Source organism: Erythranthe guttata, chromosome 3 (assembly GCF_056151865.1).
Source record: "Erythranthe guttata isolate IM_541 chromosome 3, IM_541, whole genome shotgun sequence".
NCBI classification, from domain to species: Eukaryota; Viridiplantae; Streptophyta; class Magnoliopsida; order Lamiales; family Phrymaceae; genus Erythranthe; species Erythranthe guttata.
In genome coordinates this window covers 1,474,712-1,546,220 of record NC_142535.1, presented here as the reverse complement: position 1 = coordinate 1,546,220, position 71,509 = coordinate 1,474,712, and the positions used below count along the sequence as shown (strand labels likewise).

The following is a 71,509-nucleotide window of genomic DNA, read 5'->3' as shown; positions in this document are numbered from 1 at the left end:
AAGATTTATAGTTGAGTGGTTGTAATTACCCAAACATGAGGGGTTTTTTCGTAATTTGACCTTACCTCAGTGGTGGTCGTAATTTACCCTTGAATTTATTTACGTTTGTTATGCAAAACTTTAGTAACTAATCAATATATATTCTTCGTCTTTTTCGACATGTTGGTTCATTCTCATGAGTTTTTACTGATATATATATATATATATATATATATATATATATATATATATATATATATATATATATATATATATATATATATATATATATATATATATATATATATATATATATATATATATATATATATATGTTTTTTTTTAACTCGTAGGGATGGGACAGAATCGAAGAGTATACTATCTGTTGTAGTTGCAAGGGTTATTTTCAGTTTATTGGGTTGTCTTATGCTGGGCACGTTGATTTACACTATTGCCACTGATGGATCTCCGTTTCGTCGAGAGCTTTTGACTCCGTAAGTTCTTTTTTCTATGTATATATATAATATAGAAAGTCGAATTTCTCTAAAAATACGACAATTACCATTTTATCCGGCACTGTTCTTTTCAATACTTGTATTATTAGGCCTCGTTTGCGAATGTTGATGGGATTGATAAGGTTGATTCAGTTGTGTAGAATTACATCGCCCGTGATAATATAATATTAATATAATGTAATAATATTTCTTATGATTGATTAAATTCTGGGCCCACTTTTAATCATGAACTTGAAACCTAAACCCGAAACATTTGACAAAAGCTTTGATTAATTATATTGTCGATCAAGCCTAATATGAAGGCTTCGTGTTAGCTTCGGAATCTCTTTTATTTATTCAATTTCTTAAAGAAGTCACCATTTTTCTGCAGGTGGATGATAGCTACACTTGTCGATTTCTACGTTAACATTATTGCTTTATCGGTAATTCTCGATACATAATTCTTCAAATTCAGTTTCGTTTTATAACACAAATTAGCATATATATATGAAATTCGACGAATGCTGTTAAATATTTGCCGTACAATCAGGTTTGGGTGGCATATAAAGAATCTAATTATAAAACCGCAGCACTTTGGATCTTTTTGTTCATCTGCTTCGGAAGGTACTTAATTATTATTCGACTTTTGTCCCGTTATATTTTTCTGCTATTTCGCATCCATTTTCAGACATCCTCAGATCATAACACAAGCTGCTGTATTTTTTTTATTTTTTATTTTTTTCTTCAGTGTGAGCGTGTGCGCCTACATCGTCGTACAATTTTTCAATCTCGCATCTCAAGATCCCGTTTACCTCGTTCTTTTCAGCAGCAGTAGCAGGCAAGTTTAAAAATAACTCAATTTCAAACTAATTAAAATCAGCCTGCAAAAGGGTATATATTAATAAAAGATTCAAGAAGTTCGTTTCTTGACTTTCCTTTACGAGGTGCAACCGTTTTTCGAGAACATAAGATATTTAAATTTTCTTTATTTTTCTTGTTGACGATAGGGCAGTAAATGGCCGTGAAGGAGGGTGGTTAATTGCATGAGAATTTGTGTACAAAATATTTGAAGACGAGTGAAAGTTGTTCGTTCGTCTCGAATTTTGAAGTTCGACTTTTGTGTATGTGTAAGAACGAATTGTTCAGATATAGGGTTTGTTCTATATGATATATCGGTGAAGTTCATCGGGTAATTTATGTAACTGTAAACATGCTAATATTTATACACAATTTACGTACATCTACGACAATATGTATGTATGTATGTATGTATGTATGTATGTATGTATGTATGTATGTATGTAAGTATGTAAGTAAGTATGTATGTATGTATGTATGTATGTATGTATGTATGTATGTAAGTATGTATGTATGCTGCAAAATTCCGAACATATCATAAGATGATAAGATTATCGTTCTTGAAAATCCACGCATCTCCAAACCCCAAAAAAGAAAATGGATTTTCTTCGGGGTTATTCTCATTTTGACACGTGGCATTTATTTAATTTCTAAATTATCACTTGCTCTGTTTTTTCAATGTCGTTTTATCAAGAACAAAAAAAAAACATTTTGTAACAAGGGTTCTATACTTCCAATGTAGAACGAATTTGTTATGTTCAACTTTGTACTAATATTAATGAAACGAGAACGTGAAAAGTAAATATTGAAAGTATATATATATATATATATATATATATATATATATATATATATATATATATATATATATTTGGAATAATCATCAACAATTGTGGCAAAAAAGTTAAACAGTATATAATTTCAGAAAAAATAATAATTTAATTGCAAATAAGTTTTGAATTTGAATTTTGAATTTATATAATAATCGAAAAAGAAAAAAAAAAAGAACAAAATCTAATATGATCTTCAACTTTGATACGGGGCATTCTGACTAAAGTAAATAAGTACGAACTAAGAAGATTCGATTTACTGCAACGAGAAAGGATACCGAGTTATGACCCAGGACAGCGATCTAAGACTTCGGAATACCGTGGCTCGCAACAGATGTTGAGAAAAACCGAAGTACGATATCGGAGGAAGAAAAAATACATAAACCTTAAGCAGACCCAAATTATAAAGGCCCGAGAAACATAACTTGAGAAAAGAGAAACCCTAAAAAAGGAAACCTTGGAGGCCAAGAAAGCAACATCTATAAATAGAGGGGATCCCCCAAGAAACAAACATTTTTTCACTTATGCTCTTCTACGCAATATTACAGTAATAATATCTTAAAAAACACATAACTAACTTGACCGTCGGAGCTTTCCCGCCGAGATCACCTCCCGGCGTTGCAGATGCTCTCGTCGGAAGACTCTTTCGTGCCTTGAAGAAGAGGGAGGTCTCACGGACCAAATCAAGTGGCGCCGTCTGTGGGAAGGCCTGAATTCTTGGGTACACAACTTCCGGGAAAAACACCATATCAACCCCCAGAAGTCCAGATCTGAGCCATAGACGTAGAGAAAATGGAACAAGGAGACACCATTATCCTGAACTTACAAAAAGAATTGGACGCAGCAGCTCGCGAGGCACCCATCACTGAATCATCACCTGTTCGGAAGGATAAATCGGGTGGCAGCACAATTACACCCACAAAAGAGGGCCAGACTTTCCCCCTCTCTGACAGTCACTCCTTTGAATTTCAGCATGGCGAGCCCGCTCCTAAGAAGTCGTTCACGTCTCCTATCCCTGTTCCGCTTCCCACTAACGAACGCGTGTATACCAAAAGTGAGGTAGAAGCGATGATCACCGCGGCCATCAGAAACTATGCCCAGTCTTCACCCCAAGAGAACAGACCCAAACGAGATCTCAGACGTCCTGCAAACGAGGAGCGAGCCGAAAACGAGTGCAACAGTTATTCAGAAAGTAAAGAAGGTGGCAGTCAGGATGTCCGAACCGAGGTCGATAGCTTGAGGCGAGATATCAACGAATTGAAGGCCTTACGAAGCGGCCTAAAACGAACCTCCGAGGGAACTAGCCCGTTCGCTAAGCACATCGACGATGATCCCATACCACCGAACTATCGACCCATTTTGTTCAAATATAATGGTACATCAGATCCTGCTGAGCATTTGAGCCGATTTAACAATACGACCTCTCTCCACCAGCTCACTGAGGGGGTGAAGTGCCGAGCTTTTGTCACTACTCTGGCTGGGCCGGCTCTGGCCTGGTTCGGCCTATTGCCGCAGAGAAGCATACACTCCTTTGGGCAGTTTACCAAAGCCTTCATGAACCAGTTCGCCAGCTCGAAAAAATGCAAGAAAACCTCGCTGTCGTTATTCAGCATTCGGCAAAGGGAGAAGGAGAGTCTCCGAAACTATATTAAGCGTTTCACCTCGGCAACTCTAGAGGTTCCCACCACTAGCGACGAAGTACTAATGGCCGCCCTATCGCAAGGATTGAGGGACGATGAATTTTTTCGAGCCTTGGCATTGGAACCGTCACCTGATTTCGACAACTTGCTAGGAAGGGCGTCTAGGTTCATCAACCTAGAGGAGGCTCGACAACAAAAGATAGAAGAATCTCATCAGGCCATAAGTTTAAGGTCAAACGAGACGAGGAAAGGTAAGGAACCCATTTTGGCGCGAAGAGATACGACATCCGGCCGAAATGGTGCCCCAAACATTAAGGGCCCTCGATATCAGTCATACCAGTCCCTCATAGCCCCCTTATCTAATGTCTTGTGCGCGATTGAGAAGAGAAATGACCTACGTTGGCCCCGGTTCGCCCGAGAGGAACCCCGCCGAAGTCCTGCTTTGGGTACCTTTTGTCGTTTCCATAATGAGTATGGCCACACAACGGATAAATGTTCACATTTGAAAGACGAGGTGGAGCGTCTTATCAGAGATAATAAAATCGAAGATTTTGTAAAAATAGATCCCCCACGAGGACAAAAACGAGAGGCTCATTTTGGAAATCCGGCTCGGGTTCCACCCCCACCTCCAGTGCCAAAGCGAGGTTATATTCAAATGATCTCGGGAGGACCAACAGGGGGAGATACCCACCGAGCTAGAAGATGCCACCTCGGTGATATTAAAAATAAACATCAGATCTGCCAGATCTCTGCAACGCCATGTCATAAATATCCCCCTATCCCGTTTGGACCAGAGGATGCCGTAGACCTTGACGATTTTCACTGCGACCCTCTCCTCATCACAATTAATGTAGGCGGATATGAAGTAGCTCGCGCTTTCGTCGACTCGGGAAGTTCTGTTGATGTCATTTCCTATGATTGTTTCCAACAGATGGAGCTCGACCTCCCAATTTTCCTGGTTACTACCTTGATATTCGGATTCACGGGAGGATCTCTAACACCGGTTGGGCAGGTTAAAATCCCGGTCAGCATCGGGACACCGCCTCACACGCGGACACAGACCGTCAACTTCGTGATTGTCGAAGGATCCCCCACCTCGTATAACATCGTGATAGGCCGACCTATGATGCATATCTTCCGGGCGGTCCCTTCTACTATACATCAAAAGCTCAAGTTCCCTGTGAATGGAGCAATAGGGGAAGTCAAAGGTGACCAAGCCCAATCAAGATCTTGTTATGTCGAGGTTATCAAAATGGCAGAAAAATGACAACGCGGCACTTTTGCTAAGGAGGATCTGGGAGACGAGAAACGCCCCTGAAACCACCCCGAAGACAAAGTCATCCACGTACAGCCGATGGACGAGCTAATGACAATCGATCTGGTCCCTGGGACATCTAAACAGACCCGGATAAGCAAGGACTTGGAGCCGTCCTTCCGAGATAAGCTGGTAACGTTGTTGAGATCCAATATGGATGTTTTTGCTTGGCAATCAAGGGACCTAACTGGCATTGCACCTCGTACCGCCGTGCATAGACTCAATCTGAAGCCCGAATGTAAGCCCATAAAACAAAAGCGACGACACCTCGGGGCTGAAAAAGATGAAATCATTAAGCGAGAGGTCCAGCGACTTTTGGACATCGGACATATCCGGGAAATTCAGTTCCCTACGTGGTTATCTAATGCAGTACTGGTCCAGAAAGCCACTGGGCAGTGGCAGATGTGCATTGACTTCCGAGACTTGAACAAGGCATGTCCTAAGGACGATTACCCCCTACCTCGTATAGATCAGCTCGTAGACGCCACGGCCGGCAGCATGATGGATGCCTCACAAGGATACCATCAAATCCCATTAGACGAGAAAGATCAATCCGCAGTCAGTTTTATCACAGCCACCGGCACCTACTGTTATGTAGTGATGCCATTCGGCTTAAAGAATGCAGGGGCTACGTCCCAAAGGTTGATGGATAAGATGTTCTGGGCCCAGCTCGGGCATAACATAGAAGTCTACGTGGACGACATGTTGGTTAAAAGCAAGAAGCGTTCGACACACCTTGCCGACTTGGCTGAAACATTTGCCACCATTCGCCTTTATGGGATGAATCTTAACCCCGAAAAATGTGCATTTGGGGTTAAGGCCGGAAAATTTCTTGGATATGTAATTACTCAAGAAGGCATCAAGGTGAATCAAGACAAAGTAGATACAGTACTCCGGATGACACCACCTCGGTCCATTAAAGAGGTACAATCCTTAGCAGGAAAAATGGTGGCCTTGGCTCGTTTCATATCGCGAATGGCCGATAAAAGCTTACCCTTCTTCAAAGTCTTAAGAAAAACAGGTCAGTTCGAATGGTCCAATGAGTGCCAGCTCGCTTTTGAGGTGTTAAAGGTATCACTGTCTCGCTTACCCGTCCTCAGCACCCCCGAAAGGAGTGAAATACTTTTCGTATATTTATCCGTGGGCGACGAAGCCGTTAGCTCAGTCCTGTTTAAAGAGGTAAACAGCCGGCAGCTGCCGATTTACTATATTAGCAGGATCCTAACGAGCTCGGAAACTAAATACTCCGAAGTCGAAAAAATTGCTTATGCATTGGTCCTTACCACGCGACGGCTGCGGCCTTACTTTTTATCACACACTATTGTAATTTGCACGAGCTTGCCACTTCGTCAAACCTTGGGCCAACCAACGGCGTCCGGGCGAATTGTCAAATGGGCTGTTGAGTTAGGACAATACAAGATTCAATATCAGCCCCGTACTTCGGTCAAAGGACAAGCACTGGTGGACTTTATCCGAGAAACTACCAGAATACATATCGAGAACGAGTGGAAAGTCTATGTAGCTAATGGATCCTCTACGGCGTCAGGAGCAGGAGCAGGAGTCATAATCATCGATCCCACGGGAATGGAGCTCGAATTCGCTATTAAATTACCGCGGGTTTCCAATAATGAGGCATAATACGAGGCTGTTATCCGAGGTATGGAAATCGCCCAGGAGCTCGGCGCCCGAGTAATACAAGTAAATTCCGATTCCCAGCTTGTGATACATCAGTTGGAAGGGGACTACGAAATAAAGAATGACGGAATGCGGAGTTATGTAAGTAAAGCAAGGGCTGTCCAAGAAGCCTTTGAAGCATTCACCATTTGTCAAATTCCGAGGAACGACAATCAACGAGCTGATTTCCTCGCTAAAATCGGGTTGTCGGTTATCGACTGCGTTGAGAAAAAGATATCCATCCTCATTGCTCCCGCCCCAATTCTCGGAATCACGATACTCGAAGAAGAAGAAATCGACTGGCGAGCTCCTTTATTCGCATACTTTCGGGGAGAACGAGTTGGAAAGGCCAGAGAGCAACACCGCTTGGCATACAAAGCCCGACATTTCTATGTGCGATACGGAATACTATACAAAAGAAATTTCACCACGGTGGACGCGAGGTGTTTGGGAAAGAAGGAAGTAGAGCATGTCCTCAACGAGGTACATAGAGGTGGTTGCGGTGAGCATGGGGGACCCCGGGCGCTCGTACAGAAGTTACACCGAGCTGGATATTACTGGCCCGGTATGAAGAAAGATGCTCATCGCTATGTCAGACGATGCAGGCAGTGCCAAAAGTTCGCCCCACTCATACATAAACCGGGAGAGGAAATGATCATCATGAGTGCTCCATGCCCCTTCGCACAATGGGGGATCGATTTGGTAGGGCCTTTTCCGCAAACGATAGGCAGAAAGAAGTTCCTTATTGTCGCAGTGGACTATTTCACCAAGTGGGTTGAAGTAGAGGCCTTATCGAAAATATCGGAGGACGAAGTCATGCACTTTATATGGAAAAATATCTGCTGCCGTTTTGGCTTACCTCGGAGCCTCGTGTCGGATAATGGCACCCAGTTTAATGGAAAGAAGATCCGAGCTTGGTGTGAGGAAATGAAAATTACACAAAAATTCGTAGCAGTCGCGCACCCTCAAGCTAACGGGCAAGTAGAGTCCACGAACCGAACCATCGTCAATGGCCTCAAGAAAATGATAGATGAGCTGGGAGGAAGTTAGGTAGACGAGATACCATCGGTCCTATGGTCCTACCGAACAACTGCCAAAGCCACTACTGGTGAGACACCATTTCGATTAACCTATGGAACTGAAGCCGTTATCCCAGTCGAGGTGGCCATTGACACACTCTGCATAACCACGTTTGACAACGAGAAAAACAATGACGCCCTGAGAGCACAGTTGGACGAAGTTTTTGATTTACGAGAGGAGGCTTACCTACATATGGAACGAAGTAAAAACTTGTTTAAGGCCCGGTATGACAGGGGAGTCCGGTCTCGCACTTTCCAGATTGGCGATCTAGTCCTTCGTCGAGCAGACGCCCTAAAAAACACAGGCAAGCTAGAAGCCAATTGGGAAGGCCCGTATACAGTTGCCAAATGCTTGGCTGGTGGCGGATACGAGTTAACAGACATGGAAGGCAAAGCACTGCCACGTGCATGGAACATAGCCCATTTAAAACGCTTCTTCGCGTAAAAAAAAAAAAAAAAGGGAGAAAGGGGAACACACTTTGTAAGCAAGCACCATCAATAAACGCATGATTTACGAGCTCTCCTTATTTGGAGGGTTTCCACGTTAAAAAAAACCTCTATGTCATTTATTTCCTAAAAAAATGAGTCGTTAAATCGAGCTAAGTGAAAAACGAACTGTTGGACTAAACTGAGCTAACTAAAAAATGAGTCGATAAATCGAGCCGAATTGAAAAGCGAGTCGAGAAATCGACCCAACCTATATATGAAATGAGTCGTTAAATCGAGCCGAATTAAAAGAGAGTCGAAAAATCGACCCAACCTAAATATGAGATGAGTCGTTAAATCGATCCGAATTAAAAGCGAGTCGAAAAATCGACCCAACCTAAATATGAAACGAGTCGTTAAATCGAGCCGAATTAAAAGCGAGTCGAGAAATCGACCCAGCCTAAATATGAAATGAGTCGTTAAATCGAGCCGAATTAAAAGCGAGTCGAGAAATCGACCCAACCTAAATATGAAGCGAGTCGTTAAATTGAGCCCAACCGAAAGCAAACCGAGAAATCGAGTTGATCTAAATATAAGACGAGTCGTTGAATCAAGCCAAGTCAAAAACAAACCGAGTTGATCACCAAAGTCCCAAAATGACTGATAAATCAAGATAGAAGAGAAGAAAGAAAAGTTAAGTAAAAACAGCTAAAGTAAGTAATGAATCGCTAAACGAGCTGGCCAAAATGGTTTTTCAAAATCAAAGCATATCTAGTAGACCACCGGAAATATGGAAACACCGAGTTAAACAAAGACATGAAGGAAATATGGAGTTTCGAATAAAGACAAAGAATAAAAAGCCAAGTAAACGAATTGCTGAAACAAAATAAGTAGCACAAAAACAAATTACATATAATTGAGAGCATTGTTCTAAACAAAAAGGCATAATTGAAAAATACATTGTTCCAAAATATATCTAAAAACACACAGCCTAGACATTCTCGTCTCGGAAGGCTCCGTCCTCGCCTCGCTTGGGTTTTCCGCAGGAGGAGACGGAGTTAAGGCAGGATTCAATCGTGCTTCGTTAAGGCTGGCCACCGCCTCAACGGTCTCTACATCTCCGACGTAATCAGCGATGATCACTAATGACGTTCCCCGCCGAGAGAAATCCTCAACTAGCTCCCGGTACACTTGCTTCCACCATTCCAGGTCGGGGTCTTCATTCACATCCCCTTTCGAAACCTGGAATCTCGTTGTTCGGAAGGTCTTCGGCAAGATCCTCCTCGATCAACGGAAACTCGATACCAGTCCCGCTCCATCGCTTCTGAACAGCTTTAACAGCAGCAGAGAAGAAGAAGCGAGCTAGATTCGAAGCTTCCCGAGTAAAGGTTGTTGAACGCCATAGACGATGGAAGAAGCGGCGAACGAATTCCTGCATGAAGCGGAACCCTTCCGACGACCCTGGAAATAGCCTATGCCCTTCTTTCGCACCCTCGGTGAAATTGGAAGATGCCTGTATCCCGGCAACAAAGAGGTCGTTGGTGAGCACCTTCGCCTTCTCTTCCAAACTGGCATTGTGGGATGCCAATGAGTCCTTCTCTGCCTGCAGGACCTTTTTCTCTTCCTGCTCTCGCCTCACGTCCGCGAATAACCCCTCTTTCGATGACTCTGCCAATGCTAAGCTCTCCTTCAGAGCTCGGACCTCCTTCTGAAGTTGAGTAACTTCTTTCTTTTGATTGTCATACGCCTCACGCGAGACGTCATCCCACCCCAGTGGGCCCGAGAAAGCAATGGCGAATTGCTACAAATACAAGAAGAATTAGATAAGGTTAGTTGGAAGCAAGAATATAAGTACACCTATATTTGTGTATACATAGATTAACTATTACCGACCTGAGTGATATTGTGCAAAAGTAGCTCGAGTCGATCCCCTTTACTCATCTGACGGTAAAAAGTGACGTCCCGAGGGAAAGCCAAGGCCCGGCACGCGGCAATAGCGTTCTCCGTATTCTGGCAGAGATGTAGTGCGAAGTTGGGAAGAGGGTGCGAACCGATCGGCCCAAGGGCTTGATCCGCCTTCCTCTTCTTCGAAGAAGGCTCATTCTCCAACACCTCTTCGTTAGCAGGAGGAGACGAGGAGGAAGCCATGACTAAAGCTGATGACTGTTGGGGAGGATTAGGGTCTTCTATTCATAACACACCTCGTGGACGTGTGGGTCCGGCATTTTTCTTGGTGGTTTTTGGTTTGGAGGCACCCTCTTCTGGTTGCCTCTTATCGGAATCAACAGCCAACGGGCGTTGGAAGTTGGGAGCTTGAAAGCCAGGCTCCGACTCAGAAGGGCGAGTTCTCGGCTTACTTCCTCGGAACATCCTCTTCATCCTTAGATCTGTCCATAAAATAAGGAAAACGGGGTGAGTAGCTATCAATATTGAGTAGTATAGCATAGCCGAGTAAGAAGCAACGAAATTGAAAATCCGGATAAATAATAAGCCGAGGTAAGACTAGCAGCATATCTATTACCTACCTAAGTCTGCTTGGGTTAGAGCATGAGTGCCGTTGTCATGGAAATAGAAGTGGCGAAGCATCGACGGAAAACTTGTAAGAGTATTGGGAAGACCGTAGCTCGGTTGAAAATGGGCAATCATTTTCAATAGCCAGTCATAAATGGGTAAGGGTTTCCCTTTCTTTTTCTCGGGTAAAGTAGCAACCCAAGGGCATAAATAAGGAGTATCAATGGGATCTTTAGCAAAGAAATAATGGCCTTGCCACCCGTCTGTTTTATTGGGCGGCATCAACACTTTGTAGCCCGGACGAGCAGAAATCGAAACATGGAAAGGACTAGAGTTTTTCAATACCACGACACTTCGAAATCGAGCTGGAGTGGGCATCACACCAGACCAGGCACAAAGCATGCGAAACCCGGTCATAATAATTATCGCATGAGGGTGAAATTGATTAAGGGACACGTTGCATATTTGGGCTATTTCGGAAAACCAAGGTGAGATGGGGAAAGATAGACCGAAGTAAAATTGTTCCGAGAACCAAGTACTAAAGCCTGAGGGAGGGCTGAGTGGACGGTCATCCCGAGAGGGGAGAACCAACTCAATATCAGAAGGGAGACCTATGTCGCGAGCTAAGTTAACCAAGTCCACTTCACTTAAAGTGCTGGGCCCCCATTGATCATCTGGATCTCGCCCCTCAGACAGTGAAGGAGAACCACTCCTCACCGAAGATGGGAGATCATCCCTAACCCTCTTTTTGGAAACCTTCAAAAGTTCACCCGAAGAAGAGAAATGAGGCCTTCCTCCGAAGAAGAAGGAATAGGCATAACTTCACTAGAAGAAATGGTAAGGGCGGGACCCTCATCCCCCTCCCCGGGAGAGTGGCCAGAAGACATTTTTTGACCAAAAGGATCGGGGGAATAGGAAGACATGTACGTAGGAACGGCGGGAAAAGACAAAATTGATGAAATAAGTGGAAAAGAAAGTACCTTTGTTAGGAAGAAAGACGGACACGGGAAGCAAGGGCTCTGTTTCAAAAAGCAGATCGTCGAAAAAATTACCAAGGGGGAGAGCACGAAGGTAGAAAGGGAGAAATTTTTTGAAAATTTGCAGAAGGTGAATATTTATAGGGGGGGAAGAAATAAGAGAAGCAATCTTGGCCGCTCATATGAACGGGCAAGATTCAAAAGGGACGCCTCGAGTTTGGCAAAAAAGCACCCGTTGAAATCTCGCAATAATGACCTAGGGAACTCGAACCGCCTACGCCTGATGTCAGAATCATTAATGAAGAGGGGGCACGCGTGCATCCGCCGAAAGTAAGGGAGGCGCGAGTTGATACCTCGTACTCCATGCTTATAAAACGAGAAAGGTATAGCGAACTCGTCTCATAAATATGGAGTAGGGGGAGTAGTTGATACGGGCCATTCTGACTAAAGTAAATAAGTACGAACTAAGAAGAGTCGATTTACTACAACGAGAAAGGATACCGAGTTATGACCCAGGACAGCGACCTAAGACTTCGGAATACCGTGGCTCGCAACAGATGTTGAGAAAAACCGAAGTACGATATCGGAGGAAGAAAAAGTACATAAATCCTAAGCAGGCCCAAATTGTAAAGGCCCAAGAAACATAACTTGAGAAAAGAGAAACCTTAAAAAAGGAAACCTTGGAGGCCAAGAAAGGAACATCTATAAATAGAGGGGATCCCCCAAGAAACAAACATTTTTTCACTTATGCTCTTCTACGCAATATTACAGTAATAATATCTTAAAAAATACATAACTAACTTGACCGTCGGAGCTTTCCCGCCGGGATCACCTCCCGGCGTTGCAGGTGCTCTCGTCGGAAGACTCTTTCGTGCCTTAAAGAAGAGGGAGGTCTCACGGACCAAATCAAACTTGTGCAAGTATTTGTTAAATGTAAATTAATAGACATTGTAATTGTTTTATTAATGAAGAAACTGATGGAAAATCAACAACCATGGCTATGTAGCACGGACTCGGAAACGGGGATATATGAACACTGAAGAACGGATACACGGAAACGGCATGATTCGAAAATGGGGATACGGGAACTTGGGGGAAACGTGTAAATATTTAAAGTATAGGGGTATATATATAAATATTATATATAAACATATATAAGTTTTTATTTATACATATATTCTTTTAATATATTTTTATACACACATGTTCAAAATAAATTGTACGATCAACTATCAATTTGCAAATGATTGTTAAATCATGTAAATAATTTGGGAAACAACAAAAACATTTGAAAATTTGCTATTGAAACATGTTTCTAACTTTTTAGAAATTGCAAAATGGCCCATAATGTGTCCGGCATGTCACGGCCCGCTAGTTTTGACCCAACCCCTTGCCAGTTTCCCTTGGGTTGGGGAGGTTAGGAAGACCAAGACTTTGCCCAAATAGGGTTAGGCCCAAGTTGGCCCAAATGTATAGAGGTAGGTAGAGGTAGGTGGAGGTAGGTAGAGACATTTTAGGGATTCTTTGGAGTGTTCCACTCCCAACCGTTAGATCATATCGATCTCCACCGTCCATTGAGGAGGTGGTCTTGTATAAATAGATGTAGGTTCCTCATTTGTAATCATCCAACAAAAATCCAAGAAATACAATAAGCACTCAAGCAGTACTTTCTTATTCTCTTGTCTTCTTAATTTCCTTCTTCGTTTCCATCACTTAAGTATTCGCAACACATTCGGGAGAGGCTGACTTAGCTATCGCGAGGGGCGAGAAGAAGCTAAAGCCGCACGGTTCTTTGTTAAGGGAACAAGTCCGTGACAAGTGGTATCAGAGCCCGGCTAAGGGCTTTGTGTTGATCGAATTCTCAACGATGGCGAACGTTGAAGATATTTCGTACGTAACCGAGGGACGTGGCAGGGAGGCCCAAGTAAACAACAAGAAGAAGAGGGACCACAGCAAGGCTCGTTGGGAGAGTACCGTTAATGAGGCCGTGCTAACGGATCATGGCGAAAGACTTGAGAGGCTCGAGAATAACGTCGCCATAGCGGAGCTTAGCGAACGATTCGAGAAGCTCGAGCACGATACGGAGGTGTTGGAGAATCACGTCGCCGAGCAACTTGATTTGTTTAGGGACAATGAGACGTTGCGGGAGGAACGGTTGGATCGATTGGAGGCCATCATCCAATCCCTCCAAGAGAGCATCCAGGGGATGCGCGACGACTTGGCCTTGTGCAAAAAGGCCGCCGCTAACGGTAGCGTTGGTGCTACTTCGAGTCCAAGGGTGGACTGCCCGAAGCCAACGGGATTCAACGGCGTAAGGGACGCCAAGGAAGTTGAGAACTTCCTATGGAGGATGGACCAAAATTCCGAGGGTATCGGTCTAGTCGACGAGACGACTAAGGTAAGAACTACTTCCCTTTATCTTTCCGATACGGCTATGTTGTGGTGGCGTAGAAAGCACGCCGATATCGAGAAAGGCATTTGCCGAATCGATACTTGGGAAGAGTTCAAGAGGGAACTCAAGCGACACTTCTACCCAGAGAACGTCGTCTATGAGGCTCGAAGGAAGTTGAGGGAACTCAAGCAACGAAGTTCAATCCGCGAGTACGTGAAGGAGTTCACCACCCTCACCCTTCAAATTCCCAACCTTTCCGAGGAGGATCTCCTTTTCCACTTCACCGATGGGTTACAAGGCTGGGCCAAGCAAGAACTCCACCGACGAGACATCAAATCCGTCGATGAAGCTATTGCCGCCGCCGAGTCTTTAACCGAGTATCAACCGAGAGATTCGTGGCGAAAAGAGAAGTGGAACCCGACTAAAGGCGGAGAAGAGAGACAGGACAATCATAGTCGGGACCATCGAGACAACCGAGACCCAAGGCAAGCGTCAACCTCGAGGGGAGGAGACAAGCCATCCTCACACCAACAACTTGAAGAGAAGAAGAGGTCGTTTGTGCCTAAGGGAGGATGCTTCATGTGCAAGGGGCCGCACACGATGAGTCAATGTCCCAAGATGGGGTCATTGTCGGCACTCTTACAACAAGATGCCGAGCAAGGTACAAACGAGGGGCTAGGCAACATGGGATCGCTCCAACTTCTGAACGCCTTAAAGGCTAATCCGATGCCGGCAACATCAAGCAAGGGGCTGATGTACGTGGAGGCCCGCATCAACGGTACCCCAGCAAAGGTGATGGTGGACACGGGAGCGACCCACAACTTTATCACCGAGGAAGAGGCCAAGAGGGTTGGCCTACGGTGGACCAGACGAGACGGTTGGCTCAAGGCCGTTAACGCTAAGACACAACCGCTCAACGGTGTAGCACAAGACGCGGAGCTACACTTAGGCACTTGGAATGGCCAAATGGATTTTTCGGTAGCACCGATGGATGACTTCAAGGTGGTGCTAGGCATGGATTTCTTCCGCAAGGTAATGGCTATCCCGATGCCTTGTTTTAATTCAGTTTGTATCTTAGAGAAGGGGAAACCTTGCATGGTGCCGGCCACCACCGGCACCACTAAGGAAGAAAGCACGCAACCAAGGCAACTGTCGGCCACGCAAGTTGCCAAGGGAGTTCGACGGGGCGAGCCAACATTCTTAGTCGCTTTAAAGGAGGACAACCCACCCGTCAACAAAGAGGAGGACGTGCCACCGATCATCCAAACCGTCTTGGAGGCCAACCAAGATGTGATGCCACCAACTTTACCCGACAAACATCCACCTAGGAGGGAGGTGGATCATGCCATCGAGTTGGAGCCGGGAGCCAAACCACCCGCCATGGCTCCCTATGGCATGTCACCGCCGGAGCCCGAGGAAATCCGGAAGCAACTTAATGAGTTGGTCGAGACGGGGAAGACCCGACCATCGAAGGCAAACGTTGTAGCCGATGCTTTGAGTAGAAAAGCCGAACTCGCAGCCATTAGCTCGACAAGGGGGAACTTGGCCGACATGATCTGAGAAGGGCTCGAACATGATCCAATGGCCAAGGAGCTAATTCGATTCGTCAAGGAGGGCAAGACGAGGCAATTTTGGGTAGAGGACGGCCTACTCTACACGAAGGGACAGCGACTCTTCGTTCCGAAGTGAGGCAGCCTGAGGAAGGACCTCATAAGGGAATGCCACGACACCAAGTGGGCGGGGCATCCGGGCCGAAGACGGACAATGGCGTTGCTCGAGACAGCCTACTTTTGGCCTCACATGCGGGACAGTGTCGATGCATATGTGAAGACTTGTCTTGTGTGCCAACAAGACAAGGTGGAGAATAAACAGCCGACAGGGTTACTTGAGCCACTCCCAATCCCCGAGCGACCATGGGAGTCGATCTCAATGGACTTCATTAGCGCCTTGCCGAAGTCCGAGGGGGCCGGATCTATCATGGTGGTGGTAGATCGCTTTTCAAAGTACGGGACGTTCATAACTTGCCCGAGGGATTGCACCGCGGAGGTGGCAGCCCGGTTCTTTTTCAAGAACGTCGTCAAATATTGGGGACTACCGAGGAGCATCATAAGCGACCGAGACCCACGCTTCACGGGGCGATTATGGAGGGAGCGTTTCAAACTTTTGGGGTCCGAGCTTTGCTTCTCGACGAGTTTTCACCCCCAAACCGACGGGCAAACGGAGAGAGTGAACGCCCTACTCGAGTGCTACTTACGGCACTTCGTGGGAGCCAATCAAAAAGATTGGGCGAAGCTCCTCGACATGGCTCAGTTCTCTTACAACTTGCAACGGAGTAAAGCCACGGGGAGGAGTCCATTCGAACTTGCAACGGGACAACAACCGCATACGCCGCACACTTTGGCTACGGCAACCGATGGAAGAAGTCCCGGAGCATTGAAGGTGGCTAAGTCGTGGGAGGAACAAGCCGACTTAGCCCGGGCGTGCCTTGAGAAGGCTAGGCGACGAATGAAGAAATGGGCGGACGGCAAACGGCGACCACGGGAGTTCGACGTTGGGGCCCAAGTGATGGTGAAACTATTACCCCAACAATTCAAGGCATTGCGGAGCATGCACAAGGGACTTGTGCGAAGGTACGAAGGACCATTCTCGGTGATCGCCAAGGTCGGTAAAGTTTCGTATCGCCTAGAACTTCCAAGTTCTTTGAAAATTCATCCGGTCTTCCATGTGAGTATGTTGAAGCCTTATCACGAAGACAAGGAAGACCCGAGCCGAGGAGAGTCGCACCGAGCACCACCCATCATGACTAAGTCATACGATAAGGAGATCGAGGAAGTGCTCGGCCGACTATTGAAGCGACACATGGGAGTTCCACCGAGCATTCAATACCTCATCAAATGGAAGGGATTACCCGAGTCCGAGGCAACGTGGGAGACGAAGGAAGACTTGTGGAAATTTCAAGATCGTCTCCACTTGTTCGAGGCAACGAGGACGTCGCCGGATTAGGCGGGGGAGGATGTCACGGCCCGCTAGTTTTGAACCAACCCCTTGCCAGTTTCCCTTGGGTTGGGGAGGTTAGGAAGACCAAGACTTAGCCCAAATAGGGTTAGGCCCAAGTTGGCCCAAATGTATAGAGGTAGGTAGAGGTAGGTGGAGGTAGGTAGAGACATTTTAGGGATTCTTTGGAGTATTCCACTCCCAACCGTTAGATCATATCGATCTCCACCGTCCATTGAGGAGGTGGTCTTGTATAAATAGAGGTAGGGTCCTCATTTATAATCATCCAACAAAAATCCAAGAAATACAATAAGCACTCAAGCAGTACTTTCTTATTCTCTTGTCTTCTTATTTTCCTTCTTCGTTTCCATCACTTAAGTATTCGAAGTATTCGCAACACATTCGGGAGATGCTGACTTAGCTATCGCGAGGGGCGAGAAGAAGCTAAGGCCGCACGGTTCTTTATTAAGGGAACAAGTCCGTGACAGGCAGGTGTCTTCGAGTTTTCGACATGAAACGTTTCCGAAACGGGAAAACGTTAGGAAGTTGAAGTTTCTGTACTACATACATCATGGTCTATAAGAGGATCTATGAGATGTTAGTCTTGATGATTTTGCACCATATATATTATATATAGAAATAACCAGTGTTCTAATAATTGGCCGAGGCGGTCCAAAATCTTTACGATTTTAGTGTAAAAGTATGAAAAAACGGTTTTTTGCCTGTGAAGCGGTTTTAAGCGATCAAACCGTAAAGGCGGGTCAAACTCAGTGGCAAAAGTTGGTTTTTTTTTTTTTTTTGCTTTATAATTTAAAATAAAAATTGGGATTTTAATAAAAAAAATATGAGTTTATGCTTTATTATGTTTATGTTAATTGTTATTGTTAAAGAACTAATGATATATCCAGGAATGTTTAAGAATAAATGTAAATTCAAAAAAATTACTTTTTTATTTATATTTTATTAAGATATTTATGTATTATAATCTTAAAATTATTAAACTTTTATTATATATATACACGATGGAGATATACCTATGTTTAAATATCTTTTTATATATGTTTGGAGTATTTATAAATAATATCTAGAAATATATTATATTAAATTTTAAAAACCAATTTATTTCCAATTTATCACCGATTAATTACGCCGCACCGATAATCGTGAGTCGGTGCCTGACCGACCCGATTATCGTTTTTTACAACCTTGGAAATAACTATCCATTTAGCACACATACACATGAGTGTATGTTATTAAATGTGGATTATCGTTTTTTACAACCTTGGAAATTACTATCCATTTAACGCACATACACATGAGTGTATGTTATTAAAGGTGGATTATCGTTTTTTACAACCTTGAAAATAATTATCCATTTAACACACATACACATGAGTGTATGTTATTAAACATGGATCAAAGGTGCATTATCTCTCAATGTATTTCATCGAATGTAGCATAACATTTAAGAAAAACGTGAGAAGGAAAGAAAGTAAAAATAAATAAATAAATATATAGCCATTCCTAACAATAAGGTCGTGTAATATAATGTTTAAATTAATTATGAAAAACCAATGGTAATTAATCCATCCATAAAAAAAAAAAAAAAAAAAAAAAAAAAAAAAAAAAAAAAAAGTGAAACTTTACATGAGTCACCGCCCCCACTCACTGAGTCACCGCCCTGTACTTTCATCGACTCACTGAGTCACCACCCCCACTCAAAATCCTCAAAATCCTAATCAATGTGAAGCATATCAACATCACCTGATTGATATCACAGCAAAAACAAAAAAGAAAAATTAAAAAAAATATTGAATAGAAATATTAATGTTGAAAAAAAAAGGAAATAATAAATAAATAATACCTGCAGCAAAGCAAGTAAGATGGTGAGTCTGGCATGTAAGATTGCTCGTCCTCCAACTTGCGCCACGTCATCCTTCTGCGGACAACCCCAACCAACTTCTTCATCTCCTTCTCTTCTCTCCATCTTTTCTTTTTCTTTTTCTTTTTGTCTGATCAACTATTTGTCTTGATGATGATGTTCAGGTTACTAATGCAATATATATATATATATATATATATATATATATATATATATATATATATATATATATATATATATATATATATATATATATATATATATATATATATATATATATATATATATATATATATATATATATAAAAGCCAATTTTGTTTATCTATTTTTAGTTACTTTTTTTTATCTTATGGAATGAGAATCATGAAAGTAGAAAATTTTGCTTTGGTTTTTGTTTCCTTTTTTTTTTTTTTTTCCTTTTATTTAATTTTTCGGACAGGCCGGTGCCCTCCGGCGTCGAAAAACAAAATGCGTCTTATTAGCCGTATATTTATTTATATTAACCATATATTTATTTACATATATATTATAGATAAATATTGTATTATTGGTATGTATATCTCCTAGTTCCCTTGTGTAAAGGGTTAGGGTTTCACACATGTAATATATATATCACAATAAACGTGAGAGATAATTATTCTCTCTTCTCTCCAATTATTCTCCTTCTATCATGGTATCAAGCCAAAAACCCTAGCCGTCGTTTCTCTCCTTCTTCAATTTTTTTTTTTCGTTCTTTCTTCTGCTCTACATCCACCATGGCCGACGAAACACCAACACCGACCATGATTTCCAACCCCTTTCATCTTGCTCATGCCATATCCAACATCAAAGCTCTCATTCCTGTAACCCTGGATATCAAAAATCCGAACTATCAAAAGTGGAGTCATTTCTTCATCATCACCGCAGGCCGCTTCTGCCTCACCGATCTGCTTCTCGGAAACGCAAAGCCCACCAACATCTCCGCCGACGAATGGCAACGCGCGGATTACCTCCTCCAATCTTGGATCTATGGCACCATAACCGAGGACCTCTCAAGCATGGTCCTCTCTAAAACCGCAAAGGCTCATGATCTGTGGAAGGCCCTCGCCTCTCTCTTTACAGACAACGAAGACTATCGGGCCATCCAACTCGAAGAACAGTTCAAGTCCCTCAAGAAAGGATCTCTTTCGATCCATGACTATTGTCAACTTCTCAAAACCACTGCCGACAACTTGGCAGACGTCGGCAACCCCGTGTCAGACAAGCAACTCGTCCTCCAAACCCTCCACGGTCTACCAAAACATTACGGGACCATTGTCAATCTAATCTCCTTCCAAACTCCGTTACCCTCTTTTCTCCAAACACGTTCACTACTCCAGATGGAAGAACAGCGTATTGCTGAACCGGAGCAAACCCCTACTGCTCTCTACGCATCTCGCCCCAACAGTTCCAACAGTTGGCCGAACAGTTCCAACAGTTGGCCCAACACTCCCAGCAATTATCGAGGTGGTGGTTCTTGGCGCAATCAGCGAGGTGGCGGTCGCACAAATCGTCGTGGCGGTCGTGGTCAGTCACGACATCCGATGCAACACTACGGTTACAATCAATTTCATAACCAATCGCAACCTTGGCGGGCCCCTTATACGCCTCAGACATCTTCATCGATTCTTGGACCCCCCCCAAGCTCTCCTGGTCATTATCATGCTCCTACAGCTCATGCTTATTTCGTTGGACAGCAAGATCCCCAACAGCACGTGAACTGTTCCAACAGTTCGTCGAACAGTGGTCCCCTACCGCCAACAGATCTTGCCACTCATCTCAACACGTTGACTCTTCAGTCATCGAGCGAACCTCAGTGGTTTATGGACACGGGCGCCTCATCTCACATGGCACCTCACTCAGGTAATTTCCATTTTATTTTTAATCCTAGTAATAATTTCCCCAAGCATGTCATCGTTGGTAATGGCTCCACTGTTCCTATCCATAAAATTGGCCACACCATCCTACCATCTACCCCATTTCGTCTAACCAATGTCTATGTTACTCCTCACATCATTAAGAACCTTGTGTCTGTCCGAAAATTCACTAGAGATAACTCTTGTTCAGTTGAATTTGACCCTTATGGTTTTTCTGTGAAGGACCTTCGGACCAGAGCAGTCATCCTCAGGTGCAATAGCTCCGGTGATTTATACCCTATTGGCGCCCCTTCTCCCATCCCATCCGCAACCGCCCTCCTTGCTCACACCACGCCTGTCTCCTCTACTACATGGCATCGTCGTCTCGGTCACCCGGGAAACCCTGTCATGTCTCGTCTTTTTTCTTCCAATTTTATTTCTAGTACCAAAGACCTACGGGAGTCTCTTTGTAATGCTTGTCAATTAGGCAAACATTCTCGCTTACCTTTCTTTACTAGTCATTCTATTACCGTTGCACCTTTTGAAATTATTCATGTTGATTTATGGACCTCTCCTATCTCTAGTATTTCTGGTTTCAAATATTACCTCGTGTTAATAGATGATTTCACCCACTATACATGGACTTTCCCCATACACTATAAATCCGATGTTTTCTCACTGTTCCAACAGTTTCACAAACTTATACAAACACAATTTCAGCACCCCATTAAAGCTTTACAATGCGATAATGGACGTGAATTCAAAAATACAGATTTTCAAACATACTTTGCCAAACACGGTATCTTACACCGTTTCTCATGTCCCCACTCTTCCCCTCAAAACGGACATGCCGAACGCATGATCCGCACCATCACAAACATGATCCGCTCACTTATCTTTCAAGCTTCCCTTCCCCCCACCTATTGGGTCGAAGCTCTTCATATGGCTACACATCTCATCAACATCCTTCCTACCAAATCCACACAAAATCGCACACCACATGAATCCCTATACAAATCAAAACCCACATACTCTCACCTTCGTGTCTTCGGTTGTCTCTGTTATCCTAATTTAACCGCCACCACTCCTCACAAACTCGCCCCTCGCTCTACTCCTTGTGTCTACCTTGGTCACCCCTCCTCGTACAAAGGCTATCGTTGCCTCGATCGATCAACCGGTCGAATCATTATCTCCCGTCATGTGATCTTTGACGAAAGTCGTTTTCCATTTGCTGAATCCACCGACTCATCCCACAACTCCCCCACCTCTAATATGACCGAACCCATGCACCCATTTATTCTTCTTCCTCAGCCTCCACCTGCCCAACCTACTGTTTCGCACAACTGTCCCAACAGTTCGTCCAACAGCACTACAGAACCACCTACTGTCTCATCCAACTGTCCCAACAGTTCGTCCGACAGTCCTCCCTCAACTCCACCCATGCCCCTCAACCCGACTGAACCTCCACACCCAGCAGAACCACAGTCTCCCCCTCCCGCTCCCTCACCCCCACCCAACCATCCTATGCTGACACGCAGCAAGGCCGGTATTCACAAGCCCAAAATCCCCTTTTCCCTTACCGTGTCTACCTCATCCCCAACTCCCACTACATATCGCCATGCCCTCCTTGATCCAAACTGGCGTATGGCCATGCTTGAGGAATATACTGCTTTGATTAAAAATAACACATGGGATATTGTGCCCCGCCCCTCTTCTACTAATGTTATCAGTGGCAAGTGGTTATATAAGCAGAAATTGAAGGCTGATGGTTCATTGGAACGGTATAAAGCACGATGGGTTGTTCGCGGTTTTGATCAACGCCCTGGCATTGATTTCGAAGAAACATTCAGTCCGGTGGTCAAACCAGCAACTGTTCGGACAGTTCTCAGCATTGCCACCTCTCACTCCTGGCCGGTCCATCAACTCGACGTTAAGAATGCATTCCTCCACGGCAATCTCTCTGAAACCGTGTACTGCGAACAACCACCTGGCTTTGTCGACCCTACTCGTCCCACTCATGTATGTCGTCTTCGAAAGGCTCTTTATGGTCTCAAACAGGCACCACGTGCGTGGTACAAGAGATTTGCCGGCTACATCACCTCTCTTGGATTTATCGAGTGCAAATCGGACACCTCCCTCTTTGTGTATCGCACGGGCTCTACAGTTGCTTACCTCCTATTGTACGTTGACGACATAGTTCTGACAGCTTCCAGCGCAGCCACTCTTCAGTCCATCATTACCAAACTCCACCAAGAATTTGCTATGAAGGACCTCGGCCCCCTACACTACTTCCTTGGCATTTCTGTTACGCGCTCGTCCGAAGGGATGGTCCTCTCTCAACGTAAATATGCCGAGGAGATCCTTGAACGTGCTAAGATGACTTCATGCAACCCGTGCCTCACCCCAGCAGATACCAAAACAAAGCTCTCTGCCAACTCCGGCCCCCCTGTCGCCGACCCTTCTCTCTACCGGAGCCTTGCCGGCGCTCTTCAATATCTCACCTTCACACGGCCAGACATCTCTTATGTCGTGCAACAAATCTGCCTTTTCATGCATGATCCCAAAGAAAGTCACATGGCAGCCCTCAAAAGAATCCTGCGATATCTTCGCGGCACTCTTAACTACACGCTTCACTTCTACCGCTCTAGAGACATGTCTCTTCTTGCGTACTCAGATGCCGATTGGGGTGGATGCCCTGACACTCGTCGCTCCACCTCGGGCTATTGTGTCTTTCTAGGAGACAACCTTATCTCTTGGTCTTCCAAACGGCAAGTGACAATTTCTCGCTCAAGTGCGGAGGCCGAATACCGGGCTGTAGCTAATGCCGTTGCTGAAACGACATGGGTACGTAACCTCCTGACCGAACTACTTTGTCCACCGACGAAAGCAACTATTGTCTATTGCGACTATATCAGTGCTGTCTATATGTCGAGCAATCCGGTTCAACATGCGCGCACCAAACACGTGGAACTTGACATACACTTTGTCCGGGACAAAGTCGCCTTGGGACATGTTCGTGTCCTCCACGTCCCGTCCGCACATCAGTTCGCTGACGTCTTCACCAAAGGACTTCCGGCCCCTCTCTTTCGAGAATTCGTCTCCAGTCTTCACGTTCGCCCATCTCCCGTTTCGACTGCGGGGGTATATTAGCCGTATATTTATTTATATTAACCATATATTTATTTACATATATATTATAGATAAATATTGTATTATTGGTATGTATATCTCCTAGTTCCCTTGTGTAAAGGGTTAGGGTTTCACACATGTAATATATATATCACAATAAACGTGAGAGATAATTATTCTCTCTTCTCTCCAATTATTCTCCTTCTATCACGTCTGAAACGCAAAAACATTATGAAGTTGAAGTTTGCATGCTACATATGGTGATATGCAGCTGTACACATGCAAATATTTATACACAATTTATCACGTGCGTCTACCACGATATGTATGACTTATGAGCTTCCTTTTTTTCACATTATCACTATTAAGAACAATGTTCACTTAATGCTGAGAAACTATGAACATATCATAAGATTCTCGTTCTTGAAAATCAACCCTTTTCCAAAGCCATAAAACGAGAAGGAATTCTAGGATTTTCATCAGGCGATTCTCGTTTTGACACGTGGCATTTATTTCATCGTGATTGCCCCCTCCGTCTTTTCAATGTCGTTCTATCAAGAAAATACCATTTCGTGAACAATTGTTCTATACTTGCAATGTAGAACAAATTTTTGTTAGGTTCAACTTTGTTCTAATACGAGAAAGTGAAAAGTAAAAAAAAAAAAAAAAAAAAGAAAAAAAGAGGGTAGTTAACGAAAAAAGGCACATTCGCAGAGCTTTTTTGCAACCAATGTCATCGTATATAAAACATCTATGTAAAGACGTTGTTCATATCTACGGGTTGTATACGAACAAATTTTGAAATTGAATTTTATGTCATTATCGAAAACAAAACATTAAAAAGAAGCATTTCCGTAATTGAGAATTAAATGATTGATATCGTAAAGATGATTGTAACACTTACCCCGTAAATATTAAAACTTTGATTTTAATGATGTGACATTTTTTTTCTTCTTTACAATAACCTTCCAACCATTATATTAATATATAAAGAGGAATATGCAATAACAAAAATTCAAAAATCTTTTAAAATTTCAATTATATTATAACTGAAAAAATTCTAATTTCATGGAAAAAAATATGAAATTTTATTCCAATATTTTTTATTTTATCTACAATAGTAGTTAATACCAATAAATTTGGAATCTGACATGCAATAAATTATAAATTTTTGCAAGTGAGTTGTACACATCGTAAATTTTTTGAGTAGAATATATTATGGCTACAATGAATATAACAAGTAATTACATAATTTATATATTCAAATGTTTCTGCTAACAATGAAGAGAAAGTAAAAAATTAAATATTGAAAATACCAAAATTCCGATTTTTTTTCTTAAAATTATAATTTTGCAAAAATAAAATTGATTTGAAATATTATTAGATAAATGTGTATTTATTTGTAAAAAAGACAATAATTTATCGAGAATATGTGAAAAATGTATTTATTTATAAAAAAAACACGTGTTTAATTAAATCCATTAAAACGCAAAATAAAAATAAAATAAATTCATTGAAACGGAAAGTATCAATATCAATCCTCCGACTCAAAACCCTAAAATAAATTTCAATGGCGGCGTCGTCTTCAGCGGCGGCGAAGCCGCCGTGGCAGGAATTGCCGCGAGAGATAACAGCGGCGATTCTGTACAAATTGGGGCCGTTCGAGATTCTGACGACGGCGGTGAAAGTGTGCACTGCCTGGCGGAGCGTGTGCCAGGACCCTTCAATGTGGCGGCGCGTTGATATGCGAAGTACGAACGGCGGATGGGAAAGGCCTTTCAAAACAGAACCGATGTGCCGCCGCGCAGTGGATCTCAGCCAGGGCCAATTAATTGATCTCAGTATTGAGCATTTTGCTACCGATGATTTGCTTCTCTATATTTCTCAGAGGTATTATTATTTTTATTCAATTCTTCAAAAAAAAATTATTTTTTTTTTTGTTTTTCATGTGTTGAGTTTTATGATTAATTATGTTTGTATTTGTATACTAATTTAATCTTTAGTATCACGTTTGCTATTACATTGAGATGTCATGAATCGTGATGATTATGATCAGAGTGTCGGAGCCAGCATAGGACTAGGGGGGCCATAGCCCCCAACATTTCTTAAATATCTATCATTTTATGTAGAAATATTAAAAAGAAAATTGTGTATAATAGCATTAACGGCCGCCTATAATTTTTTTTTACTGCATGCAACCCCAAAACTTAAAATCACTTAAAATCCTGGCTCCGCTAATGATTATGATATTGTTAAGAGGGTCGAGTCAACCCTTTGGCAAGGTGAAACATAAATTAAAGTAAAAGAAGTTCTAAAAAATATTTATTTTCTTTCTTGTTTTTCCTTTTTCTGCTCTCGTCAAAAAAAAAAAAAAGAAATCCTAATTTTTTTTCAGAGGCGCTGCAAGAGTTGTTACTATTTCGCTTTGTTTTCCTAAATATATAACGTGTCATTGCTTTTTAAGTGTTATTGCAGTAGAGAAGTTAATTATTCGAGTTTATTTTGTTTGCAATCGTGTATAATGAGATATCATATCTCTATATCGTGTATATATTTGCATTTTACACATCGTAAGTTTTCTAGATTTAAACATCTTTGTGCATAAAATATCAAGAGTTAAACGAGTCGAAGTTTCATGTGATTTAAGCTTGGGTTCCATTAGAAGAAGCTAAAAGAAATGTTTAGGGGATCCTCTGATGAAAATAGTTGTATCACATAGTTATTAAAACTAGTAATTGTTTCCGTGCGTTGCACGGGATAGCATTCCAAAATGGAATAAAATAAAATATATTAAAAATAAATTTTGTAATACGAAATATGTTACACCAATCTTGAAATATTTATAAACGAAATTAGTGTTATCTATTAAGATTCTTGTAGATCTTTTATTGCTATTTCATTATAAAAAATGGGGTAATTAATAAAACAAATTAATTACAAAGATGCCATTAGGGTTGGTTAGAGTTATCGATCGTTTTTTTTTTTCTTGGAATCTTTCGTCTTTCTGCTTCTTGTTTCTTTATTTTCCAATTAATCTTTTCTTCTATTTTATATATCAAGTAGATGCTTTGATGTACAGTTAAACCTCTATAAATTAATACAGTCGGAACTAGGAAAATTTTATTAATTTATCAAATTATTAAATTATCGAGTTAATAGTTTAACATGTTTTCAACGAGTCGGGACCGAAAGAAACTATTATTTAATCGAGGTTATTAATTTATCGAGGTTCTACTGTATTATTATTTATGACATGTCCCCGCATTAATGTTATCTTACGTCACGTCTCGTATATGCATTATAACAGGTCTAGTCAGCTCAAGCGTCTTCAACTTATAAATAGCCTCCACATGTTTCGTAATTCTTTGATCGGAGCAATAAAGAATTTCCCTCTGTTGGAGGAGCTGCATCTAGAATTCACCGACGTCAGTAGAAAAACTATCGAAACTATCGGTGAATCGTGCCCGTTGTTGAAGTCGTTTAAACTGAACACCGACTGGCAAAAGTACACAGTGAGCGACGCGGAGGCGCTAGCAATTTCGAAAAGCATGCATGGACTGGTCCACCTTCAGCTTATCTCGAATCGAATGACGGATAAGGGCTTGAATGCGATTCTCGAAGGCTGTCCGAACCTCGAGTCGCTCGATTTGAGAAGGTGCTTCAAAGTTCGTTTGTGGGGTAATTTGCGAAATTTGTGTTCGGAAAGGATTAAAGATCTTAAGCTCCCTCGCGACCCAATTGACGATTGTCGATTCGGTACTCATGAAGTTTACAATGACGACGAATATGGAACGTGGGATGATGACATTTATGATGACGAAACATCGGAGGATGATGTTTATGACGACGAATCATCCGATGATTTTTGTGGAGGTTGTTGTTGTGGTGATGATGACATGGATTTGGTGTCGGATGTCGCGTTGGATGACGACGATGATTCTATGGAATACTCGGGGGATGAGTATGATGATGAATCCGAGGTTTCTTTTTGATTTGTCATCGAACGTTAGACCTTTTTTTTTTTTTTTTTTTTTGTCGAATCTAAATTATAATAGTGGACCTCGTCGTGCTTTTATTCTGGAAAATGTTGTCTACTACTATCATGGATATGATATTTTGGCTTGAGTATCGCGTGTATCGAGTGAATTAAAAATGTTCGTGTTTTGGATTTTGATTATTCAAAATATTATATATATATATATATATATATGCACTCAATTAATTCCCCTGTTAATTTTCAAACATAATTTTCTAAACCTCTTAAAAGTCTTTCCAAATTCTCTTGACTGATTTTTTTTTAAATTTTACAAATCGTGAAGTTTTTCCGATGATTTCCGTTTGAAAGCACGACAATTATGAAATGGATCCACATAATCAAAATACAGAGTTGAAGTTACACTTTTTTATCAGGAATTTGCGTATTCCAAACGAAAAAAAAAAAAAAAACCAAAACTTGAGCTCTGCTCGCCTAGTGTAGCATGAACCGGATGAACTCGTGTGGTTTGGAGCGAATTGACTAACCCGGTTCGCGCTATACTAGGCAAGCTGAACATACATTTATCAAACATTTTTCGTTTGAAATTATACGTTAGTGAAACGTTTGTATATAGATATGGAGTTTAATTTGCTTAATCAGTATATTCTCTTTTTACATCTTTGTGTTATATCGAATCGTTAAAATATCATATAGTCACTCGTGTGACCTTTATTGTATGCTATACTGGTGATGTTTATCTCGTCATATCGTACGTGTATGTATATACACATATCTTAAACGTTTTACAAATTACACGCATTAGACAGCATATTATGAAGAAAAAAAAACTCCTCGTTGTGCACCTGATGCTTCTCCTTTGACATATCACACTCGAAATACTTTAATACATAGCACTTTGCACAATCAAAACAAAATAAGTCATCGAAAATGCACCCCACAACTTTGAATAATTTGGTATTAAATATTTGTTAACAAATTTGTATGTGCATGAGAAAATATAATTCTCAAGAAATTTGAAAATATTTTCATTTATTTATCTTCTTTTTTTTTGTTTGCATTTTGTAGGTTTGGATTGGTTTGAAGAGGAAAAAAAATTAAAATTTTACACCTTAAAAAAATATCACTAACGGCTCGTATGGTTACCTATATCGGATAAGTTTAGATTATAATATATTGGATGAATTCATGACTAATTAATTATTGGGGAAATTACAATCACCTTTCTGAGGAACGGTCAATTTACGAAAAAACCCTTCTTGTTTGGATAATTACATCTATCCCCCTCAACTGTAATTTTTCTTACACCTCCACCCTTATGGTGTCAAATTCAACATAATCATCTAGATTTCGTGGAATGTGCTCTAGTTTGTACTCGTTTTGTGTAAAAATAAAGTTTTCAATGCACCACAATCTGATATATACAAGCCAAAAAACACATATTAAGATCATCTTGCTTCAAAGTGTGGAGTTCGAATGGGATAAAACGAGTAATAAAAGTGATAATATTTCATATAATATCAAAAATTCCACTAAATTTGAAACCGCAATGGTGGACGTGTAAGAAGATCTATAGTTAAGGTGAGTGGTTGTAATTACCCAAACATGAGAGGGTTTTCGTAATTTGACCATACCTCAAGGGTGGTTGTCATTAACCCATAATTAGTTAGTTAGTTCGATAAATAATAATTTTATTTTTTGTATTTTTAAATAATGTTTAGACTTGATTTCATTAAAATATATTCGATAATTTCGTATTTAGGGCTGGGACCCACAAATTATGCAATTAAAATAGTCTAAAAAACTTGCCCTATAAATAATAAAATATTATTTAACCCTAACTTGGGTTCCAAGTTTAATCTCCACACAAACATTGGGATTCGGGAATCTAATATTCTAACCCTATATAACAACTGTGGGTTTAATTAATTAATTACTCACTTCCGTCTTCATTCTTTTTCTCTCCGTCAAAAATTACGAACATGGAAGAAGATATCTCATCGCGCAAACGAGTCCGCCGCAACCCACCTTCCGCCGCCGCTCGGCCGCCGGCGCCGCCGTCCGACGAAGAGGCGGCCGGAAAGACGATGTGTGCGCCGACGCAGATGAAAACCGACAACCCCACATTCAAGAACAGTAAAAAAATCATCCGGAAGGAAGTTAGAAGGAAGCGTCCGCTAATTTCTTCCGGCGGCGGCGCTGCCGGAACGACGGCGGTGTCGATATTCAAGATCCCCGATCTCTCGTATTGCTGCTCGAGCGTGATGCAGCCGGAAATAAGCGGATGTGCCGTGATTACGAAGGGGATACTCGTCGTCGAGGGAGAAGTAAGATACGCGAGGAGGTGTTTGAGGGTTATGCTAAGGAGAAAAGGCGCGAAATTCGATTCGGTTAAGGTTATTTGGCAGGGAAAGGTTTCGAAACCGAGCTTCGGTAAATTCTCGATCCTGCACTGTAGTAGTGATGTTTCTGTCTGTAAATTCTTTGCTGATCATGGTGCTTCCCATTATTGGGATCTTGCTGTTAAATCTGTCTAGCTAGTTCATGAAATTTTGATTATATAGGGTTTCTTTTTTCTTTTCTTTTTTTTTTAATTCTTTTTATCTATGACAAAGTTCAATTCTTTATGTTAGATTTGAAGATCACATGACTTGAAGAAAGTTGAAGATTGTATATAGGGTATATTAATATAAATCAATGAAAAAGTGTTTATTTTTGCAATTATGTTTTTATATCTCTTGTATTTGGTTTTCTTGATTCTTGTGTATTGCTTTTGTCTGCAGAATGATGTAGATGTTTCTTTAATACTATTGGGAGTGTTAATCCCTAGTAGAAAAAGGGTTTCTTTACATACCAAATTCGTAGTGAAAAGGGCTTTTGCCGCGCATTTTCTACGAATATGCCCCGTAGCATATACGGGCTTTGACAAAAACTTGACTTACTACGACTTCAAAATTTTCCTCTAGTAAAAGGTAACTTTTGTTACGACTTTCAACTGGTTCTTGGTTTTAGTTTTCTTTATTAGTAGTTATTGTCTTAAATTAGTGTATATATATACATATATATATATATATATATATATATATATATATGTGTGTGTGTGTGTGTGTGTGTGTGTGTGTGTGTGTGTGTGCTGTCTTGTGTTCATGGTGAAAGTGGTAGATCCACAATCTGTTTTTGATTAAGTGGAGTACTAAGAAACAAACATAGCTTATTGTCTGATATATATATTTGCATATAGTACTATGAAGAATATGCAGATATTAGTTGTCTCTAGTTACTATATATGAAGATTACAAGAACTTTATATCTTAAGTTTTCTTGATTGTCTTCTTCTGAATAATATTAAGTCATATATTTTATCTAAGACATGATGTGATTTCCTCTTCACATAAAACCCATGCACCTAGCTCATACTGCATCCACTAAAGACTCGTTTCGATAACGAGTCCTTACATTTTGCCCTTTTTCGATGTTTTGTTTTGGTCACACACATCGACAACACTAATACTACTATAGTAGATCGATTATCAACTTCCGTTAATTTGTCTGAAGTTACTTCGAACATCATTGCTTCGTTTGTCTTGTATCCCACACCACATTGATCATTCGATTCGATAATTTACTCACCGACATAATTGTTGCATCTCAATTTATTTATTTATTTATAATTGTACGTAGCTTATTTCAGGATCTTATAACGAAAAAGATTGTTTCTTAATGGACAATAAATTTGGAGGTTGGCGTGGTTCCTTGGACCATTCAAAGAAAAATATAGTAGAGATGCGAGAAAAATGTTATGCAAGTAAGGCGTATGCAATACATCCATATATAGGAGGGAAACGAAACCCTAGGTCGTCGTGTGTACTTCATGTGTACCAACTCGTCAGGCCGTCAACCATGTCAAGTCGTTCCTCTTACTTTAGAATAGTGCGTAGGCCATCAGAGAGCTCGAAAGTCGCCAGCTCACCTCTAACTCGTAAATATATATTGTTTTTCAAGCATATCGAACAGCAAATCTGTAAGCGACTTTGAAGATCATCAAAAAGTTTGCTTATGTTGTCCTTCCGATTGATGAACTATTTGTTTTCGGACAATATTGAAGCAATCATGTTTTTAATTTCCTCAATATAAATATTGTTACTATAATTAAAATTGTCTTAATTATAGAGTTGTATTTATAGATAAACAGATCAAATTTATCATGACATTTTCCAATTATTCTAACATATACAATGATAGTACTCTAATGCTAATTGATAGAGCATAGAAAATACTTAGAGATTTGTAATATTTCTCATGTTTCAAATTAATCGTTGGTGTAAAGATTTTTTTTTTTTTTCATATTATACGTGAATTTAAAATTCAATGATATGTTAATTACCATTTTCTCAATTTTAATGTAATTACTGTCAATTAGTTAATAGAGAATTCATGGAAATAAATTTAATGAGAAAGGTATTTTGGTCAGAAAAAGTGTAGCTTCTTAAGGTAAGCGTATATAAATTAAAAAAACATAATAAATGGCCTTTCTTTTTTAAATGAAAAGGCTCAAATTCCCTTTATAAACTTTGAAGAAAGATAAATTAATTGTACAACTTAATTAGTTTGAACAATTAATAATAAAAGGGCAACATTAGTAATTTAACAAAATACTCTTGAAATTTAAAATGACAATTAATATGAAAAAAAAATGGTTAAACGATACTTTTAATGGGGAGTAGTTTCTTAGTAGGGTTTGTCTAGGGTGAGATACCCCATGTTCTAAATTTTTATGAGATATGCATTAATCACCATTAATTTTCTAAGATTAAATCTGGACCCTAGGAAAATAACATGGCTTATGTTCTAAAAAATGAAGTACTTTACCAAATTATCCTTCGATTATTTTTTTATTAAATTTATATAAAATTGATTAACATTAATTGTCTAATTTACCCCCTACTATATTTTAATTAAATAATTAATTTAAATTCATTGTGACCGAGATTTATTTGATAAATAACCGAAAAAAATGCATTCATTAGGAATAGAACTTGTGACCTCTTAATACATTTATCACTCCTAACCATCCAAGCACATTAACTTATTATGATATATTTAACAATAATTGTATAAATATTGTTAATTCAAATATTAATTGCAACATTCATTATTATTAAATGATATTAAATAAATTATTAACAAATTTAATAAAATAAAGTTTTAAAAATATAAAGAATTGCAGTTCAATACGCCAAACATCTATCATTAATTATATAATATTAGAAGTATTAATAAACTCCACCATTTAATGTAAAGAATGCTCAATTAAATATAAAGAATGCTCAATTAAATATAAAAAAAATGCATAACTTAATTCAAACTCACTTATGTTATTTAATCGATAGTGTGACAAATCCAAATACAAAATAAAATAATATGTTTGTTTAGAAGAAGAAAAAATTATAACTCATTTCAATTAGTAGTTTTCTTACTTTAAAATAAAATTATATACTACAAATACTATATTGTGAATTTCTTTTAATATTTAATTTAATCAACTAGTAAGATTTGAATCGATGAAGTACAAATCCTTTCAATTAGTAAACATTATTCAAATATTTTAATCGGTTGCTTAACTATTGACATAACATGTTACATAATTGATTTAACTATTTATAAGTAATGTCTAATATCTTTTTAATTCAATTTTGTCATAAAAAATAGTAAATTTAATTCCTAACACATGTAAGAACCTAACCGTAAATCATAATATTTTATCAAAGCGTAATATTTGAACCAATTAAGCTCAAGTGCTTTCAATTCGTAAAAATTATTCAAATATTTGAATCGATTCATTAGCGCGCTCAACTATTGACAAGAACGTCTTAATCAAATTAACTATTATTAATTAAAGTGTAATACATTTTTAATTCAATTTTATCATAAAAAAATCATTTCTAAATTACGCAAGAATCAAATCATAAGATTAATTAAAGCGTATGATTTGAATCAATTAAGCGCAAATCCTTTTAATTTGTAAATATTATTCAAAAATTTGAACCGATTAAGTTCAACCACTGACAAGAACGTATTAATCGAGTTAACTATTTATAATTAAAGTCTACTATCCTTTTAATTCAATTTTAACAACAAAATAATAATTTAATTCGTAAAATCGTAAAAATCATATCGTAAATCGTAAGATTTAATCTAACCATGAACCGATTAAATCTTACGATTTTTACGAATTAAATTTTATTATTTTTTATGATAAAATTCAATAAAAAAAAAAGGTTACTAAACTTTAACTATACACAGATTGATTAATACGCTATTGTAAATTATTGAGTTTAACCGATTCAAATATTTGAATATTGTATACGAATTGAAATGAGTTGAGCTTAATCGATCAAATCTTTGAATATTGTTTTTGAATTGAAAACACATGAGTTTAATTGATTCAAATATTACGATTTAATTAAATCTTCCAATTTACGATTCAATTCAAACTTCAAATTCTTTCGAAACTCATTTTTAAATTACACGAGTTGAACAACATTTCCTTAGATTTTTAAATTATATTATATAAAGATTTGTTAGTATGGGATATTTTTAATATATAATAATTATAATTATATGAGAATTAATAATTTATTTAACATTATTTATATAAGTTTTATAACCATTATAAATTGTAGCTTTGTGATATATATCCGTATTGTTAGTTTATTGTCAATTATGTGTTGTGTCTTAATGGTAAGTATTCTTGTGTGTTTTCAGATGGTCATGAGTTCGAATTCAGGTTGATGCAATTTTGAATGGGTGGTTTAATGATTTTTACGAATAATGATATAATTGACATTATAAATTTTAATTCAGCAAAAAATATATATTTAAAATTGCATTAAAAATATAGAGGGTAAAATTGACATTACATTAATAATATATAATGGCCGATTTTTTGAAAATATTAATTATACGAAGGTATTTACGACAATACGTAAATGAGGAAAAAATGATTTTTTTGGCAGGGACATGTGGCGCAATATAAAGGGGGTATCTCATAAAAGTTTAGAACATGGGATCTCATCCTAGAAATATTTGTCAATCCAATAACAGGATATTATTTTGAAACGGAGAGAGTACCACTGTAGTGGTTGTCCTTTGTCATCATCTATCATAACATGTACTTTGAACCTTCCAATTTGCACCCTTAAAATATATTTTTTTGACACTTTGCACCTTCAACTATAGTATTTGTACATACAATGACACAAGCATGTGCTAAAGATAATAGACTTAAACTATAAATAGTTAATTCGAATGCGTTCTTGTTAGCGCTTTCTCCCCGTAAAATACTAGTAAACTAAGTATTAACGGAAAATTTATTATATATACATTTATTTAATTTTTATACATTTATTATGATGGAAGAATGCTTAGCAAATTGCCCCTTCTTAGTAAGTACGCGCCAATTCGATAGGACATTATTTTGAAACGAAGAGAGTACCACTCTAGCTATTGTCCTTTGAGGTCAATTGTCATAACATGGACTTTGAACTTTAATACAGCGAATAAGTTTGGTTTAATTCCACTTTGCACCCTTGAAATGTAGTTTTTTAGCATTTAACACCTTGAAATATAGTATTTGTACATACAATGACGCAAGCATGTACTACAAATTTAATAAGCATACCCCTAAATCATGATACCATTTATATCCAAATTTTATTATTCAATAAAAACTACGTAGACTTTTCTTACTCCACAAAATATAATATAATATTTTAGTCAAGTCTTGATCATAAAAAATATCGAAACTAACTTCCACTTGGCGCGACAACTTCGTTCCAAACAACACTAATTTTAGTACCATTTTTTAATAGTATAATCTATTTTGTCAAAAGTAATTAATGATAAATATGGCGCACGTGCGTTATACCCAAGTGAAGAAAGACACCACAGGCGAACGCCACGTGTCAAACCACAGGTGCCCCTCTACAAACGTCGCTTTTTTTTTTTCTCTTACTTTTGAACCGGTTCGCAACAAATCACCCGTTCCACAGAGCTACAATCCTGTACAGCGGCGGGTTTCCGTGTTCCGCAGACACTCGCGAACACAAAAAAACCCCATGCAGTCAACGGTCAACCAAATCCAGTGGTGCACCATTTGCCAGTGGACTGTGTCGCAGGGGATTGCTACCCGTTCCCCTATCTAAAAGGCGAACACGCACCTATTCCGTTCTCCTTCTCTCATACTCATGACTCTTAGAAACACAGAGAAATAGATACAGGATTCCTGTACGTATATATTCATATATAGATACAAGGGGATTGTGTACGTATATATATATTTAATTATTTCCTCCCTAATTATTACTTCCGATTCGTAAATCTCGACAATGGCGGCGACGACGGCGGTTCCTCCACCGGCGGTGCAGGCTCATTTAGCCCCGACACCGGCGGCGGGGGCGGGGGTGAGTGGGGGAGTGTTTCCGAACTCGTCACTGTACGTGGGAAACCTGGAGGCAACGGTGGACGAGAGCAGGCTGTACGAAATGTTCAACGAGGTGGCGGAGGTGATATCCGTCAGGATTTGCAGGGATCAGAATCGGATGTCTTCACTCGGCTACGCCTACGTCAATTTCACTACTCCCACCGACGGTCATTCTTCTTCCTCCGATCACTTTTTTTTTTCTTCTGTTTTTAATTTCCCATTTTTTACTGCCACGTGTATGTATATTATATATATATATACTGTTGTTGCATGCATGTGAGATTTAAATGGATTTATCTCACATTTATGCTCTCATTACCTTAAACCATCACAGATCTCTACACACACACACACACACACACACACACATGAAAGATCCAAAGGAAAAAAATAGATCTAAGGCGGCCGGATTTTTTTTTTTTTTTTTTTTTTTATTCATTATAATTACTAAACTGAGTGTTGGAAATTTTATATGTATGTTTAATCCATATATGTATTATGTATATATACGTATATACATATATATATTTAGAAAAATAGTTTTTTACTACGAGCATTAACTGTAGTAAAAGGGTACCGAATTTGTAGTGAAAAAACTTTTGCTACGAATTTGTGCGCTGTAGCATATACGTGCGTGGCAAAAACTTTGCTACGGTAAATGTAAATGGTTGTAGCAAATACATTTTTGATACGGTAAATCCTAGCATTTTTTTGGGGGTTTATTTGCATCATTATAATTACTAATATGAGTGTTGTAATTTTTATAGGTATATATGTATATATACGTATATACGTATATATTACTGATCGATGAACTGATTTTTCATATGGATATATTGCAGCTGCAAACGCGAGGAATAGATTGAATTTCGCTGAGGTGGACGGGAAGCCTCTAAGGATTATGTTTTGCCAAAGAGATCCGAGCATGCGTAAAAGCGGATACGCAAATCTCTTCATCAAGAATTTGGATCAAGCGATCGACGACAAGGCGCTCTACGAAACTTTTACCAGCTTCGGAACCGTGCTCTCGTGCAAAGTAGCCGTCGACAAGAACGAGAAATCAAAGGGCTACGGCTTCGTGCAGTTCGATACTGACGAATCCGCGCAAAACGCAATCAAGTGGTTGAATGGAATGCTAATAAACGACAAAAAAGTCTTTGTCGGCACTTTCATACGCCGTCAAGAAAGGGATCGAGCAAAAGGGTCCCCTAAGTACACGAACGTTTACGTGAAAAATTTATCGGGAAATATCACGGACGAGGACTTGAAGAAAATGTTCGAGAAATTCGGACCGATAACGAGCGCTGTCGTGATGAAAGATGGGAGTGGAAAATCGAGGTGCTTTGGATTTGTTAACTTTGAAGGGTTCGATTCTGCAGCTGCTGCGGTGGAGAATTTGAACGGATTTTCGATCGAAGATAAAGTGTTGTACGTTGGAAAGGCTGAGAAGAAGGCTGAAAGGGAGGCGGAATTGAGGGCGAGATTCGAAGAGGAGAGAAATAATCGGTTTGAGAAATTGAAAGGTGCTAATCTTTACTTGAAAAATCTCGATGATTGTGTGAACGACGAGAAGCTGAAGGAGTTGTTCTCCGAGTTCGGGACCATCACTTCATGCAAGGTATTAAAATATCGTAAATTATCAATATTACTTATTGGCATTGTTGTTTCTCTTTACGATTTTTTTTAAAAACAATTGTCGATATTTTCTTTAGCTCATGCGTGATCCAAATGGAATGAGCAAAGGTGCCGGTTTTGTGGCATTCTCCAACCCGGAAGAAGCTGCGAAAGCTGTAAGATTACGGATTTTTTTTTTTTTTATCTTAATGTTCGTTTATTTGTTGCGCTTTTACGTCTTTTAGTTATCCGTTCGATCATTTTCTTTATGTGTTTGTTTTCAGTTGAAAGAAATGAATGGGAAAATGATAGGAAGGAAACCTTTATACGTTGCGGTAGCTCAACGGAAAGAAGAGAGGAAGGGTTGGCTGCAGGTAATTTATACTATAACTATTCGTTCTTTTTTTTTTCGATCTTAGTACGTAAAAAAAAAGTCGATAATAAAATAAAATAATAACTAATCGAAGTAATTCATTTTTTTAGCTTCTACTTGTGTTATTCGTGTTTGTTTTAGCGGTGAATTTTGTGCAACAAATGTTTGTGAAATGAAAATGTGCCTCAATAATAACCTATATATGCTTATGATAACGGCTGCACGAAAAGACGTCGTTTATTTTTCGGAGCCTTGTCAAGTTTAAAGTAGAAGTAATTCTACTATTTTTAGGCACATTTTGCTCAGATACGTACACCGGGACCAATGTCGCCGTTGTCGGGAATGGCAGGATTCCACGCGGGCCCGCCAAGTCTTGCTCATCATCATCATCAGCAGCAGCAGCAGCTATACTTCGGGCCGGTGGGCCCGGGCCTCGTGCCTCAGATGCCGCCTCCATATGGATTTCCGCAGCAGCATATGCCAGCAGCAGCATTGCAGCCACAACCAATTCCCTCCAATTACGTCATGCCTTTCCAACTCCAACGACAACCTCAGCCCGTTCAGCAGCAGCGTTTGCCTCCTAGGCGACCTCCTAATTCTCAACACCATCACCAACAACAGGTTTATAAACCTTTTTTTTTTCTGTTCTATGCGCGTTCGGTGGTGGAGCCAGCATATGATCATGGGGGTCTATGCCCCCTCTATAAATTCTTTTCTTTTCTTATATATAAAATTATTTAATTTGGTGTGTGTATTCAGTGGCGGAGCCAGCATAATAATAGGGTTATGGGGGTCTATGCCCCCTCTGTAAATTTTTTCTCTTTATTAACTTTATGATGATCACTTTTGTTTTCATTTCCGCAGTACATGTGTATATATATATGAATGTGTGTGTATTATCTCCGATGCAGCTCAACTCGAATCAAGGTATGAGCAGATACATGGTGAATGCAAGAAACGGTTTCAATCATTCGATGGTTCCTCAAGGTCTAATGGGACCCGTTCTTCCCATCGATGTATCTGCACCGTTGGAAGTTCCACTTTCGGTCCCGTTATCTAGGTCAACCCTCGCTTCGGCTTTGGCTTCCGCTTCTCCAGAAAATCAGCGAGTGGTACTTATTACTCCAATTTCTCGGCTTCTTATTTTTTTCTTAACCAACTTTATCTAGCTATTGCTTAATAGTGACATCGTGTCGTATTTTTTTTTTTCTTCTTGCAGATGCTAGGGGAACAACTTTACCCGCTCGTGGACCGTTTGGAGCACAATCATGCGGGAAAAGTGACCGGTATGTTGTTGGAGATGGATCAAACGGAAGTGCTTCATCTCATCGAATCTCCCGAAGCTCTGAAAAAGAAAGTCGTCGAGGCTATGGGTGTGCTGCGTATAGCAACTTCGGTTCCCGAAATCGGTCATCAACTTCGCTCCTTGTCCTAATTTAATCAAATCAAGGCTTCTAGCTAACCATAGAGTTAGATTTAAACTTCAAATCTTATTCGTTCACTTAATTTTTTTCAGGCAAGAAGCTTTTTTTTTTTTTTTTTTTTTTTAATAGTATGCAGATTTTTACTTTGTTTTGAATTCTTAAAATAAATATATTCTGATATATCAACTTCTTTAATCCTTCATGCTATTTTTTTTTTATTTGGTTTAAAATGTAGTAATTTGCGATTTTTTCCGATTTTCGAACTAATGAATGTCGCAATAAAAATGAGCACATAAATGAAGTATTTGTTCTTACAACTGAAAAAAGCAGAAGATCGGAGATCAGAGGAAATCGGGGTGGATGTCATCATCGACCCTTTGGTACGAGTTTCCACTCCCGATATTCTCCAAGTCAACGTCTTTTTCTTCAGTTATGAAGCTACTCCACTTAGAAACTCGTCCCTCGACTCCAAGGAAACGTGCATTTGGCTCCTCAGTGGCTGTATTTTCATCGTCGTCTGGCGTTATGTAAGCGTTCCACTTCGAGATTGATCCCTTTATCTCTTTCGTTGGCTTTTGTACAAATGGCTCATCCATGTTGGTTAAACGGGTGTTCTTATCTTGAATCTGTGCCTTGAAACGATTCCATTTGTGAGCTAAATCTGATTTATTCGAAGGCGTAGGTTCCATGATTCGAGCTCTCGTCGCGTAATCTGATGTCTGCTCCAACTCAGCTAAACGAATATCTGCAGCCCGACAGAAAAAAAAAAACAAATCGACCACCATCAATTCTTTCAAAATGAAAATTTGAACTACATTAGGATATCAAATCTTATGAAAAAAGCATCGAATTTATTTTATTTATTTATTTTACCTTGGCAATGTTCGTTTTGGTGCTTTTTGGAATTACTTCTGTTCGGAAACATTGGCTTGAAAAGCTTTTCGGTATTGCCACCATTGGAAGAATAGCCCTTCACCTTCGGCTTCTTGAACAGCGCCTTCGGCATCTCAGTCACTATGATCGGCTCATCGTCTATTCATCCAAAAAATCGACATAAAAAATCACAAAACAATTTTTTTTTTAATAAGTTATCTTCTCTTAGACATTTAATCAAACACCTTGTGTGCGATCTTCGTCGTCTATATGAAACTTTCCCCGATATTCCTCTTGATCGTCGTTATCAACATATTCAGTCCAATCGTTTCTCTTCATCTTCTTCGTCTGTTCGTGGATCGGAGAATTGTCGGAGGTACGATCGTGTTCATCGGAGAGATTGAATTGATTTTGATCGGAGAATTGACGAGACATGTTGAAAGTCTGGACGAATTTGCGTACGTCTCTGGCCATGGATGCCTGTGCGAAAACCTTGCGCACAGATTGCTTCTGATTGCACACCACGCAGATCCACTTGTTGCTGCTCTTCTTCTGCTGCTTCACCTGCATATATATATATACAGTGCAATCAATTTTCAACATACGAAGAACACGCAGTAAACACACACATTGAATGAGAGAGAGAGAGAGAGAAACAGAGTGAATTGCCTGCATAGTCGAGCATTCGAAGCATTGAACAGCGATGAAGGTCGTCGGCATTTTTGCTTTTCGGTGATGTGTGTTTTTGTGTGTGTGTGTGTGTGTGTGTGAGAGAGAGAGAGAGAGAGAGAGAGAGAGAGAGTGGCGGGGACAAAAGGTTTTCAAACTAAATTTACAAGAGCGCGCTAATTTTATTCTTGGGAAAATTACATCTACACCCCTAAAGTTTTCTAAAATAACTTTAAGGTCCTTATAGTATCGATAATTACAATCAGCCCCTAAAACATAATTAGAAACTTAGAAACTCTACGAAATAATACATTGGATAAGTTATTTCGTTAGGGTTCTAACGAACTATTAGTTTCATGCAGTGGTGGAGTCAACATAGTGTTAGGGGGTGACATGATTCTCCTAACATTTCTTAAATTCTTATTATTTTTATATAAGATTTATAATTTTTTGTCTATGGTAGCATTAACGGTCCCGTGGGAAATAATTATAGTGTATATCGGTCCCCAGGACATGAGTTTTTTTTTTTGTGGCTCCGATAACTATTTCAAGGGTGTGGTTGTAATTTCCAATACCACATGAATATTTATTCTTCAATTAGAGCCGGTCTTGGAGGGAAGCGGCGGATGCAATTGCTTAGGGCCCCACTTCCATGTGGGGCCCAAAAAAAAAAACTTAATATACAAATATATACATATATGTGAAGTTTGAAATAAGAAAAAGAGAAATGTGAAGATTGATTACACAAGTGTACTTAGTGATTTTGCATCAAATAATGCTAGAAGAGAGAGTAATGTTTAAATAGTTTTTTTATTGAGAAATTAATGAGACATTTGTAAAAAAAAAATATCTACAATGAAAAAAAGTTCAATAATATTAACATAAACGAGTGCAACATTTTTTAAGTTCGCTTAGGGTCTCAAAAATGTCAGGACCGGCTCTGTCTTTAATATAGGCGCTATGGTTTTGTATTCTCTATGGGTGGGGCAAAATTGAGATAAAGGGCTAATTATCCTGCCTTTCAAATGTTAGATTTTGGATTAATGCCTGGTTTTCATACCAAAAATAAAATATACATCCATACAGTCAGTCAACTTAGACACGGTCATGGCCGATTTTCGGCTCGGAACCGGCCCGAACCGGTCCGTTGACGAACCGGACTGACCCTTTAACCGGTGAATTGGTTCCGGAATTGTGAACCGGCCTGTGTCCCTCGGGCCGGCCCGATTCTTGAAATAGATGAACCGTGAACCGTCGGGTCGGCCCGGCTATTCACCCGAAATTAAAAAAAAAATTGAAAAAAAAGCTGAAAAAACTTAAAAAACTTGAACCGGCCCGGTGAATCGGCCCAGTGAACCGGCCGTTATTTGCTCTTTTTTGAATCCCCCACCCCATTTTTTCCAATAAATACCCTCACACCCCATTTTTTCCTATAAAATAAATTTCAAGTCATTTTATTTATTTTCTTTTGTTTTTTTCCATATTTAAAAGTATTTCTTTTAATTTATTTATCCATCAAGTATTTTCAAAAAAAATATATATAAATCCAAATTTTCGGGCCGACCCGGAACCGGCCCGGATGGGCCCAGAACCGGAGTGAACCGGCCCGCCGAACCGTGTACGGGCCGGTTCTGGTTACGGAAAAAATGAACCGTGAACCGGAATGAACCGGCCCATGGCCGTGTCTAAGTCCACTACTATCGTTGTTTGGCACGTCCTCCGTGTTCTATGTCATCTTCATCGTTACGAATCCAACTTCTTATATACTCCACTAAGTATTTAAATCCGCTCTGCCAATAAACGCAAGAATCACCGATTTCCATGTTTCTGCTTCGACATTTTCTAGCACTCCGAATGCAACTCCATTGAATAAATCAATGAAGCCGAAATATTCAGCTGCTCCAGTTGCCATAAAAAGTGACAGTACACTTATAGTTGCTGCCACGAAGGCGTACAGTGATGCCATATCGTCGAACTTCTTTCCTAAATAAGAACCTAATAAAGGCATTCCGACAGCGCAAAACAATTTAACAATTTTAATTACACGTGGCCGCTTTTCTCCGTTACTTTTCGTGGCCATAACCCGAATACTAACTAACAACAATCCCAACCATAACAAAGTAGAATATCCCTCCAAACGTAAAATGCAGAAGCACCTTTGAGACAAGTCTAACCGATTCACCCATTTGCTTTTCATCATCAAAATAAGATATGACACGAGACGAGTAATACTTCGTCGAGTATAAACAAATTCATCCTACAATGTATGTGACCATATGTAGGGCTGCCCAAAATGTCCGGAACCCTATAATGAAGATCAAGGCATTTCTAACCGCATCTATAATTTATGTTAACATCTACAAGTAAAATTCAATATTTCAATATAATTCATACATCTCCGTTATCATCTGCACACATTGAAACAGGCTCCAGCATACATTTTGCACATAAGAAACAGTTTTAAGATTACATTAAGCAAATCTCACTAAATGACTATTAATTTACATTGTACATGTTCTTATGGTTAACTGTAAGATCCATTGACATCAAAATAAAATTGAAAAAAAAAAGGAATCTTGTTCATTTGGCATAAGAATATATATCATTTTAGGCCTCGTTTGGTTGGCAAGATAAGATTAGTCAAGATGAAATTAAATAATATAATGAAGCTCGATTGTATTATTTGACCTTGGAAGATCCAATTAAAAATCATGCCTACAAAGCAACATAATGTATGATAACATAATATTTGCGGTTCAACCCGACAAATCATTCAGGATACCAAAAATCAAACAAAGTCACATTATTTAGTTAATCATCTCTAATAGATTATTATTTAATAAACAAATACTTATCACCAATACTCATAAGTAATATTTTTTTTTCCTATTTTTATTATACAATAATAGTAAAGGATTAAGATTAAACACTGACCGTCAACAGTATCGCTTTTCCAATCGCTGTTGTTCTTGCTTGATGATACTAAAGTTAAATCACCTTAGAGTGTTGAAGTACGATGAGCTGGAAGAGCATTGTGGATCACTGGCTCACGAGCTTGATGACCTTGAGATACATGCGATCATAGAACAAGTGAACTAGGTCGGGGGTTGATCCGACGGAAACCCCTCCAACGCTCAAGTCAGACGTGCGGATAATTATCATGGTCCAGAGAATACAATGGATAATATTACTCAGTTAATAGGACGTACCTTAAGGAATGAGTTCATACCTTTATTTATACCTCATATAAGTGGAGAATTTTCTACTGTCTCTATCATTCGCAAAGTTGGAGTCAACATAGCCAATTTATTCAATTTCAATTTCAGATTTAGAAAAATTTAGGCCAATATGCAAAGAATGTTTCAAATAACGAAGAAGCCATTTCAAAGCTTCCCAATGCGGCATACCTGGGTTCGACATATAGCGACTCAAACAACTTACCGCATAAGCTATATCAGGACGAGTGCTTACCATCAAGTACATCACAGAACCTATCGCATTGGCATAATGAACATTTTGCATAGAGTCAATTTCAGTTTCAGTCTTGGGGGACTGATCCTTACTTAATTGAAAATGGGCAGCTAAAGGCACGTTTGCAGGTTTAGCATTAGACATGGCAATTTTTTCTAAGATCTTACTCACATAAGAAATTTGATTCAAGAACAACAAATTATTATCTCGATTGCGATCAATGTTCATGCCAAAAAATTTTCTTAGCATCCCCTAAGTATTTCATGTCAAATTTGTTCACTTAAACGCATTTTCACATGATCAACAGATTTCACACAAGGGCTGATTATGAGCATATCATCAACATAGATCAACAAGAAAACAGGCACAGAGTGAGCATCTTTGAAGTAAAGACAAGGGTCATAATCACTTTTCTTAAACTTCAACGAAAGCATGCAAGAATCGAATTTCTTATTCCATTGCCTAGTTGATTGTTTCAAGCCATATAAAGATTTTTTCAGCAAACACACATATTCAGGATTTTTAGCATCTACGAAGCCCTCGGGCTGTTTCATGTAAATATGCTCATCTAACTCACCATGCAAGAAATCAGTTTTTACATCCATTTGTTTCAATTCCCAATTAAAATGCGCAACTAATGCAAGCATAATACGAACAGTGGTAAATTTAACAACGGGAGCAAAAATTTCAGTATAGTCTATACCTTCCTTTTGCGTGAAACCTTTAGCAACAAGACGGGCCTTATACCTAATGGAGTCTACTTCATCCTTAACCTTAAACAACCATTTGCAGCTACCAAAGAGCAATTAGCAAGTTTAGGAACAAGAGTCCAAGTTTGATTAACATGCAAAGAGTTCATTTCTTCTTTCATAGCATTTAACCATTCAACTGATTTATCAGATTTTAGGGCATCCCTAACAATTTTAGGTTCATTGTTATCTATAGATTCAAACACATTGAAAACATGAGAAGCAAGATGAAAGCTATCAAAATGTTGTGGAGGCCTAGCATTTTCACGTCTAAGTCGATCTCTAGCAAGTTGATAATCAGACAAGTCATCCACATCAGGCAAGTCATGTTCAACATTTTGGTCATGCAAACTTTCAAGTATTTCAGATTCAATACCAGGCACATTTTCAGATTTAACAGTAGGCAGCTCCACCTCATTTGGAGCAGCCTCTGAATTCACAGCATTACGAACAACAAGGCAAGGAAAAACAGATTCATTAAAAATCACATCACGACTAATAGCAGTTTTATAGCCATGTTCCCTTTTAACCCAAAGTCTATAACCTTTAACCCCTTCGGCATAACCCAAGAAAACACATTTCACAGAACGAGGTTCAAGCTTATCACTTTTATGATGCATGAATGCAGCACAACCAAAAACACGTAAGTTGGACAAATCAACCTTTTTACCCGACCAAACATATTCAGGCAAATCACTATTTAAAGGCACAAAGGGAGATCTATTAATCAAATAGGTGGCAGTCAAAACAGCCTCACCCCAAAACATAGTTGGTAAACCCGAAGTGGCGAGCATGGCTCGAACCCTCTCTAAAAGAGTTCGATTCATACGTTCAACCACCCCGTTTTGCTGAGGGGAGTAAGGAACAGTTTTGTGCCTTTTAATACCAGATTCAGAGCACATAGCATCCATTTCTTGATTACAAAATTCTGTACCGTTATCTGTCCTAAGGGTTTTTATCCCTATTTCCTGTTTGATTCTCAATATAAATTTTCCATGTTTTGAACTTATCAATAACATCAGATTTTTGTTTCAACAGGAAGACAAACACCTTACAAGAGAAATCATCAATGATGGACAGAAAGTAACGGTTCCCACCATGTGTAGGAACACTGGCAGGACCCCACACATCAGCATGCACATACTCAAGAATATCATAACATTTAGAGGGATTAGGGGAAGGGGTTGGTTGAAAAGAAACACGAGTTTGCTTTCCAATGATGCAAGAGTCACACATAGTAACCTCAGACACTTTATCATTGTCAAAATAGTGATTGTTATGCAGAATACTGAGACCTTTGTTACTAATTTGACCTAGTCTATTATGCCACAGAATAGAATGATCACTTTGGACAACATTCACAGAAGCAGATGATTCAGAATGACATACATACATATTTTGCATTCTTATGGCCTTAAAACATAGCAGATCACCCCTCATAATTTTCATGCAACCATTACCCCAACCACCATGAAACCCATCATCTTCTAAGATAGCACATGAAATCAAATTTTCACTCAAATTAGGAACATGCCGCACATTTTGCAAAGTTAACACATAACCAGTTTCAAACTTTAAGCAAACAGTTCCAATTCCATGAACTTGGCGTTTTGTGTCATCAGCCATAGTCACATTGCAATTATTCAATGATTCATAGTTGGAGAAAACATGTTTCATAGGAGTCATATGATGTGAGCATGCAGAATCTAAAAGCCAATCATTTTCACCAAGAGATGATAGCACAGAATTCACACAAGCATGTCACCAACCACAAACACATCACCAAGATTATTATCAGAAACATGATTAGAATGCTGATCATTAGAGTGCTTATTAGGCTTAGCACAGTTCTGAGCATAATGACCAGGTTCACCACAATTATAGCACTTGCGATTACTAACACGAGTTTTCAACTTACTCCTGCCCCTGCCCTTTTTCTTTTGAAAATTGTTTTGATGAGAACTATTTTGAGAAATATTTTGGTTACTGGAGGAAGGCTTATTTGAAAATCGGTTTTGCTGCCTTCCTATCACAAAGTTTACCTCACCAAAACTCTTATTGCTTTTGTTAACTCTCAAATCCAGTTCTTTACTCTTTAAACCGTTTATGACAGTATCAAGACAAATATTATCCCTGCCATACTTAATAGCAGATTTCAAATTGTTGTAAGAATCAGGGATTGCATTTAACAAAACAATGGGAGTATAGTTATCAATACTTTTGTCTCCCGTCAGTTTAATATCCTGAACTGATCTGGTAAACTGATCTATGTTCTCATCAATATCTTTGGTTAGATCCAATTTGAATCTAAAAACAAATTCGAGTAAAAACAATGTTAAGGATAGAGAAGTTTCAGTGTACAACTCGTCTAATTTTTCATACAAACCTTTGGCTGAATCATGCATACCTACCTTTCTAATCACAGAGTCAGAATGATTCAATATAATGGCACAGTAAGCAAGTTCATCAAGTTCTATTTTCTTAGAAGCACTAGTGTCAGCAGCATAAGATTCATCAATAGCCACATAGCATCTTTGTTGAATTAACACACAAGTTTCATTTTCTGTTTCCAAATAGAAAAATCACCCTTACCATCAAAAGGAGCCATAGAATAGACAGACATGGCAGCCATACAAATAAAGCAAGATATTAGACCAATTTTTCACAATAGGCCAAAAATGGGATAAGGGCATATGCAACATGGATAGGCAATCTTGGACACCCCCCCTCACAGGATTCCAGGGCACTTCCGGTCCGGTCAAGTGAGGTTGAGAATCCAAGTTATACCACCCTTTAATATTTATATATATAAGTGTACAGTTTATATATATATATATATATATATATATATATATATATATATATATATATATATATATATATATATATATATATATATATATATATATATATATGTGTGTGCAGCGGAAGAATAATGTTCACACAGAAGCAAGAGTGGCACACAGACCACAACAGAACACACAGAGTGGCTCACGGACCACGAATCACACAAAATGGCTCACAGACCACAGAATCTAAAAACTAAGGCAGTACCAATCACAACAGTAAATAAATCCCAACCATAGGGGGTTTAGGGTACAATACCTGAGCGGAATCCGATTGGATTTTCGTACGCCCTATTTGAACGAGCACCCCCAACTTGACGATGCTCTGGTACCAGTGTTGGGTGGCCGTTCAAATAGCATTAATATTACAAACCTTTAATCAAATGAATTACAAAGATTAATAAGCCTAAGGGGAAGGGGATTAAGACTTAACAAATAAATTACATAAATAAATAATAATAAGAAGAACGAATCTGGGGCTGATCGAAAATCTGCCCGTTTTCAGCTCCGATGGAGAAGGTGACACAACAACGGCTCAGTCCTCGTTTCCCGTGTCCACGTCCAGAGTCCAATTGGCGGCAACCAGCACACTCCCTGTGTCAAGCTCGCAGATCACACCCAGCAGTCAGAACTTCATCCGAGTGCTCAGATCTCAGCCTCACTCCGACTGTAGTTTCAACCCAACCCAAAACCCCAACGAATCGAACTCATACACACAGTGTTTCCCCAGATCTGTTACCCTCACTCACAGAGGGCACGAAACCACTCACCACATAGAGATTTGAGACAAGAAGGTAGAAGATGGGAAGATTTCGTTGTTCTCTTTATCTTCAAGAAGAGATGTATATATACCCATACAGCTGTAGGAAGGAAGGCAAGAGAATCGACCGAATCTCCGACCGCCATGGAATCCAGCGAAAGATTCGGCCGTCGGGAAGAGAGAGAAGAGAGGGGGCGCAGCTGTTAGGGTTAGGGTTTGGAGGCTTTGTGAGAAAGAGAGGATATATAAGTGGAGCATGGATGGCTGAGATCGAGAGTTATCAATCAATGGTCCAGATTGAATCTGTTTGGGCTTTAAGTGAGCTGATGGGCTGACACCAAGGGAGTGGGCTGCACAAAGTGGGTTAGCAATTTTGGGCCAAATAAACATTTGGGCCCATTTTATCTAACAGATAACCCTTGGCGAACGAAATATTTTGGGGGCAGAGGTAAGCCCCCAGGGAGTCTATAACCCTTGCTACCGTTGAAGGGCATCCTCGGTTGTCTGAACCGATCGAGGGGCGGGAAGAAGTGAATCCTATTGAGGATCTAGTGGGACATCCGAGGAAGGTCTCGTGTTGGATCTCGAGCACAAGGAGGAGGAAGTGGCAAGCCACAGCCTCCACGAGGTGGGAGGTCGTTAGCAGTGTCACACTCCCCCTGGGCAAATGTCTCAAGGCCATCGTGCGCGCTACGTGATTATGTTTGCCTTCCCACAGACGGCGCCAAAATGATGATGCTAAAGATAGATCACCTTAGAGAGTTGATGTAGGATGAGCTGGAAGAGCAGAGTGGATCACTGGCTCACGCGCTTGATGACCTTGAGATACCTGCGATCATAGAATACGTAAACTAAGCCAGGGGTTGATCCGTCGGAAACCCCTCCGACGCTCAAGTCAGACGTGCTGATCATAGAAATAGTCCAGAGAATACAGTTGGTAGTATTGCTCAGATAATAGGACATACCTTAATGAATGAGTTACAACATTTATTTATACCTCATTGATTGCGCTGAAGTTTAATTAGTTGAGATTGTCGGACCCAAACCTTACTTGGGGATGATTGGGCATCGGTGATAGTGGTCTTCAATATTGAGGTCGTGGCCCAATAGGTAAAGGAATTGTAGCCTCAGTTTATAATTTACATGTTAAAAACCACTCACTGTATATTATACAACTACACGTAGAATTTCTTTTTCTATGTAGTCCATTATATAGGTTATTAGTAAAACATGTTCAAATTTCCTAAAAACACTACTCACTAAATCATCAAACTATTCAATCAATGTTTTTTCTATTATTTTAACCAATATAATTACAACTAATTCGTACATTATATAATACATTCTCATAAACTATGGGTAAACAATTTTCTTCATCAAAACTTAGTGATGGCGTTTCAAAGAAACCGAACGTAACTTTACGAAACGGAAACATGCCACTTATCCAACAAAGAAACTTCGAGCACTACTTTTACTTTAGATTGGTATAAAGAATATAAAAAAGTAGCCATTTCGTGCAAAAAATATAAGAATTTTATTTAACTTTATACGGAAAACCTTAATCACAAAATCTTGAAATCAAATTCATCTTAAGAACATAAGCATATAATTGGGATTATCAAACAAATTCACTATACTATATTGGAAAAATATTTTTCTCTTAACTAAACAATTAAAGTTTACAATAATGCAATCTATCTATCTATCTATATATATATATATATATATATATATATATATATATATATATATATATATATATATATATATATATATATATATATTGTTAGAGGAAATATTTTTAGAATGAAACAATATAATGTTAGGTAAGTTTGAGCTTCTAATAAATATTTTCAATTCAATAAATAGTATTATGCATCTTCCACCAACAGAAGAAGTGAGATAAACTGTTTCTGGGTGAGGGCAAAATATGGCGTCGGATTTTGTGGCAAAATAATTTTACGAAAAAAACGAAGTCTAACCTTTGCTTTCCTCTTTCAGTATTTGGATCGTTTGAAAATTACTCGATTTCAAACTCTTTTAGCTGGCCGAAGGACTCTCGAAAATTATCATTAATTGCATATATATGCTTGTGTTAGCTGGCTGAGGATAGTTTTTTGTAATTTTTTGTAGATAGTTTAAATAAAAATATCTACCACTTATGAAAGTCGAAAAAATCCAATTTTCTTTTACAGTAATTGAGATCAAAGAGTTTTGTTCATCAACAAAGAAATTCAAATCAATCACACATGTATTATTAAGATAACAAACACATTATGTTAAATATGATTTTTCAATCTAAAACTTAGTAATGCATCACACATACAAACCCTTTACTAAAATTAAACCAAGAAATTAAAGACTTGAGAATAATAATCAGAAAAATAAATAAAACAATAATTTCAAAAGTAGAATAAGAAGGAGAATAGGAGCAGTTAATGTCCAGTCTTCACAAAATATGGATGTTAATTTTTTAATAAATATATAATAATAATTTAAATACTAAAATACCCCTAGGGTTGTAAAAAAATCACAAAAATGGATCTGCGGTTTCGGGTCAAAACCTTTCTTTTATATATAAAGATAATTATTTTACCGTAATTAACTTAATTAATAAAATACGAAAATATTCCACATAAATTATTCTACATCTCTTAAAAGAAGTTTCATGAAAAAAAAGTAAAAATATTTGGGTTGTGACCTCTACAAGAATGCACATAAGAATTTGTTAAGACAGATGATAGAATTTACATATGCATTTTGTTAAAATAAATGAAAGAATTTTGCTAAGATACACTAGAAATTGATTTCAATATTTAAGAGATAAATTGATAAAGACAGAGAGAAAAAAAAAAGAAAAAAAAAAAGAAAAAAAAAAGAAGATAAAAAACTCGGATGCCCGGGCATGCAACATGATCAATTCACTTCGAGTTTTTCTTCATAATAGTGTCATTCGAGTTGTATTTCATTTTCTTCTTTCTCTCGGCTTCACTTTTGTTATTTCGATACACAAGATACAATATTACTTGTATCGCTCCCAATACACTGGTGAATCCATTCGGAAGCTGGAAGTAGTAACTATATTGAGTAAGCACATTAAAAACAAAAATTAGAAACAATGTCGAAAACCATAAAGTTGCCGTATTTATACCTACCATAACAAAAGGGTCCAATCCAAGTAAGCCGAAGACAAACCACAACGAACCATTCAAAAACATAGAGATAGAAGCGGAGAAGGGCATGAACTCCACATTTTTCGTTTTCATCACCGAGTCCTACATTTATTTTTCGACTAAGCAAATATCAAACAATAAAATCATTGCAAACACCATGAATAGCAACCAAAGAGGTAAAAATACATGAATGAGAGATACTTACTATGATTTTAGTTGACGGCCAACACGTACAGATGGAGAAACCAGCGGCCACAAGACCACATAGCAGCTGCCTCTCGTAGCCATGAAGCCATGCTCGAGGAAGAACCAAATGGGCGGTAGAAACAGCAATCGCAGCAAAAATTGCTCCAACATTCTTTAACACCACCACCCTCGGTGAAAGCCAAAGAAACGTCACGATGTATATGCTTGCGAAGAGAAAACCAACGAAATTGCATATGAACAAAAGATGATTGTCGCGTGAGACATCCGGCAAAGCGTACCTATACAAGTTCATGAAATTCAATAAATTAGCATATTCGAGAAAACTGTTGAGAACTTGAATACTCCATAATTTTAAATATTAGAAACCTCCGATACATACCACATAAAAAATGTACACTTGACATATGTCAGTAAGCAGGGGGTTGCAGATAAATCCCCCGTCGTCCACTGTCTCTTCACAGTCTTCATGAAAACAATCCTATTTATTAAGAAAAATTGTGCATTACAAATAACAAAGGGTTAATAGCATTTCGCCACCTGAACTTTGCCTGTTTTTGCGCTTTGCCACCTTAACTAAAAAAAGTTGCACGGTGGCACCCAAACATGCATTTTTGACCCACATAACCACCTGGAAGGAATATTCTGGCGAATCTTCCCACTTTCCAGCGCACACATGCAAAAGTACATGGATTTTTTGCATATCCTTCCAAAGACCTAATTTTGCCCCTTTTTTTCCTCCATCTCTGATTTCCCTCCCTTTCTCATACATCTTCTTTACTTCATGCCTCCTCTCCTCTCTAATTTCGTCCAATTTAAACATCCACACCATTAACAAATCACAACTTTCAGATTTCAAATCCAACACAGCTTCTGGCAGTACAAAACATGGATTATCCATCGCTGTTAAGGTATTACCTTCGATTTAGGGCTTACACCGAAAAAGAAAAAAAAAATCTCAAGATTGTCGCTAAGGTATTACCTTAATCGAATCCGCTTGAGATCATCGCCAACTTGAGGCAATGAAACGAATGTAATCAATATACCTGCCTCTACCTGTGCAACCCACTCATTCAAATTACATCCTTGATCTAAAAAAAATATATTATAAATTAGTATGAGCAAGATTAAAACAATGTGAATTAGCCACTATGAAATTCTCTACAGAACATAGGTTCTGGAGATTTAGAGAGAGAGAGAGGGGTACATCATAAAAAATCAAAGAAAAAATGGGATTTGATTATTTTATTTTCCTCTAGCACAAGTCACAGCTCTGAAGTCGAAAAGGAGTGAGGAAAAAACACTTTATCTCCTCTGTTTCTCTTTCTGATAAAAAAATGGTGAGAAAACCATCATCGAATCAGACAAGCTGTTGGGATTTGTGGATTCTCGCTGCTGAAGAGGTACGAGACAGGGAAGAAAATCAGAGATGGAGGGGGAATTGGGCGAAACTAGGTCTTTGGAAGGATATGCAAAGGAAAAGATGAAAAAGCCCATGTACTTTCACATGTGCAGCGTGCGTGCGTCGGAAAGTGGGAAGATTCGCCAGAATATTCCTTCCAGGTGGTTATGTGCATCAAAAATGCATGTTTGGGTGCCACCGTGCAACTTTTTATAGTTAAGGTGGCAAAGTGCAAAAACGGGCAAAGTTCAGGTGGCGAAATGCTATTAACCCAATAACAAACATTAAAGCTTTGTTCGGTTCATTGATTTTGAAACGAGAAAATGAAAATAGGTGGTTTACTAAGGAAGAAGCATATTCGTAGCAAGAAGTTTTTACTACGAACATGGTATTTTACACTAGGAATTCATGTCGTAGTGAAAAGTGATTTTTCTACTAGTGTTATCGTGAAACTTACACTGGTCTTACGTAAGAAAATGCCGCCACAATGATTCCTGTTTCATGAAAAAGAACACAAGAATTAGAACATACTTGAAGGAAAATAGTTTTTCTTTTAAAAGAAAAAACAAAAAAAAAAAGAAACTCACCAGCAATGCCAACAGCAGTCTGCAGATCAATCTCCATATTTTATAGTAGTTAAAACCACAGAATTTATCTGAGAAAAATAAAATTAACAACATGATTTAAGAGTTTAACAACAAGTTTTGGGATAACTACACTATTTGTCGTTATACATAACCACTTATTTGATTTTCGTCCCTAACCAAGTAGCACTTAGAGCAACTCCAATGGAGTTATCAAATAGGGATTCAAATATATTTAACCACCATTTACACACCCAAAAATAGAAATCTTTTAAAGCAACTCCAATGGAGGAACTAAATAAAGTATCAAACTAAAAACTATCACTTTGATACTCCAAAATTAAAAAATCCTCATCCAATGGAGTCAGGCATTAAAGTGACGGTTATTTTGATACTCAACCACCCCGAGGTGCAAAAATACTCCCTGGAAAATGAGGTATTAAAAATATAACCACCCCATTAGCCCATCACTATTTGACATGTGAAATTTAAAAATATAATTATTCATATATTTAAAATTTGATAATCTATTTGATACTTGTGGCTGGAGTGAATTTTTTTTCTAGAAGAATGTTTGATATCTTCTCAATGAGGGTTCTATTTTGATACGTCTTGGAATGTAAAAATACTTGTTGGAAAACATATGGCCGGCAATTACAAATAAAACAACTCATAAACTTCCAATTGATAATTATTTTGATAACCATGATTGGAGGAAATAAATTTTAAATCAATATTAAAATATTATCTCAAATGGATGGTAATATGGTATGGAATCCACATGAATGCCACCAACAAAACTTTTTTTGATATTGTGTTCCTAAAATATATATATAAAAAAAAAACTGAAAAGAAACGAAGAGAGTTATATCTAATAGCAAAGGCTTTCATAAATCCCGCATCGATTCTTTGAAAAATTAAATACCAAATCTCAAGATAGCAAACGCATTGATATTATTTCCATAATGATATACACAAGACTGACCTGTCGTCTGTTGACGGCGGCGTGCGGCCAGCGAAGGCGAGCGGCGGCAGAGTCGTGTGCTGTTGTAGGCGGCGTGCGGCGAGGCGGAGAGCCGGAGGTTGAAAGAAGAGAGGGGTTGGGAGGGCTGGAATTTCCAAATTCAGTTATTTTGATATTGAGTTCCGACGGATTAAAAAAAAGTTTAAATTAGGAGAAAGTACAGTTTCCACCACGAACTATATATGAGATCCTATTTAATATGGTTAATTTTTTTTTTCTTAAGTAATTCAAGTCATTACAAGGGAAAATAGAGGGACTCGAACTCTAGACTTTTTACGTATAAGTAAATTATTAAATAATTCTTTTTACTATGTTTTATTTTTATTTTTCCTTTCCATCTCTTTTTTTTTTTTCCTTTAATCTCCTAGAACAATGACTTACCTATAGAAATTGCCATGGTTCTATTACTTTTTTATCCTTTTTAAATGAAATCATATGTGAAATTAATACATAATGTATGTTATTTGTTAATTTATACATAATATATTTTGAATAACTAAAAATATTTCTCCCAATAAAATCTTCTCGTCTCTTTCCCCACCTTTCCCTTTTTTTCTTTTTTTTCTAACTTTTTCACAAAATTACATACTAAAAACGTTCCTAGCATTTCAAGTTCGAATTTGAGAAAAAATTTCACGTATTCAAACTAAAATAAAGTTGGAATTTATGGAAAAAAATTCGAATCGATATAGATTTGAATAATTAAAAAGGCGTAATGAAATTGAATAAATATTAAATAAAACTGAACTCTTTTTTTATGATTATTCACGTAAAAAATCAACGAATTTTGAGTGACTTGAATAAAATTATCATAGAGAAAAGTTAGGGAGAATTTTTTTTTTTTTTTTAATTTACTAGTACTTTGCGCCATTCATTGCACGGCCGACTATTAATTTTTTTTTAAATAAATAGAAGTAAATAAATGATGATAAAAAGAAATAATATAAAGCAAAACGTAATAATTCCACTTAATAAATGCATGATGCATCTATCACATAAAACAACAAATGAATTAAAAAATGGACGTTGAGTATAAAAAAGTGATAAGTAAAGCACTTATTTGCGGACATGATAGTAAAAGGTTAAATGAAATAGCGATCTGAAAATCATTTATCGAATTTTTATTCTCCCAAAAAGAAAATTTGGTTTATATGTCCAAATGTTACCAAAAGGTAAAAGGTTATTATAATTCATAATCGCGTGTACCATAGTCATATTTTGTAAAATCAAAACTAATTAAGTATAGAAATCTATAAACCAATATTCAACAATATATGAAAAATTGGTTACAACATATAAACCTACATGTGTTACAATCACGAGAAACCTATCTTAAAAATTACCAATCTCCTAATAAATAATATTTTTTTTATTTTTTTTCACAATCATAAAATAAATTATACTTCCTTTGTTCCCATATAATTGACGTTTTTAGCTCAGCACATGGATTAAGAATAGCATTAATTATTGCTTAATTTTAGGAAAAAATATAATCTTAGACTAAATTACCCTTCATCTTAACTAATCTCTTCTTAGTCTCCACTAATATATATATATATATATATATATATATATATATATATATATATATATATATATATATATATATATATATATATATATCTCACTCAATGCCATTGATATGGTTATAATGGCCGATTAATGAGGAGAGAAATTAGTGGAGACTAAGAAGAGATTAGTTAAGATGAAGGGTAATTTAGTCTAAGATTATATTTTTTCCTAAAATTAAGCAATAATTAATGCTATTCTTAATCCATGTGCTGAGCTAAAAACGTCAATTATATGGGAACAGAGGGAGTAGTTTCTTTTGGTCCTGACTCAGTAAAAATGAACTAAATTATTAGTTCGATAATTTAATATTTCGCTAAAGTAGTAGAATTTTGCTAGTCTCGATTGTATTAATTTCTTGAGGTTTAACTGTAAGTGTTTACTTCAAGGAGTCTCATCGTTATAACATGAAATAAAATTCTACAAAAAAAAATTAAACTTAAATCTCGATAGTTTAATAAAGGGTTAAATACAAAAACACCCATGTACTATGAACTTTGTATCATTTACCCCCCTGTACTATACATAAATACAAAAAAACCCATTCCATTACATTTTTTCCAAAATATGACCAAAATACCCCTACTCAAGCATACACACACACACACACACACACACACACACACACACATATATATATATATATATATATATATATATATATATATATATATATATATATATATATATATATATATATATATATATATATATATATATATATATATATATATATAATGGTTTGTTTGAGCCATTTTCGACTATATATTTTACCATTTTCAGTCAATTTTACGTGGAAATTTTTCGTATTTATATTTTTTTCCCAAAACATCCAATTGCTTATATTTTTTTTTATTTTCTGAATTAAAAACTTTTAGTTATGTCATTTTGAGTTTCTTCATTTTTTTTCTTAAATGTCTTCTTGTAGTTCAAACATCCTGATTACAAACATCTTTACAATCCTATGATTGTTGAGAATTTGAACTACCGTAAGATTTAACAAAAAAGAAAGAAATTCAAAATGACAACAATAAAAGTTTTTATTCAGAAAATTAAAAAAAAAACTCTTAGTAATTAAATGTTTTGGAGAAAAAAATAAAAATATCAAAATTTTCCAATTAAAATTGACCGAAAATGTTAATAAATATAGTGGAAAATGGCTCAAACAAATATATTTATAGGCTTAACGGGGGTATTTTCATCATATTTTGGAAAAAATGTAATGTGAGGGGGGTTTTTGTATTTTTATGTAGTACAGGGAGGGGTATATGATACAAACTCCATAGTACATGGGTGTTTTTGTATTTAACCCTTTAATAAATCGTTATTACAAATATAAAATTACTTAACTTGAAAATATCATCAAAGGAATTTCCATTATACTAAGTCATCTTTTCTCCGAAAAAAGGGTTACCACCTACTAAAATTGCAATTCATTTCTTGCACCAAAAGGGTAGCGGACCCGGACCTGGTGCCCACAAGGAACCAATCTCATTGGAGTTGAAATTCTCACACTGCGGCTGCCAGGATTCGATCCTAGGACATTGCACCAACTTACCACCTCCGGAACCAGTTGAGCTACACCCATGCGGGCTAATTGCAATTCATTTCTGTTATTATATTACAATATTACTCTAAATAAATAAAAGTTCATCACTCAAAGTATATTTAACACCGTCACAGACTCACATGAATAAAGTTTGCAACTTGCAAGTTTCTCAAAAAGTAAATTTGCAAAATTAAAAAAAAATTAAAAAAATTAAAAAAATTAAAAAAATTAAAAAAAAATTCCATAATAAGAAAATCTTTATTTTTATTTTATACACCCTTATCAGTACGTGAAATTTCCAAAAAGAAAATTTAAATCTAGTTTATAATTTATAAAAACGTAATTTGCCAATTGGATTCTGAAAATAAAAGCACCAAAATAATGAAATATTGCCCATCAACAAAGCAAAATAGCAACATACTGCCTGATCAATACTTGCTTTTGGTCCACGTCCGCAACCCTGAGAGAATTTAGGTTCCCATTTTCGGCGAAGAACTTATTTGCCTGAAAGAGGGTTCAACATACTTTGATCAAGAAATAAAATTCCAACACCAAAAAACTCTAACTGGAACCAATTAAAATCGTAAAAATATTTAGTTCCTGAATTACAGGAATATGAACATTCAGAAGATTAGCCGAGATGAAAAAAAAAAATGAAATCTTCCCACCCCCGAAAAGCATCAAATATGTTCAAAAATAAAAGAAAAAAAGAAAGAACAACCAAACAACTCATTACAAAATGCCATGATTGTGATTTTTTTGAAAATAAATACATATATTCAAATGAAAAAAAAAACGACTCATTATATAAATTTATTAGGAAAAAACCGAGAGTTACTCATGAGGTATTAGGGAAAACCAAAAAGGACTCCGGTAAGAGCCACAAAATGCTTACTCTCAACGTAAAAAACTGATCAGCGATTTAGAAGAAATGAGATGAAAAAAAACTGCTAGGGTTTCGTTTAGGATTTTGGGGCAAAACATTTCTTTTATATATAAAGATGTGTGGAATTTAGTAAATTTTAGTGTAAGATTTAGCATGCCCCTCTATTTTGTTTTATATTTTCATTTTTTTAATCTTACATTATTCCAATTTTCCACCCATCTTACCCACTACATATACAATAGTACCTCGATAAATTAATACTCAATAAATTATTCACGGCGGCGTTGGATGAATTAACATAGGAATTCACGGCGTCGCTGGAGGAATTCAAAACGGCGGAGCAATGACAACAGTGGAAGAGAGTGGCGGCAGTGGTGGAAGATAGAAGAGAGGAAGAAGAGAAAGAAGCATTTACGGATAGAGAAAGTTAAAAAGCGGCTGGAAAGTAAACATAGTATTTCTAGAGTTAAACAAATTAAAACGGGTAAAATTGGGTTATAATCAATGTTCTGAAAACCGGACCGGACATTGACCCGGCCAAGCTATCGGGTCACGGTTGGACCGGTTCAACCGGGGTCCAACTGGGTTTTTGAATAATTTAATTTTAATTATTTATATTTAATTTATATAAATACGTAAAAATAGCATGTTTATTACCAATATCAAATATTCTCATGAATTAACCATAAAATTATAAATCAAACCATAAAATAACAGGGAACATAAATCATAATCATTTTATAAGTCAAAACTCAAAAGTTAACATTTAATTTAAATCAAAACTCAAAAAAAAAAAAAAAAGGTCTTGCATCCAAAACAAACATTTAAAATAAGTCTCATATCAAAATCATATATTTAAAGTAAATAGTAAATGCATATGAAAGACACTATCATCTTCATATATCACTCTCCCTCGTACTCATCTCCAATTTCATCTTCATCTCCACCTTCATCTCCTCCATGGAATGTCATCACATCGAACTCATGCTCTTGACAATTAAAAAAAAAACAAAAACAATTAATCGATTGAAAATAATTTTAAACTATTTAAATTTCATGAAATAAAGTGCATATATATTTAAAAAACAAACCTTGTGTGCTTGACTCTCCAACGCCATCCTTTGGATATTCTTCTTGCACCATATTTTCAAGTTCATCATAGTCAAGTTCTCCTTCTTCCTCATTTTCCACAATCCAAAATTCCGTTTTTTTCAATTGACTCGTAATCAACTGGATCGTATGATCTCTTGGAGACAGCCAACCTAAATAATTATAAATAATTGTAACATTAACATGAACAAAAAGAATTAATATAAGATAATTATTTGTTAAAAACTACAAAATTAACTTTAAAAACTTAAAGTAACTCACCTATTTTTCAATCGCAAATTATAATGAACGTAAACAAGATCGTTCAGTCTGTTATGCTCCAATCTATTTCTTTTCTTGGTATGGATGTGTTCAAATACGTTCCAATTGCGCTCACATCCAGAAGAAGAAGTAGTTTGACTAAGAATTTTTATAGCCAACTTTTGCAAGTTTGGCGCGTCGAAACCGAACAATCTCCACCATTCATCTATTTAAAAAAAATTTATGAAAGACATAATCATTAATTAATAATTATTAATTAGTAAAAAATGCATTTTATAATTTATATATACTTCAAATATATAGTATATAAAATTGTAAAACAGGTAACAACATAAATAAAATAAATATTAAATAACAGTAATATGAATCGATCGTTACCTGGTCGGGTGATTTTACTACAAGTTAATGCTGTCGGACGAGCAAAACATCTCTCGCGATCACGGAAAATTCTTAACTCATCCAAAATCGCAATGTTATTGACGTCCTCCATTTTATCTATCACATTCAAAACTCCACCCATAATCTCAGGCTCAGTACAAAAAGTAGATTTGTCATACTGAAAAGCAGGATTCAAATAATACGCTGTTGCATGAAGATCTTTACGCAGCATACGATCCCATCTACTGTCAATAATATCAACATAGGGCTTGTACAACTTTTTCTTGTTTTTAAATATATTCATAATCCCCTTTCGTGCTCTAAACATGCCCTCATAAATATAACCCATAGATGGTTTTTCATCAGTATCACAAAGACGCAAAAGTCGTATCAATGGCGTCATAACCCTCAGAATCACCAAGCAGTTATTCCAAAAATTCTCATCCAACACAATTTGTTTTACTTCTCTACCTTTTTGCATCTTTAGATATTGCTTATAGTCAGGACTAACAACCAATGCTTGCAAATCATCCTTATGCGCATACAAACTTTGTAATGCAATAAAGGTAGTTGCAAATCGAGTTGCACCAGGACGGATAATTTATCGCCACCCCTTTCGATTTCTTAACCAGTTCAAGGCGAACTTATGATTATACACAAAAACAGTAACTTTTGATGCAAGAACGGCTAAAGATTGAACTGTGGGCATATCTCCAACATCTTTAAATATCAAATTAACACAATAAGCTGCACAAGGTGACCAAAAAATGAATGGATATTTCTCCATGAGTCTAGAACCCGCAGCTTTATAATTGGCCCCATTATCCGTTACCATATGAACAACATTACGAGGACCAACCCATACTCCACAATATCAGCAAACAAATTACACGATGTATCAGCATTTGTGCAAATATCAGAAGCATCAACAGATTTGATAAATGAAATCCCCTTTGGACAGTAAACCAAAAAATTAATCAAAGACCTTTGCCTAATGTCAGTCCAACCATCCCCCATTATGGTACAACCAGTGTCAGCCCAAGTATCTCTAATAGAGTCAATCATCAACGTAACATGTGTCTTAGCATCATTCAATAAATTGACACGCAAAGCATGATAAGAAGGATGTGTATATCCATGACCCATACTAGCTATTTTATTGATCGCAGCTTGAAAGTAAGGTGAAGTGCAATGGCCAAGTCAGTATCTTTCCATTTGTCTTTACTTTGCATGCATGCTTTAATACTAGGCTGGGAAGAAAGACTTACACCTTTTTTACAAAATGAGTCAATAGCATATGAAGCTTTCCTTTTTCCATTCGAAACCTCTGTTTGAGAAGGAATTTCCAGAATTTCATCTTCTTCGTAAGCATCTAAATCTTCAGCCATCGCTTTCTTGGCCTTACTTTTTTGCGCATGAGCATCCAACAAATCTTTGATTTCAAGCTGAACCTCTAAACTAACTTTTTGGCACGCAGTCACGGTTCCTTTAACCCCAGAAAGGTGTTGCTTCATCCTATTAATACCTCCACCTGCAAATATTTTTTTACAAAATCCACAAATCCATATCTTCTTCCCTTTCGCATTTGTACCCTCAGTAACATATTTCCATGCTCCGTCTTTCTTTTGTCTAATCGAAGGAGCCGATGAAGCTTGTGTCCCCGAAGACGTTGCATTGTTTTCAGCCATACTTTTCTAATAAAATATGAGAAAATTAAAAAAATAAGCATAAATCGTCTTTACTTTTCATTATATTTGATTGTATGTGCATGCCTAAATATTAAATACATATAAAACTACAAATTATAAAGTCGAAAGCAACTAACTCATGTATCCATTAATCAACTAACTAAAACAAACAAGTAATTATTTGTGTACTTCAAACACCAATTTCAAGATTTATTTGCTAAATTATATAATAGTGAAAAGAATATAAATTCTATGTAATTAGATCTATTTTTCAATAAATGAATTCATAAATTTATAATCTGAAAAAAGGATTACCAGAGCGACGACAATTTCAGAACAACGATGCCGGTTATGGTTGATTTGGAGAACGCAGCACTTGGAGAAGAAGAGAATAAATTCTCTTTTTTGTTTTTTAAGAAAACAGGGCTGGTGCCTGGTAGTCTGGCAGAGGCTCGTACTTTTTTTAATAAAAAACACCTTCTGTAACTTTTGTTGTCTTACTACTTACTAGGGTAAAAATTAAAAAGTAGAGAATTGAATAATCAATTATTGTGACTCAGCAGTCAGCCCACGTTTCAACTTCCTTTTCTTTTCTTTTTCTTTTTTTTTTTTTTTTTTCTGGGCATTAAAACGACGGCGTTTCGGCTGCTTTTTTTTTTTTTTTTGAATTAATTAAAAAAGTGCGTGTGCAGCCAAAAAACCGATTTTGAGCCGGTTTCCGGGTTTCCGGTCCGACCGGTCAAAAAACCGGTTTTTGACATTTTGACCGGGTTTTTGTGATTTTCGGTTTAATAGGTCTAACCGGACCGGACAAGGCACCGGTTCGCGGTTGAATCGGTCGAACCGGCCGGTCCGATCCGGGTTTCAAAACATTGGTTATAATAACTAATGGAGTTATGTCAATTCATAATATCATATGATGGGGCATGTCAAAATGCCAAAAAAGAATTGTACTTGTAATATTGATAAATGTGTTTTAAGGGGTTCTCCCTAATTAACCCAAGAACAAAATACAAAATATGGAAAAAGAAAGAAAAATCGAATATATTCCGTTTTTTGGCTAAAATCGAACATTAACCAAATAGATCGGTTTTTTTAATTAAAAATCATATATGTCGGTTTTTTATCGGTTCGGTTTCTTTCAGTTTCGGTTCGGTTTTCGTTTTTTCGGTTTCAAGAGTAACTATAGATTCAAGTTATACAAACAAAAAAATCCAATTACAATTACTTTCACAACTAACTAATGCAATGAAAATATAAAAAATTTAATCCCATAAGACTTAATGTAATTTAGATGATGTATTATGTTTCATTTTTTTCGTACTTTCTTCAACCACATTATTAAAGGCATGAATTCAAGTAAAATTTTAGTTACTAAATAAATAAAATACAATGTCTCAATTTATCAACAGATGCTTAGAATGAAGTAATTGAAAGATAGAAAGTAAAACTAAGGGTAAAATAATACATATATTACATAAAGTAAAGTCATTTTATAGTTTCGGTTCGGTTCGGTTCGGTTATTAACTCTTTCCACCATACCGAACCGAATAATTCGGTACTTCATAAATAAATAAAACGTACATACGGTTTGCGATACGGTACGGTTTGAAACGGCTCGATTTTTCGATTTTTCGGTTTTTTTTGCTCACCCCTAATACTACACGTGTCTTAGAGCCCGTTAGGCTAAACTTATACAAAACATTTTATAAGTTCACACATCTGATCAGATGTTTTAGGAGTTGATAAGTTGTAGATCTTATTTTAAAAATTATTTTTTAAAGTGTTTGGATATATAACTTATAAGTTATTTTTAGATTTTAGGGGTTTTATTGTTGGGAACCAGGCACGTGTACGCAGCGGAAAACAAAAAAAATTATATGAAAAACATATTTTACATATAATCACGTGCACCATTTCAGCAATTAATTGCGTACCTTAGTGGATTCTAGTTTTCCTATTGTTTTGAACGATTGTTTATTTGTTCCGTTTCTCAGTAGAAACCTTATTTCTATTCATGTTTTGGATATTGAAGGTTTTACTTTTGTTTTTGGAAATTCGATTTGCATTATACATAAGAATGAAAATGTGATTTGCAAGGGACGACTATTAAACAACTTATATGAACTAAATCCAAGTGAAATACCTATTAATGTTATATCAGCAAAACGTAAGAAGATAGATCAAAACCCCGCACAACTTTGGCACGCTAGATTAGGTCATGTCTCTTTAAGAAGGATGAACGATTTTATTAGTGAAGGATTGTTCACTTTGAACGACGTGAAATTACTACAAACTTGTGAATCCTGCCTTAAAGGGAAGATGACCAAGTCACCCTACAAAGGGAAAATGGAGCGGGCCGAAGGTTTTTCAGATTTGATCCATACAGACGTATGTGGTCCATTAAGTGTTAGTGTGAAGGTTGGTTACAACTACTTGAATTCGCTACCTTTACCGATGATCACTCTAGGTATGGGTACGTGTACTTGATGAAGTACAAGTCGGAAACATTTGAAAAGTTCAAAGATTTTAGACACAAAGTAGAGAAACAACTCGGACGAAGTATTAAGAAACTACGATCTGGTCGTGGTGGAGAATACTTGAGCATCTAGTTCATTGATTATCTAAAAGAGAATGGAATACAATCTCAATGGACTCCACCTAGAACTCCTCAACTTAATGGAGTTTCCGAACGTCGGAATAGAACCTTGTTAGACATGGTTCGATCTGTGATGAGGTTCACCAACTTACTGGCATACTTGTGGGGTCACGCACTTCGCACTACCGCGTATTTGCTGAATAGAGTTAACACCAAAGCAGTTAAATCCACACCATACGAAATTTGGCATTCCCGGAAGCCCAATATTAAACATATTAAGATATGGGGTTGTCCCGCTTATGTGAAGCGACTAGTAGGAGACAAGTTGGATAGTAAATCCGACTTATGCTACTTTGTGGGGTATCCCGAGGACTCAATGGGATACTGATACGCGTAAAACCTACGTATGAAAAACCGCAAGTATACAGTATCGCGTTTTGTAGAATAGTGAATTCCAGATATCGATCCACAGGGAATTAAGTTCCTAAATTTACCAAGTACCGTAATTATACTACCCTAAACTCTATCTAGACAATCGAAAGGATTGGGGGATGAAATGAAGCTAAAAGGAAACAAAAAATAAAAACAATGGTTCGCCAGTATAAGCGAGGAATTCCGACGTGTGATGGCTTCTAGGGTAAAATCCACCAGTGTACTATCGATAAAGATCTATAGATCCAAATCTATTGTCAATTCAATGTTCGCTAACCCAGACACTAAAGTACCCTAACCCCCGTCTCCAATGTAGTTAGAGTCTACCCACAGGTCCGACGTCTCCGTTCAGAACCTGATATTAAGAGAGCATTTATGTCAAGTCCTTAAGGGCTACCCGAGGTGCATCGCGTCTCCGTTTCCACAACCCGAGCTATGCTTTCCTAAAATCAAACGAGAAATCCTCTCTCGAGTTCATTCCCATTTAGAATCAATTCAATTGTTGGCCAAACAATCGAAAGCATTTAATACAGGAAAACATAAACAGAATCAAAGAACGACAAATAGATCACGGATCTGGAAATCAAAATCAATATATACAAGGTTTCATTTCCCAAAAAGAAAATGCTCAGTTCATTACAAACATAGCATCAAAATGAAGAACACGAGAAATTATAAACTAAACGTAAAGAAAAGCTTATGAAAAACCCGAGTCGAAACCCTCGTCGAAGCTTCCTGCGAAGAACTAGCGAGAACCGAAGAAAAAACCGAACAAGAATTCGAGAGATAATCGAGAGGTTGAAAAATGAAAAAGAGACGTTCTATTTATAGTGAGAAATCAAAGAAAAATATCTAGTCTCGATTTATGTGCCCAGATCGCGATCTGGCCTTCTTGGATCGCGATCTGGCAACCTCGAAAACTACGCACCGCCTTCCCAGATCGCGATCCCATAAGTGCGGATCGCGATCTGCCCCAACTTTTCGCTGCTAATGGAATTTGCCACTAGATCGCGATCCGGTGATTCTGGATCGCGATCTGGCCTCTACATCAACTTCAAACACTTTTTGCACCCTTTTTCAGCCCGAATTCGACAATTGTGCATTTCACAACAGTTGTAGCCCTTGAAGTTAGCTTTCTAAATCCACTTTAATCAGCGCAATCGGAGGTCGTATGCAAAATTGATGCTTGAAATACCAAACACTGCCACAATCTGCGAGAATGCACTTTTGCACGTGTTTGGTTTGGTTCTCGGCTTCGCTTCCAAAATCGTCTCGAATCGGCAAAAATAGCTTCTCTTTACCTAAAATATAAATAAAAAAAAAAACAACATAATATATACAAATAAAGCCGAAAACTCGGACGAACGAAGACCAAAACTCGAAGAATTGATAAGTGAAAATCATGCAAAATGAACACTTATCATATACTAATTCTATTATGTGAAGGAAGCAAAAACGTTTGTTTCAAGAAATGCCACATTTCTAGAAATGGAGTTCATATCAGATAGAAAATGCAGCATGATAGAACTTGAAGTACTTCAACAATCGCAAAGTGAAGTTCAAGCACAAGAACAAGTAATCGAGTCAATACAACAATCCACTAATATACCTCTCGAACCTTAAGTACGCAGATCCGAAAGAGTTCGGAAAATGCCTGATAGGTTATTCCTTCTCGAAAATGATGAAGATCATATTTAACTTGGACAAGATCCAAGAACATACAATGAAGCCGTATCGGATGCGGACATGGGACATTGGCTAAATGCCATGAAATCCGAAATGGACTCCATGTACCCCAACAAGGTATGGACCTTGGTAGATCCACCCAAGAAAATAGTTCTCATATGCTACAAGTGGATCTATAAGAAGAAAATTGGAGTGGATGCATGGAAAGTTATCGACCTATAAAGCTAGATTGGTAGCGAAAGGATATACTCAAAGGCAAGGTGTTGACTATGAGAAAACTTTTTCACCAGTTGCAATGTTGAAGTCCAATTGGATTTTGTTGGCCATAGCTGCGTGGTACGACTATGAGATATGGCAAATGGATGTAAAGACCGCTTTCCTAAATGGAGACATTGAGGAAGAAATTTACATCGCGCAACCAGAAGGCTTCATATCTTCTGGAAGTAAGCAAAAGCTTTGCAAACTCCAGCGATCCATTTACGGATTGAAACAAGCATCCCGTAGTTGGAACATAAAGTTCGACTCGACTATCAAAGAGTTTGATTTTGAGAAGAACCCGGAGGAACCTTGTGTATACAAGAAGGTTAGTGGGAGGGCAGTGATATTTTTAGTGTTTTATGTCGATGACATTCTACTCATTAGGAATGACGTAGGAATGTTGAAACAGACAAAAGCTTGGTTCTTCACACGTTTCTCAATGAAGGATTTGAGAGAAACATCTTACGTATTGGGAATATGTATCTATAGAGATAGAGAAAGGAAGATGCTTGGCTAATCCCAAACCATGTACATAGACCCCGTTATGAAACGGTTTAGCATGGAAGAATCCAAGAAGGGATTCTTGCCAGTGTCCCATGGGGTTCGTCTCTCGAAATCCCTGTGTCCTCAGACACCTCGTGAAATCGAGGAGATGAAAATGACACCATATGCTTCTGCCATAGGAAGCATAATGTATGGCATGCCATGTACTAGACCCGATATTGCGTATGTTTTGAGTGTCACAAGCAGATATCAGCCTAACCCCGGTCCAGCTCACTGGAAGGCTGTGAAAGATATCCTCGAGAACTTACGAAAGACTAATGATATATTTTTGGTCCATGGGGGTGCTGAGTTGAAATTAGAGGACTTTACCGACTATAGTTTTCAATCGGATGGGGACGACTCAAAGTCGAACTCGGGATTTATATTCACGCATAATGCTGGTACCGTGTGTTGGAAGAGTTCCAAGCAAAGCACAACGGCCGATTCCACTAGCGAAGTTGAGTATATTGCAGCGACCAAAGCTGCAAAAGAAGGGATATGGATAAGGAAATTCACCCGAGAGTTGGGTGTTATTCCTAATGCTAATGATCCACTACCGTTGTACTGCGATAACACCGGAGTCGTGGCGCAAGCTAAGGAGCCGATATCTCATCAGAAGTCCAAGCATATTCTGAGGAAGTATCATGTCATCCGAGAGATCATTGATAGAGGTGAAGTCAAAGTAGAACGAGTCACCTCGGAAGAGAACGTTGCAGACCCCTTCACGAAGCCTTTACCAAGGTCGGTCCACGAGAAACATCGAGAGTCAATGGGATTACGATTTATGGGTAGTTGGCTCTAGGTCAAGTGGGAGATTGTGAGAATAGGTGACCAACAAGCCAACTTGTGGCTATGGTCTTTCGATTTATTCTTGTAATAATAATCATTTTTCGTATTAATGATAAAACACCTTGGCATTCTATATCTTTGTCCCTTATTTAAAACATATATATAGTCCTTACAGTTATTACAATTACTTGTAATTGATCTTTTAGGATCGTGAGATATTTACTTAAGTCATATAATTGTTAAACCGTGTTCCTAGTCGAAGGGTTACGCTACCAATGAGGATATCGGTCTTTCCCATTAAGAGACTAGCACTTAGTGTATGTGTATCGCGTCTCATCAGTAAACGGTATTGTGATATCGGCATGCATAAGTGGGTGCTCGTAAGTTGACGATATCACTGAACTCTTTTATCCAAGATATCTCAGTGGTTCTCAATAATCGAGTAGAGAACTCTATGGTATAGTTAGTTGTACACCATTAGTCTATCAGACCTAGACATCACCTGATAAGTGTTCGTTTTGCACGATTTTTGCTTATCGAATCTTCGAGTTTTGGTCTTCGTTCGTCCGAGTTTCGGCTTTATTTGTATATATTATTGCGTTTCTTGTTTTATTTCTTTTTTTAGGTTTTGTTAGCTTTTGTTGCCAAGTCGAAGCCATTTGGAAGCGAAACCGATTTTTCAAGCCGAGAAAGTGGTCAATAAGACCCAGATCGCGATCCAGGAAAGTCGGATCGCGATCTGGGGGCAAATTCCAGTAGCAAGCAAAGTTCAGACCCAGATCGCGATCCAGGAAAGTCGGATCGCGATCTGGTGACAAATTCCAGTGGCAATCAATATTCAGACCCAGATCGCGATCCGCACTTCCTGGATCGCGATCTGGGAGGCGGTTCACGTTTTTTTTTGAGAAGCCAGATCGCGATCTGACTTTATTGGATCGCGATCTGGCACGATTTTCAAGGGCAGATATTTTAAATTGCAAAGCTTCTTGAGGAAGCTTTGCAATTTACTATAAATAGAAGCAAGCCCTCACTCTTCATTCTTCTTCGACTTTTTACGGTTTTCAACGGTTCTTCGCGGGAATCATCAACGGGAGTTCCGACTTGGGTTTTTCTTACGCAATTTCTTTACGTTTTGTTCTTCATTTCCTTTGTACATTCTTTTGATACTATGTTTGTTATGAACTAAGAACATTTTCTTCTGGGGTAATGAAGCCTTGTATATATTGATTTCGATCGTCATTTCTGCTATCTATTTGTCGTGTTTTGATTTCGTTTATGTTTTCCTGTATTAAATGCTTCTGATTGTGTTGATCAGCTCTCAGACTGATATTATATAGGAATGAACTCGAGAGAGGATTTCTTGTTTGAAGTTAGGAGAACATAGCTCGGGGTGTGGAAACGGAGACGTGATGCACTTCGGGTAGCCCTTAAGGACTTGACCTAAATGCTCTCTTAATAGCAGGTTCTGAACGGAGACGTCGGACCTGTGGGTAGACTCTAGCTACACTGGAGACGGGGGTTAGAGTATATTAGCGTCTGGGTTAACGAATAGGAACGTGATTTTAGATAGCGGATTTGTCGATCGTTGTTGATTATACCTAGGTGGATTTGGCCCTAGAAGTCCCCTTTAAATCGAAGTCCCCCGCGTTGATTTGTCGTTACTTTATTTTACGTACATTCTATATTTGCATGTTTACGTTCTTGCATGCTTTTAAATTAGGGTTTCTCACCAATCCACTTATTTACGATCGGCTAGATAATATAACGATAATATAATTACACTACTCAGCAATTGAATCTACAAGGTCCCTGTGGATCGATATCCGGAACCACTGTTCTGCAAAATGCGATACCGTATACTTGCGGTAATTTATACGTGAGGAAAACGCGTATCAAGTTTTTGGCGCCGTTGCCGGGGACCAATTTGATTTTATCTTTGCTGATAGTGTTACCAATTATCTGAGTATTACTTTAGCCATTTACTTGTTTTATTTTCGATTTTTACCTTGATCTTAACCACTCACTTTGTTTATGCCCAGGCGTCGAAATTTGGAAATCATACCT

General features: G+C 37.9%; 8 protein-coding genes and 1 pseudogene across 10 annotated transcripts in view; 6 read left to right on the top strand and 3 right to left on the bottom strand.

The window, feature by feature from the left end:
* Nucleotides 1-1,723, top strand: part of LOC105972611 (uncharacterized) — a 4,266-nt gene extending 2,543 nt beyond the window's left edge. Inside the window, exons 5-9 of one of the 2 annotated variants that reach the window (XM_012997578.2) lie at nt 333-473; nt 865-916; nt 1,024-1,097; nt 1,222-1,311; nt 1,481-1,723. In XM_012997578.2, coding sequence (XP_012853032.2) covers nt 333-473; nt 865-916; nt 1,024-1,097; nt 1,222-1,311; nt 1,481-1,520 — 397 coding nt within the window. In that variant the 3' untranslated portion in view covers nt 1,521-1,723. The remainder of the gene's footprint in view (nt 1-332; nt 474-864; nt 917-1,023; nt 1,098-1,221; nt 1,312-1,480) is intronic. The other variant, XM_012997579.2, reaches the window with a different exon arrangement.
* Nucleotides 1,724-2,953: 1,230 nt separating this feature from the next.
* Nucleotides 2,954-5,068, top strand: LOC105973286 (uncharacterized). Its single transcript, XM_012998308.2, has one exon. It carries the CDS (start codon nt 2,954-2,956, stop codon nt 5,066-5,068), a length of 2,115 nt encoding a protein of 704 aa, XP_012853762.2.
* An 8,582-nt stretch (nt 5,069-13,650) lies between these two features.
* LOC105972488 (uncharacterized) lies at nt 13,651-15,735 on the top strand. The gene has a single exon (XM_012997450.2). The coding sequence runs from the start codon at nt 13,651-13,653 to the stop codon at nt 15,733-15,735; it is 2,085 nt and encodes a 694-aa protein (XP_012852904.2).
* A 3,799-nt stretch (nt 15,736-19,534) lies between these two features.
* On the top strand, nt 19,535-21,475 carry LOC148771482 (uncharacterized). The gene is made up of 2 exons (XM_088815375.1): nt 19,535-20,933; nt 21,170-21,475. Exons 1-2 carry the CDS (start codon nt 19,808-19,810, stop codon nt 21,205-21,207), a joined length of 1,164 nt encoding a protein of 387 aa, XP_088671501.1. The 5' UTR covers nt 19,535-19,807; the 3' UTR covers nt 21,208-21,475.
* A 4,097-nt stretch (nt 21,476-25,572) lies between these two features.
* Nucleotides 25,573-28,223, top strand: LOC105972491 (putative F-box/LRR-repeat protein 9). Its single transcript, XM_012997452.2, has 2 exons — nt 25,573-25,945; nt 27,363-28,223. Exons 1-2 carry the CDS (start codon nt 25,626-25,628, stop codon nt 28,045-28,047), a joined length of 1,005 nt encoding a protein of 334 aa, XP_012852906.1. The 5' UTR covers nt 25,573-25,625; the 3' UTR covers nt 28,048-28,223.
* Nucleotides 28,224-36,392: 8,169 nt separating this feature from the next.
* On the top strand, nt 36,393-40,131 carry PAB5 (poly(A)-binding protein 5). Its single transcript, XM_012997595.2, has 7 exons — nt 36,393-36,698; nt 37,374-38,149; nt 38,244-38,321; nt 38,430-38,519; nt 38,810-39,139; nt 39,430-39,630; nt 39,738-40,131. The coding sequence occupies exons 1-7, from the start codon at nt 36,437-36,439 to the stop codon at nt 39,951-39,953; spliced, it is 1,953 nt and encodes a 650-aa protein (XP_012853049.2). The 5' UTR covers nt 36,393-36,436; the 3' UTR covers nt 39,954-40,131.
* Nucleotides 40,132-40,209: 78 nt separating this feature from the next.
* On the bottom strand, nt 40,210-41,647 carry LOC105972536 (uncharacterized). The gene is made up of 4 exons (XM_012997496.2): nt 41,485-41,647; nt 41,061-41,379; nt 40,816-40,974; nt 40,210-40,687 (listed from the first exon to the last, which is right to left on the bottom strand). Exons 1-4 carry the CDS (start codon nt 41,533-41,535, stop codon nt 40,284-40,286), a joined length of 933 nt encoding a protein of 310 aa, XP_012852950.2. The 5' UTR covers nt 41,536-41,647; the 3' UTR covers nt 40,210-40,283.
* Nucleotides 41,648-51,998: 10,351 nt separating this feature from the next.
* LOC105972628 (bidirectional sugar transporter SWEET1a) lies at nt 51,999-53,206 on the bottom strand. Of its 2 annotated transcripts, none has more exons than XR_016030468.1 (4): nt 53,070-53,206; nt 52,689-52,968; nt 52,466-52,602; nt 51,999-52,375 (listed from the first exon to the last, which is right to left on the bottom strand). XR_016030468.1 is itself a non-coding variant. In XM_088816023.1 (4 exons), exons 1-4 carry the CDS (start codon nt 53,156-53,158, stop codon nt 52,232-52,234), a joined length of 633 nt encoding a protein of 210 aa, XP_088672149.1. In that variant the 5' UTR covers nt 53,159-53,200; the 3' UTR covers nt 51,999-52,231. The 2 variants fall into 2 exon arrangements, 1 of the variants encoding a protein (XP_088672149.1); XM_088816023.1 differs by having other exon boundaries at nt 52,466-52,585; nt 53,070-53,200.
* Nucleotides 53,207-60,600: 7,394 nt separating this feature from the next.
* On the bottom strand, nt 60,601-62,602 carry LOC148771481 (uncharacterized; annotated as a pseudogene).
* Nucleotides 62,603-71,509: the final 8,907 nt, after the last annotated feature.

Excerpts from the sequence above, each read along its gene's own strand:
- LOC105973286 (XM_012998308.2), top strand. The coding sequence starts at position 2,954 with ATGGAACAAGGAGACACCATTATCCTGAACTTACAAAAAGAATTGGAC.
- LOC105972488 (XM_012997450.2), top strand. The coding sequence starts at position 13,651 with ATGGCGAACGTTGAAGATATTTCGTACGTAACCGAGGGACGTGGCAGG.
- LOC148771482 (XM_088815375.1), top strand. The coding sequence starts at position 19,808 with ATGGCCGACGAAACACCAACACCGACCATGATTTCCAACCCCTTTCAT. Across the intron at positions 20,934-21,169 it reads TCACATGGCACCTCACTCAG|GACCTTCGGACCAGAGCAGT; the intron begins GTAATTTCCATT and ends TTTTCTGTGAAG.
- LOC105972491 (XM_012997452.2), top strand. The coding sequence starts at position 25,626 with ATGGCGGCGTCGTCTTCAGCGGCGGCGAAGCCGCCGTGGCAGGAATTG. Across the intron at positions 25,946-27,362 it reads CTTCTCTATATTTCTCAGAG|GTCTAGTCAGCTCAAGCGTC; the intron begins GTATTATTATTT and ends GCATTATAACAG.
- PAB5 (XM_012997595.2), top strand. The coding sequence starts at position 36,437 with ATGGCGGCGACGACGGCGGTTCCTCCACCGGCGGTGCAGGCTCATTTA. Across the intron at positions 38,150-38,243 it reads GGACCATCACTTCATGCAAG|CTCATGCGTGATCCAAATGG; the intron begins GTATTAAAATAT and ends TATTTTCTTTAG. Across the intron at positions 38,520-38,809 it reads AGAGGAAGGGTTGGCTGCAG|GCACATTTTGCTCAGATACG; the intron begins GTAATTTATACT and ends TACTATTTTTAG.
- LOC105972536 (XM_012997496.2), bottom strand. The coding sequence starts at position 41,535 with ATGCCGACGACCTTCATCGCTGTTCAATGCTTCGAATGCTCGACTATG. Across the intron at positions 41,380-41,484 it reads TCGAATGCTCGACTATGCAG|GTGAAGCAGCAGAAGAAGAG; the intron begins GCAATTCACTCT and ends ATATATATGCAG. Across the intron at positions 40,688-40,815 it reads CCAAAACGAACATTGCCAAG|ATATTCGTTTAGCTGAGTTG; the intron begins GTAAAATAAATA and ends GTCGGGCTGCAG.
- LOC105972628 (XM_088816023.1), bottom strand. The coding sequence starts at position 53,158 with ATGAAGACTGTGAAGAGACAGTGGACGACGGGGGATTTATCTGCAACC. Across the intron at positions 52,969-53,069 it reads AAGTGTACATTTTTTATGTG|GTACGCTTTGCCGGATGTCT; the intron begins GTATGTATCGGA and ends GAACTTGTATAG. Across the intron at positions 52,376-52,465 it reads GATTGGACCCTTTTGTTATG|CTTCCGAATGGATTCACCAG; the intron begins GTAGGTATAAAT and ends TACTACTTCCAG.